At 40.0% G+C, this 72089-nt stretch overlaps 2 long non-coding RNA genes and 1 pseudogene across 2 annotated transcripts; all 3 read right to left on the bottom strand.

The window, feature by feature from the left end:
* Positions 1–3216: 3216 nt before the first annotated feature.
* Positions 3217–3935, bottom strand: LOC121159885 (annotated as a pseudogene).
* Positions 3936–28476: 24541 nt separating this feature from the next.
* LOC121159884 lies at positions 28477–38723 on the bottom strand. The gene is made up of 4 exons (XR_005884459.1): positions 38348–38723; positions 35819–36073; positions 29171–29348; positions 28477–28594 (listed from the first exon to the last, which is right to left on the bottom strand). It is a non-coding gene; the product is annotated as an uncharacterized LOC121159884 (long non-coding RNA).
* Positions 38724–41028: 2305 nt separating this feature from the next.
* LOC121159883 lies at positions 41029–52629 on the bottom strand. Its single transcript, XR_005884458.1, has 3 exons — positions 52619–52629; positions 52492–52494; positions 41029–41189 (listed from the first exon to the last, which is right to left on the bottom strand). It is a non-coding gene; the product is annotated as an uncharacterized LOC121159883 (long non-coding RNA).
* Between the last annotated feature and the right edge of the window lie 19460 nt (positions 52630–72089).

Below are 72089 nucleotides of genomic sequence, written 5' to 3'. Positions count from 1 at the left end.
TAACAAGAGGTGAGAGTACAAACGATGTGTTAAAACTGCTTTGTAGTTTGAAACCAGAACAAATTACAAAAACTTACATAAAAGCTGCATTTAGAGAATTCCTTGCAGTTAAGAAAAACTGCATTGTGATTTATTCATAGTTTATTATACAGGATTCTTTTAGTTATAAGCATTAGAGAATCCCATTCAAATAGCTTAAGTAATTTTTTTTTAAAAAGAGCATTATTGGTTTGACTACATGTGGAAATCCATGGGTAGGCTTTAGGTACAGTTTGAATTTAATGACCAAACGGCAGCAGTGATCTCCATCTTTCTGACATCTGCATCTCTGTGTTACATTCTTGGGATCCTGGAAATGTCTTTTCTCTTCCTGTTGCTGTGATCTCAAAAGCACAGAATTAAGGGTGACATTTGCACGATGACAGAATATGGAGTTTTAGATTCTTCTTCCTTCAATGAGAACATTGACCAAAAACAATACATGAGCCAACTCCCCTGGTGAGAAATTAAAAAATCAGGTACTAGTCTCTGATCCCAAGGGGACGTGAAATCAGCCACTTAAAAACCAGCAGGAACCAGCAGGAGAGTTCATACCACCTTATGCCCACGTTTTCTTCTTCTGGCACAGCGTGATTGGAAGCTAAGTGCCAGCTCCTACATTCTCCCTGAGCAGAGAAAGAGAAGATCGGACACCACATTCAATATTGTGACTTTATGCGTGTCTTCCTGTCTCAGAGTGCTGAACGGACACAGCATATTTAGAATTCAAAACAAGAGAGTGGGCAGCACACTGCTCCTCCAAGATGCCTACATAGGTACAGTGGCTAGAGGCCTACATAGGTACAGTGGCTTCTTTGGTCAGGGAAGAGCAGGATTCAGAGGGCATCGGACATTTGGCTCTTCAGTTTCTCAAAGAACTGGTTTCTGTCAGGCTGAAGTCTGAATATGTAGAAGGCCCAGCATACCCTGGGGGCTTGGAGAGAGAGAACCCAAACAGTCGGGTTGCATAGTACAGGAAACAGACACCAGAGGGAGCAAGAGATTTGAATTTCGGAGAGAGAGAGAGAGAGAGAGAGAGAGAGAGAAGGGGGGGGGGGGAGGGGAGGGAAGGGAAGGGAAGGGAAGGGAAGAGAAGAGAAGAGAAGAGAAGGAGGAAGAGAAGGAGGAAGAGAAGGAAGGAAGAGAAGAGAAGAGAAGAGAAGAGAAGAGAAGAGAAGAGAAGAGAAGAGAAGAGAAGAGAAGAGAAGAGAAGAAAACCCCCAAATTTGCATAACGAAGAATGTATACACAAAGGTTTGGAGAAGACATAAAAAGGCCTGCGCAGGTTTCAGAGTCCCCAGCCAGATCGCAATATGAATGCTGTTCCCTGTATGAATCCAGTCTATAAACATTGGAGGAAGAAGTGGTTGTTGTTTCTCAAATGCACAAATACTACCACAAAGTTCCAAGTGGCATGAAGAAATAAAGGAAAATGACTCCAGAAAGGAAAAAGAAAATAATTTTTTAAAAATAAATGCTAAGGAAATGGAGTTATTTGAATTACTTGAAAAATAATTCAAAATAACCTTTATAAAGATGCTAAATCAGCTCCTAAAAATGAGACTAAAGGAGAATTTCAACAAAGAAATTCAAAGTATAGAAACAGACAAAATTTGGAGTCAAACAGTGCAATAAGCAAACCCAAAAATTCACTAATAATTTTTGACTGTTCAACAGTAGACTTGCTCAAACAGAAGAAAAAGTCAGTTCAATGGCAGGCCACTTAAAATAATCCATCAGAAGAGCCAAAAGAATATGATTAATAGTGAAGAAACCATAGGGGCTTATGGAATATTAAATAATATGCCCATATAGAAATCTTAGGAAGAGAAGAAAGAAAGGAACAGAAAGCTTATTTCAAAGAACGAATAGCCAACACTTAGCAAATATGGGAAAGAAAATAGACACTCAGATTTAAGAAGTACAACAGAATCCAAACAGGACGAATCTGAAGTACACACCAAGACAATTTATAACCAAGTTTTGAAAAGTAAAACACAGGCATTCCGAAGACAACAATGTATTTCATACGAGAAAGTGGAATTTTTAGCAGAAAGCACGAAGAAAGAAATTGTAAGATATAAAATTTGTAAAAAGGTGGGTTAGAGGAGAAGGCATTTGTCACATCAATGAAAATGTGCCTAAGGATGCCTACATTATATTAAAGAGCCTTGGTTGGTTCCTTGTCCCTTGCTTTCCAACCTGGCTTCCTGCTGATGGGTGCTCTGTGATGTAGCAGGTGATAGCTAAGATACTTGGATGCCTGAGAGTCAGACAGGAGATCTAGAATGAGTTCCTCGTCTCCTGACTTTAGCCTTACTCGGCCTTGGCTTTTGTAAGCATTTGGGGAGTGAAGAAGCAGCTTAAGGAAGATCTTTGCAATGCTATAGTCTTGAGCATACATGAGATAATAATAAACAATCTTTTTCATCCTGGTGAAAACTATTGGCTTCAGTATGAATGTTTTCAATTTTAAGATTATTGTAATTATGTCATACATGCAAAACAGTACATATATACTTAGTAATAATGACATTGGGTGAATTCTCTTCCCAGTTTGGGGGATAAAATAGGACCTAGAGCTCTAAATTTCCCCCTGTGTGCCTATTTCTGAAGCTCTCTCCTTCCCTTCTTTTCACAGTTGCTTCCTGGGTTAACGTTCAGTGAGTTCACACCAACATGATCACATATAAAACCATTTTGCCTTGTTTAACAAATCATTGCCTCCAGGTGCCCCAAGCAGACACCATTCCTGGAACTCTGTGGACATTTGCGTCACCAAGCATCTTAGTAGATGCTGGCAGGAGGGAGAGCAACGTTTGGAAGTAGACTGTTGTTCATCTCTTCTGGTTTGTAGGGCAGGGCCTTCTCCAGCATCAGTATCTTGAAACAGAATGCTCATTGATCGCATCGGTCCTAAGCTTTATCAGAGAATGACAAACTGTTTTCAAGAATCTGTTCTCTTTATACACTTAAGGGCAGAATGTGAGCACTGATCATGAGCTCCCAGCCAGTAACTAGCATAAAGCTGGTGTTTTTCTGTTAACTTCAATTCCGTGTAGGCTCGGGGACTGTAGATGAGGTCAAGAGCACGTTCCTGCCCATTCGGTGCCTGGGGGCTGCAGACCGGCCTTCAGCGGTGGTGTGAGCGCTCCAGTCTTCCATGGGGAGCTGCTGAACAGCACAGAGCACACATCTTCAAGACCAGTCTGCAACCTCCGACTGAGTAGCAGTGAACTCAAAAGCTGGGGTGGTCTGCTAAATCTGAAATTCCTCCTTGGCCACAACCTTTTCAGGGGCAACCGCTCTTGTTTTTCGATCTTTTTAGGATCTCAGTAAAACTAGAGATCAGGCGTGATCTCCACGGCTGCTCATGGGAGAGGGTCCCACACACGCACAGATCCTCCGGGGCCAACATCGACCACATCATACCCATGGAGTGGGCTCCCTTTTCGTTGCATGGTAGACGGCTTCGTGTAAGATGCCTCTGTGGGAGGTTGGTGGTCAGCTCTGCGATCCGTAAGCACCAGGAGCGGTAGTTCCTGGAAGGCTCCAGGATCTGGTTAGTGACGGCTCCAGGAGTGAATCAGCCAGCAATAGGCAGTAGGTCCAGCAGCAGCAGCAGCAGCACTCTTCAGCACGGCCCTCCGGCTGGTACTTCAGGAATACATCACCTTGATGTCAGCATGGTTCTCAATGGCAATGATGCCCCGCGCCAACAGGTGCTCTCCCAGGCCTTCCTGAGACTGATGACGTGGGACGCCATTGCTTTTCCTTCTGTAGATGGCCTGTTCCATCTGGAAGTCTAGGCTGCTGCTACCCACGTGGGTTTCTGCTGTCATGAACTTGAAGACATTCTTCTCCTTCCTCTTCAGAACATCAAGGCCACCAGACATCGCAACAGCTTCCGTTTCAGTTACCCCCAGGAGTCACAGACAACGCCGTATGTGCGGCTCCCTTGGGAGTACAGAACCCAGACTAAATTTTTTGTCATCTAGTGAGTGTCAAGTAAATAATATTTAGCTTGTTTCTCCTTATACGTGAATGCGTGTCCACATACTGTGGGGATTCATGTATTCTCTTCTGTGAAATGTCCTTTGTGGTTTTGTTCATTTTCTTATGGATGTGTGTGTTTCTAATTAATTTTTGGAAGCTATTTGTTGCCTTAATACTAGTGCATTGCTAATTACATATGTTACAAATATCCTGTATGTGTTTTTGGTTTCTTTATTGTCTTCTTGAACTCTTTCAATGAACACATGCTTCTAAAGGTCAGAAATAGTATTAAATCAATTATAACATTTATGGGAACTTACCATTTATTGAGCATTATAAGTAACACATATGATGTATAAAGCTTTCTGGCAGTTTTACATACAACATTTTATAGACTGAAACAATTAGATAGATTTTTTTCTTTCCTGTGTATCTATTTTGATTCCTTGGGTTAGGCAGGACCACTAACAAACGACTAGAATTGTAATATTAGAACTAAGTGTAGTGTTCCCAACCTAAAAGGGAATGCCTTAAGTGCATTACGAGTTAGTATAATAATTTAGATTGGGGGGGGGCTATTTTTTCCGGTTTAATAAGCATCCCTCACTCTCACTTTACTGGAGAATTTTCAACTACAAAGAATTAATTGACATTTAGAAATTTGATTATTGCTTACAGATACCACCTGTACACTTGAGGAACAGTTTTTCTTTTCTACTTGCTATTTTTTAAAAATTATTTATCTAGTGGAGGGTTGATCTTGTGATTATAAAATAAACCGAGAGTATGTCATTTAAAAAGTTTTTAAAACAAGGAAGGAAAAGGGTGGAGTGTAGACATCAGGGAGGGTAGTGTGAGAAGTTCACTATGCTGCTGAATTCATATGTTTGAAATACACAAAATGTGTTCACTCCTGTAAATAAAACATTAAAAGTAATGGAAACAATGAATGATGGATATCATTGAATATACTTTTTTGTGCACATTGAGGCAACTGCGTGATTTGGACTCTATTATTTCTTCACTTGTAGCATCACATTCATAGATTTTCTAAATCAATAGTAAGTTCCAAAAATATTACTTTTTGTAATATTATTCCAATAATTATTTCACATAACCCAGGAGTCTGTTCAGTAATATTTTCTTTAGTATCCGTTTTATTTGAATGAGCTTGATTATTTTCTCAAGAAATCCTCTTATTTTGCTTGTTATGCAGATTAAATGATTTTCACCCAATTATTCAGGAGTAGACCCATCTTTTCTATTCTTTGGAAGACTCAGAATAGAATAGAAACACATGTGTCTATCAAAACCATGGGATTATTTGTTTCTTAAACACCGAATAACTCACCTTTATAATCATTTTGTGGCACATGATATTCTTAAATTAACTTTTATAACTTATTCTTTAGAGAATCTTTTTCATCTCTGAGTTAAAATATAATAAATTTCAATAAATACAGATCTATATTTATTCTATTATTAAATCTTTCCCCTTTTATCAGATGAATCTTCGTTTATGTCTATCTTTCCATGTTTGTGTTTTAATTGCCATTTTTACATTTATTATTTCTTTTTTTCATCTCACATTTATTATAATGATTTGGCTAGGTACTTTAATTTTTTATACTTTTTCTTTTCTAATATGAGCAATTAAGATAAACTTTACTCTTTTGATTGCATTTACCAATTTTGAAGGTTTTGGAGGCCAGCACTGTGGTATAGCCAGTACAACTGCTGAGTGTGGTTCCCACATCCTATAAGGACACTAATTAGAGTCCCAATGGTCCCACTTGCAAGCCAGCTCCCTGTTAATGAGCCTGGGAAAGTAGTGAGGATGGGCTCAGTGCTGTCCCCATAAGGGAGACCAGAAAGAAGGTGGCTCCTGACTTCAGGCAGCCCAGCTACTACCACTGGGACCATTTGGGAGTTTGTCCCATAATTCTGCATTTCAAATAAATAAATTTCTTTAAAAAAAAAAACAAAGAAAGTAGCAGTTTCATCATCACCATGTCCCAAATACTAATTGCCAATGGGAATTTTGAGTTTTCATGCAAATTTAAAACAAAGTTTTATGTTAGAATTCTCTTAGCTTTATAGAAGAATTTCATAGATATGAAACAATTTTCATACATAGTTTATCTCTGTTATTATTAATATTGCATTACTCTGCTACATTTGTCAAAATTGAGACTCCAATATGAAATGTTATCAATGAAAACTTTATTTCTGTCTCCTTTGATTTTCCTCCTTATTTCTTGTTCTGGAATATCCAGTTATTTTTATTTATCATGTGCTTACACTCCCCTCAATTGTGACACTTATTGATCTTTCCATAGTTTTCTGATTTTGATAGCTTAAAAAACACCAGTTTTCTTTTAATGTTCTTCAATTTGAAGTTGTTATGTTTTCATGATTAGCCTGGGCTTACACATTTTCGAGAAGCAGCAGAATACTGTCTTCATGTCATCACACCAAAGGTGCCTGTTATAACGTGATGTTAACCTGGTCAAGTGTGTCTGATATTTCCCTTCCCTCTTCCCCTGCACATTGTGCTTTCCTGCAGGGAAGCACTGTGAACCGTTCACACTTGCAGAACGTCAAGTTGTAATCCTTGTTTTTGAAGGACGGAGCATGTGAGCACCTACAGAAATTACCTGGAATTTCACTGCCTGTTTTATTTTTCTTTTTGCTGATATTTGTTCACTAATTGGCTTATATCAATATAGATTAGTGAATATTTATTTTTACTTTTTTGTTATATCCCAATACAATGATATTTATCATGATGCTCCAATTATTTCAGGTTTGAAATAGTATGGAGTTTTAAAAGTCAATTTTTTTTTAGTTTAAAAGCTATCATTTTGTTATTTATTTGTCATTGAATTTGATGTGGTTACAGAAAAGTGTATGTGATAGATTCTTTAGTTTTCTTTATATCATACTAGATGTTAAGTTTTATAAGTAAGTATTTAAAATACTTTTATTTTTTTTAATTATTGAAAGTAGTTTCTTTTATATGTTCTGTAATAACCTCGCTAAATGTTTTGGCTTATACAATATATTAAAAAATACTGTGTGTGCATGTGTGTGTGCACAATCAGGAATAAATGTAAAAATTCTACCACTAAGATAGTAAAAATTTTTAATCTCTTTATATTTCTTTCACTTTTACTTACATCTTTGCAACAAATTATTAGAAAATTAAGTTTAGATTCAATTTCTATGATGAATCAAAGCTATAATTTTGTATAGCAAGCTTTTTATTCTTTAACAATACTTTTTATTTACGTCTTTCTCATACAAATTTTTTATAGATTTTATCAGGGTCTCAGTTACTGAATATATTGGGTTTTTTCATTAAAGTATGTCCTTTCTGTTTTCATATGTTTTTCAAGTATTGGTGCTAAATTGAAGGTATCTAGATTAAAATGGTACACTCTGCACAATTTTTGCCTTCGAATGGAAAGACTCAATTTAATTTTATATCAAGGAACAATACAGATGGATTTTTTTGCCCTAAGATTCCTATTAGTTCTATTCTTTCTTCTTTTCATGTTTTGTTAATTATTTTGAAGTGTTATATTTTTTATCCCTATTCCTTGGAAGACATATATTCTAATAATTTTAATGATTGCCTTCTATTTAGTGTATCACATATTGGTACCTATTATTAATTGCTATTATTTTCCAAATACAGAATAGTAAAAGGTGCTTGTAAAAGTTTTAGAGTATACTTTTATTTTATGTTACTATCTGTGCTTTTAATCTATTTTTACTTTATCTTAGCCTAAACACTGAGAATTAACTATTCACTATCTTCAACCTTATGAATTAATTTCAATTACACATTTTCAAGCTTTTAAGGCACAATTTATTCTGCACTTTATTTTTTGTTTTGACCATACTCCATCAATCATTTTAAATTGAGGTCTCACCATAGATTTTTTTTACTTTCCAGAGAACATATTAAAATAGCTTCAGGCTTGTTTTTTAGATTACGCACCCATCACATGAATGGGACTTGTGTGTATTCACTGTCTCTCTTTAACAAGAGGCTTGAGCGATGTGAGCCATGGAAAAAGAAGACAGGCTTCAAATGTTGGCTTTGCAGCGAAACAAATGTTAGAAGTTGTCTGAAGCTGCTGTGCTTTGATTGGTTCAGGACTTGTTTTTGTCTTACTCATATTGTTAATGATATTTCTGCCTGCCAATTCATTTTTTCACCCAATATTGAGTAGTTTTGGTGACCTATGTCTTGAAACCACACTTTTGAACATTCTGCCTTGTTATATGCCAATTCTACTCTGTGTTTTTTGATGGAAGAAAACAGAAAGCATACCTCACCCTCTAGAAAGACAAGGAACATCTGTGTCTTATCTGTAGCAGGCACATCCGGTACCTAAGGAAGCATGAAGAACCCAAAATGCACCTGCCACCATCACAGACAATGTAAGAATCTACACACTGATGGAAAAGCCTCTCTGGTTGGAACGCAATTGGGAAATATGGAACTTACTACTGGGTTTTCATTACTGATAATTGCACTAAAAAGTTCTGTGTCTCAGCTGTGAAAGTGAAGGATTTTTTTGTTTCTTGTTTTTGTTTTTATTGGTTGTTATTGTTTTTTGGTATGAAGTCAATCTGCAAACATACCCATTCTAGATCCAACGTCAAACCCAGATCCAGCCAAATTTTTCTGGGTCTCTAAAACTCTTGAAGGCAGACCTTTGACATCCTCATTTTAAACGAGACCTTCGTTAAAAATGACAAAAAGCTGAAAAACTGCAAGGTGGAGGGAAAAGGAATGCCCTATTGTCCTCAAGCAGGTGGCCATCGAACTTTTATTTATCAATGCCTCGGGAAAGCTGTGTAGTGGCTTTGATTACAAGAGCCAATGCTGAGACTCTGGGACAAGTTACACTCTCAAATGTAGGAAGCACAGATTCTGCTGCTTTTGTTGGAGATTTGGGGTATTAATATCATAAATCTCAGTGATTGCCGAGACAGCCTTGCATATTGGAACCTCACTGTGCTTTGTCCGGAGTTTGCCTTAATGCTGGAAAGTTTTCCAATAATTTTGGCAGGTGTGTTGACTGGCCAGCGGTAACTGGGAGGAAGAATGAGGAAAGCAGAAACCAGGCTCTGATTTCCTTTTTCAGTCACCTGCACTACTCCTTGTGCTACAAACCAGATACCAAGGCTGAAGTTGGTGCCTGAACCTGGAAGTAACAAATGAGAAAGTACTTACAATATCCCCCATCAGAGCTGACCTAAAACATAACTTTCCATCACAGTTCCCTACATAGACATAATGATTATATGCCTCAGATGTTCTGAAATAATTCCAATGGAAAATACTTATTCTATTGTCCCCAAGAGAATATGTGAACTTAGAAGACCCTGTGTCCTAAATTGAGGGTTTGGAAGCTGTTTACAGATTATGATCACCCTGCTACAGCCTCAAGAGATAATTCCCACTTCCATTTGTCTTCACTCAAGTTCAAGTGAGTGACAATGTGCAGTCCTAATTTGTACACATCCTGGTTTTTCCTCTTCTGATGTGATTTGCAAAGCCTTGGTTTAAGGTGGTGAGCTGATCATGTACAGGGATCAAGTCAAGTGAGGAATGGAGAGAAAGGGTCCACAGTCAGTCTGTGGCTTCACTTTTGTCTCACCTACGCTTCCTCTTATGGTGAGCACCCTTGCTTGTGTGGGGCGAGGTGCCTGGCTTCCATGATGGCCTTCTGGACATGCAAATAGATCCTAACTCCATCTAGTCCTTGCTGTCTATGGGAAGCTTCCCTTCAGACACCAGCTGGTGAGGATTTCAGGTTTGCCTATAGTTATAATTCCGAAGGACTTAACAGCTCTGTCCCTTCAATGTCAGCATTTAATCCTGATGTGTCTGGAATTCTGTTGGAAACACAGCTTAGTGGGGGGCATGTCAGACACCTGCTCCCCACTGTGATTCCCCAGGAATAAACGTTAGCTTACTACTCAGCAATTCAGAGAGAACTGCTAATACCTGACCTGAGTGTTAGAATTGTCCGCTGGAAGCTAACACATGGCTTTCATTGTGCTGTCATGTTACCATTTGCTAAATTTTCTACGAAATATTTTTGGATGGGAAAAGCAAGCTGTGAGAAATAATGCATAATATGAAACAATATCTGCAAAACAAACAAAATGTGTACACAAATATGTATGATGCATATATGGTTATATCTTAATCTACATAAACACACAAAAATACAGAAGGCTGTAAACGTATAAGGTGGAAAGAAAACAGAAGGAGAATCACCAAAAAGAGATGGCATTAAATATAAAGTATAAAAATAATGCCTCAAAATTCAAATTATATTTTCTTCAAAGCTTTACCACACTGAAAGATTCATCATGTGCTTATATTCACTAGATTATGTATTTGACAATTAGAGTGTGAGAGAGCTGAACGAAGCTTATCTTAGCTTGGCGCCCAGCTCTGTGATAACCGTGCAAATCGCTTTCCTTTGAACGCCAGGAAGGTCCTGATGATGCCAAGCTCCCATCTTTCCTCATCTTGCCTCTAACACAGGGAGGTGCAGGAGCATCACTATTGACATTGGGGACCAGATATCTCCCTGGCGAAGGAGGGCACGTGTCCTGCTCTACAATGCAGAGTGCCTGGCCACCACATCTCTGGCCTCTGTCAGATAACATTAGCACCCCGCCCAATGCAGAGAACACAAAATGTCTTCAGACGTTTCATATATCCCTGAAGAGAGCACAGTTACCCCCAGTGTTGAGCCACTAATCTACCCTCATCTCAATGGTTATTATATCCTTTTCCTGAAATTTGTTTTTCTGGTAACTTAAAAGGACACATCTCAATAGTTCCTTTGAAAACTGACCTCATGTGTGTCACCTTCTCATTAGCACAAGAGAGGGATTTGAAGCTGTTGTTTTCCTCTCCATACTGTGCAAACACATTCTGATGACTCATTCATTAAAGGATGAGGAACTTCAGGCTTCAGGTGTTCAGGGAATGTTCATAATAAATCATTAGCTGAGTTGTTTTGAGCTAGCATTATATGGCTAGGGAACAATGACTTTGAATTTTTTTTTAAATGAGGGAAGTTCCTTTCTATTCATTTGCTGTACTCCTACAGTAATCACACACACACTCACACACTCACACACACACACACACACACACGAATTGCTTCTATTTATTGCACTCTTTTATCTTAGAATTCCAGGCTTTTATGAAAATGATAATCCAGGAATAGTGATCATAAATGAGTAAGTCAGGAGCACAAAAACTTAGGCTTTGGTAGTTTAAGCTTATCATTCTGAATCTCAATAGAGGATTCTGGAATTTTGAACACCTCAGTTGTTAAAATGTAAAGAATATTGTTCCAGAATGCCATACATGGATTAATAGCATTTGGTTGAGGATACTCTTGATTTTACGACAGTTATAACTTCTTAAAAATTGTATTTATTTGAAAGGCAGAGAGAGATACAGACAAATGGATGGGAAGGGACACAGGCAAAAGATTTTCCAACTGCTGATTCATTGCTCAAATGCTATAACAGGCAAGACTGAGCCAGTCCTAAACCAGTAGCCAGGAGCTCAATCCAGATCTGCCACGTGGATGGCAGGGACCCAATAACTTGAGCTGCTTCCCAGGGAAAGCATTAGCAGAAAGCCAGCATCAAGAGCAAAACTAGAATCCAAACACAGGCAAGCCATTATAAAACATAGGCATCATCAACAGTCTTAACTACAACTCCACATGCGTGCCCCTTAGTCCTAAATTTCAAGAAGTTTTCCCTGATAGCTGAGCAGAGGGCAATCAGAGCCAAAGGTGTGGTTTGGTGTGTATGAAACCTTCTGACATCATTGCACCCTGTAAGTGAGGTCGGTAAGGGACCACAATCCCTCCGCCTCCAGCAAGCTAGTGGCCACTGGCAGGTCTTACAAGAACCTAATGATCTGGTGAAATTAAACATCCAAGACATTTTGCCACATAAGTGGAAGTTTTCTATGCGTATAAAAATCTAAAGCTAACCTATTCATTTATTTACCGAGAGTTTTCTAAATATTACGTACCAGGCACGTTCCAGGAGTTCAGTGATGAACAAAGAAATGTTCTCCCAGCCCTTATTGGAGTTTCCGGTCTAGCGGAGGGCAGAGACATTAAAGCCATACTGATGTGAATAACTGTTTATATTCTGAAGCAGAATATGTGGTGCTACGTGAGATCTGTGCCTCTTGTGAGACCAGGAAGGACCTCCCTGGGAGCTAATGCTTCCCCTGAGAGCTGGAGAAGCCCTGGGAATCGACCGGGTGAAGAAAGGAACAGAAAGCATTTCAAGTAGGGCTATTGCAGGAGTCTTTTCCTTGTGATGGGACTAGGCCATTGTGCCTAAAATAGAGACAGTAGACGAGCACAGTGTTAAGAGGCAAGGGTGAGAGCTGGACACAAGCCAAAAATATTTTAGGTTAATACATTTTTTCCTAAATTTTCTGAGCAATGAGAAGAACATGGAGATGCTAATGATAAGGGAATCCAAGTGTGAAGAATATGTTAAATTAAAGTTACAAGTAAGGAATTAGAATTAGTCTGATTTCAACAAAAAATTGGCACAAGCATGTTTCGAGATTACTTTGAGTTTCAAAAATGGACATGAGGGTGTTAGAGAAAGTGCTAGCAGATAAAGCAGGAGACTGTTTAAAGGACCCTAGGGGAAGATGATGCTGTGAATTAAAGAAGATGTAACCATGGTCTTAGAGGCGGAGAAAAATTAGTAAAATCAAGATATAGCCATTGGATACTCCAATTAGAGTATATGGTAGATATTATCAGAGATGAGTGCACAAAAGGGAAAGGGAGCCTACAAAAATATCTTTGAGAAACTGAATTTTTGAGGTAAATATTGGTTTTGATTTTTAGATGAGACTCAGTCATTTTGACAGTTTTTCCCATTTTCATAGTCAGTCTACAATTCAGGCGGAGTTGAATCAGAGTGAGGTGAACAGGAGAAGTTGAGAATCTATTCCCGGCTGAAATGGTCTCTGACATGCCTCACAAAAAAGTAAGTTTGTCCCAGGAGATGAGATGCTTAGAAAGGGGAGCACTAGTAGAAGGGGAGGGCAGGTGGGAAGCATTGCTAAGCCCCTAAGTCTGTATTACAAAACACGTGAAATTTACTCACCCATAAGTGAAATAATTAAAATTAAATATGAAAGAGAAAAAAGGGGACATGACTTTTTAGTAAAAACTAGAGTTCCGATATTCTAATAAAAAATAAATCTTTAAGCGTACATCCCTTTACTGTACTTTTTCCTCCTCTGCATGCTTGTCATGTGGCTTACCCTTGACCTTCAAGAAGTCAATTAACATGTCATTATGGAAGGAGAGCAACCAGGTCAGTAACCTTGTTTTCCAGTCTTTCCAAGTCTCATGATGAAAAAAAAGAAAAAGACAAAAACACTAGGCAGAAAAAACAAAACATCACACATATAATACTGGAAACTAAACCTAGGGAGTGGGGGAATGAGGACAAACTGCAGGCAGCCACAGCACTGTCTTAGTGATGGAGGAGCCTGATACACTTGGGGCACAGAGAAACCCAAAAGAGAGTGGTGGGAAGCAGTGTGCTTGGCACCAGAACTGGCTGTTGCCCTTGCAGTAGTGGACTCACAGAAAGGGCCTGTGATAAGACCTAAAGAATAAATTCACAAGATGGAACCTTCCCTACTACCACGACCCTCAGACCTCCTTTCGCGAAACACAAGAGAAGTTCCCTGGAGAGAGAATAAAGATTGGTTCTCAGTAGGTAACCCAATTGTAGAGGAAATGAAGATCCTGTCATAAAAGTTTTCCAACTATCAAGTAAAAATCAATGCTGGAATCACAACGTTCCTGTATATACCTTCTAAAACATTAAGTAATCTAGTCATGAAGCATCAAGGCTGCTAGTAACACCAAAACAGAGACACCCAGATATCAGATGCCTATCAATGCAAAAACACACCAAAACCTACAGTACAGACAGACAGACACTAGGGGTGATCAGGACTGATTTGATTCAATTCAGTTGACAGCAAATACCAACAGGGAAATATGTTTATGTGAAACTTTCTATAATATTTATATTTATGCATTGGGAGGTAGAGAAATCTTACATTGGCCAATCTACTCCCTAGATGCCTATGGCAGCCAAAGTTGGGCCAAGCTAAATCCAGGGGAAAGTAACTTAATCCAGCCATCACCTGCTATATTCCAAGTTACACACCACCAGGAACCTGAAATTGAAAGTGAAATTGGGATTAAGCCTCAGGCACTCTGATACAAATGTGGGCATGTCAAGTGGCATCCTAACTTGTGCCAAAAACCCACCACTGAAAAAACCTTGTGTTAGAGGTACCCACACTGGGGGTAAATATTTCAGTCAAATGTTCTAATGTTAGTGTTGATGGGAATCAAGGGAATACTTAAAAGACATCAATTTTCTTTACGTGGGTGAGACTAAGCCAAGTAAGCAAAATGCCTACTTGAGTGATGAAAGCACAAAGGAAATCAAGAAAAGAATCAACAGAGTACAGTTTAGTGGTTGAATTGGGGCCAGAAAGGCTTGGGACTGGGATGGCTTACGAGATGGCAAAAAATTTTACTTCTTTGCCTGGGCAATAGTAACAAGGCTGTGCACCTTATTAAAGCACATAAAGCCACCCAGAAAAAAGAAAATTTGACTGATTTGGATAGGCATAAATCTATTCCCTTTTAATGATATTTGCTCAGTTGGGAGTCATCAGCACTGCCTTCTAGAGTCTGAATTAGCATGAAGTTAGAATTGAGACCAGAACTGAGAGCCATATCTAGATATTTCAAGGTGGGATATGGACATTAAAAAAAAAAAAAAGATGTATTTATTTTTGCTGGAAAGGCAGTTCAGATTTATAGAGGGAAGGAGAAACAGAGAAAAAGCGGCCATCTGCTGGTTTTCTCCCCAAGTGCTGCCACAGCCAGAGCTAAACCAATCTGAAGCCAGGAACCAGGAGCCAGAAACTTCAGGGTCTCCCATGTGGGTACAGGGTCCTGAGGTTTTGGGCCATCCTCTACTGCTTTCTAAGGCCACAAGCAGGGAGCTGGACAGGAAGTGGAACAGCCAGGACACAAACCAGCATCTCTATGAGATCTGAGCACTTGTAAGCCAATGATTTAGCCACTGAGCCATTGCAACAGGCCCAGTCCTCAAGTAAACAACCACCTTTTCCATTTGTTGCCAAAAAGAAAATAAGCAGCTGGAAAGATATCTCAACTATTTTGCAAAAGCAGAGCATTCGAATTATAATTCATATTTCCTAACTGCCCAGAAGAGCTGTTTTAAGTGGAAGTTGATGAAGAAATTACAACTGTAATCTAGCTTTATCTGGTATAGGTTAAGTTCATGTCTCGAATCTATAGGAGATAGAGATAATATGTTTCCCCAGGGCGCCCTCTTTTTGTGCACTCCAAGTGGTTGACTAGGACAAAATAATGGCTGCATGAGTAATTGCTAGTAGCTAAAGAAACAATCATGGGTGACGCCAGGGTCTGGAACTGTGGATGGGAAATACTCAGGATGGTGCCCCTGAACGAATCCCTGGAGCAAGGAATACAAGGATGGTGAATGCTTAGAAGCTTCCCCCTGAGTGCCCAGAAGATGTTTGCTTCGTTATTGTGATGTTTCCACAGCTGTCTGCTTGTAGAAGGAGCTGCAGGAAATCTGTCATCATCCTTAAAAACAAACAAGGGTCAGTAAAGCCCCATTATTGGCCCAAAGCAGGATGTACAACAAAGGCCAACATAATACAGTTCCACAGAAAGGAACCTGACTTAGGAAAGAGTGGTGGATTTTTCTTAGGCTTGGTAGTCTAAACTGTTCCCAGACCGATGATTAAAAGGCGAGCACATTTAACGATCCTCAGCTTCAGACAAACTGCAAAGCCTATCCATAGGAGAAGGAAGTCTGTGCGTCAAGATGGAATCCTTTTCTGATATGCCAGGAAGTATTAACCACTGACGGCAAAGTAAAATAAAACAAAGGTGATTGTTGACATGCCACTTGTGGACACACGCCAGGACCTTGCTATCCTCAGAGAGGTAGAAAGACCGGGGAGAATCACTCAAAGCACAACTATATTGATTTTTGGGTTACTCTGCCTTCTCTACCAAGCCACCTTTGTGGCCCTATAAAAACACTGAATTGAAAAACAGATATCAGTTTTCTTAAATATATATATATATAAAGATTTAGTAGCCCTTCTGTGATTCATCATTAACATTGGTAGTCAAAACAGCAGACTGACTTTCAAAGAAAGGCAAATTGCACATACTACATGAGATGAACCAGACCTCCAGTTGCAGCACTTTCAAAGAAAATATGCATACTATGTGCCCAGTATAAAATATTGCCAGACAGTAATTGACAGCGTACTCTGAGATCTTAACTTTTATTAAAAATAGACACCTAGAGTTATCTAGTGGTGTTCTTTGGAGACATTAAAGCCCAAATTTACCAATTCCTTCTCTTTCCCTGTCAAATTGGTATTAGTCATACAACTCTCAACCCGAATGTGTTCTATACCCACTCACATAAGTACCAGCACACTTGTATGAAGGTGTTGAAACCATCCTAGCTGTAAGCTTCCGAAAACCATGCTTCTTGACATATAAGAAAGTTCCACATTAGCAAATGGTGTATGACTATGGATCTAATGTCCTAAGCCCATTGTGCTGTTGCAATAAGAGTCTTGTGTGAGCACTGAACCACACTCATAAGCCCCAGTCTTTCTTCCGTATACCCATTTTGTCAGAATATTCAGCCTTGGTTTTTGCATCTTGACCTCAGTGCTTTCTTCAGACAAGTTAGCCATATCCTTTATCCATCTATCATTTCTTTCCTCCCTCCTTCCTTCTCTTTCTTTTCCACAAATTATCACTGAACACAGGTGATTCAAATGTGAGTCAAAAACGGAAGGAAGTTTATGTTCAGCACCAGCTGTTCCCTGTTTTAGTATCCATTGGAAAGATTCTTGCTGCCTAGGTAGAATGAGGTTTCTGTGATCATATCCCACTTCAGTGACTGCCCTTCAGCCAGGCTTCCGTCGTAAATACTGAGCCTGTATGAAGCCTCTGATATGCCTCACTTTTCAAGAGCCTCAGAAGTGAGTATAACCAGAAATATCATGTGACACTGGCCCCACACCTACAAAATTCATTAAATAATGTCTTCATTCTAGAACAATATCTTAAGTAAACGTTTATTTCTAGATTCTGAAAGTATATACTGGTCCATAGTCTTTTATCTTCATTCCCCAAATCCATAAATCATTTGTTGAAAAATACTTATCTCAAATTACCAATGTGGTTTGTAGTTTCTGTGTAGCATGCTGAAATTGAAAATTTATATGCTTTCCTGCTTATAGGTTGTGGGATACACTAGAAGATCCTATTAGAAATGTTCCCCAATATTTGCAGTTATATGAGTACTTTTCAATTCAGAAACACACATGACTTCAAGCATTTTAGAAAAGTAATTGGAGACCTGTATTGCCAAAAAGCACTAAAAAACTAGTAATATTAAGGTAGATGGAAATTTTATTTTCTTAAGTTATACAAAGGTATGCTTCAGTGTGTCAGAATTTATAATGGTTAACTGAAAGTCAACCAGAAGAAATTTCCTAGTAAAGATTAATACAAGCATAATGAATTTATCAAATGGGGAGAGAATTTTTATCCTTTCTCCCTAAATGATACTTATGACACTTTTATCCATTGTGAATTTGAGAACTACGTAATGACACCAGCCCGGGTAACCAGATCTTTGCTGAGATGTCTCTCTTTCTCCCAGGAGCTGAAAGAGAGAACTGGCCTAAAGGGAAAGTATTTGTTCATGCCTCAGTGTGAATTATGCTTGTTAATATCTCATTGTCCAAAATGAGTGCTTGGCCAAACCTAACCAAATGTGGTTGATATCCAGGATATATATCAACACCAGAAAAGCCTAAACAATACAGTCAAGAAGTAAACCAGAAAATCCTAATAGAAGTAAGAAATATCCAAAACATACATTTGGGTATTTATTTATAAATTGTAAACATTACTAGTTATTGGATGAGGGTAAATCCAATCCACAATTAGGTTGACTTCACTCCATTTAAATGATTAAAAACCAGGACAGGGAGCAACAAAAGCTGGTGTAAATGTACAGAAAGGGGAACTCCTATACAGTGTTTATAGAAATGTAGACTAGTGCAGTCACTGTAGGAAAAAGTATGACGGTTTCTATTAAAAAAATAGAAATGGACTTTCTACATGATGCTCAATTCCATTACTGTGTATATACCCAAAAGACATGAATACTTGAGTCACAGATGCCTTAGCACCATGTGTATAGTAGTCCTGCTCACAACAGCCAAAATGTAGACTGAACCAATGTATCATTAATTTCTAAATAAACTGAAATATATACACACTTCCATACAACAGAATATTATTAAGCTATAACAAAGAACAGTAGTCTGTCACTGACCCTAAAATGGTTACAATTGAAGGACATGATGTCAAATGAAAAATGTCGGGCACAGAAAGACAAATACCAGATTTCCCTTATTTGAGAAAGCCATTTTTCTTTTTAATATTGAGTGTCTAGCATTGTGGCACGGTGGATAAAGTTGCCACCTGTGCTATTAGAATCCCGTTGATGTCCAGCTGCTCTGCTTGCAAGCCAGCTCCCTACTACTACCTTAGGAAAGCTGTGGAAGATGGCACTGAGTGTTTGGACTCCTTCCAAAGGCATGAGTGACCTGGAGGAAGCTCCTGGTTCCTGATTTCAGCCTGGCCCACTCCTGGTCATCGTAGCCATGTGGGAGCAAAGCATATGAATATTCAGATTCAGTATGCTACACAGAAATTATAAACAACATTGGTAATTTGAGATAAATGTTTTTCAACAAATGATTTATGGATTTGGGGAAGGAAGATAAAAGACTATGAACAGTATATACTTTCAGAATCAAGAAATAGACGTTTACCTAGGATGAAAGAAAGTTTTTTCTCTCTCTTACTTCAAATAAAAATTATTATTTTACAAAATTAAATAACAATAAAAAAGAAAGAAGTGTATGAATCAGTTTTTCTGCAAAAATAATGTATTATCAAGCTCTGTTTCAAAGTGCTATGTAACTATTTTAAAATTCAATGTGATAAGAATGAATAAAGGATGGAAGAGTATATTTCAAGAGTTGTGCCTACAGGGAAGGTAACAAATCCGTGTCCATTTATTGTAACCTACAATAAATTGCCTCTGCTTGGAAAGAAACTTCATTAGCAGGAAATAAGTCTTCTTCATTTCCATCCACTGTCACATAATTGGGAAGTGGTGGGGACTGCATTTCATCTAATTCTAGAAGGTGTAGTTAACTCCTGTTCTTCCCCTGGTACTTTCTGACTAACTCCCATGTCCTCCCCAGATGAAATAAAGTTTACCCAGCAGGCGGGACTTGGATAGTAATAAGGCTCAGAGAAAACAGACTGATGCTTGGCTCCTGTACTGCCCAGGGCATCTCAGGGTGAGTGGCTTATAAGAATAGGGAGGAAATTAATGACCAGAAATGGCCCCTTCTCTTCTCTATCATTATTTATTCAGGTATTTAGAAACAAATACAATAGAAGTACAAATTTCAGGTGCAAAGCAAAAAGCTTGAAGCCAAAAACTCTTAATCTATATTCTGCCTCAGGATGCTACCCTCCAAAAATTGCACTTTGTGACATTACTTAAGTAATTAATTTCTTGAGAATTCAAAACAATATTGGTGAGTACTGAAGGCTACCTAAGTTAACATAAAACCAACTGTGTCCAAAAGAAACATATTTTACTTTTAAAGAAAAAGAAATGCCTTAAGCTTTTTGTTGTTTTGTTTTAACATCTTCTCCATCGTATTCCTCTTTTAATCTTTACATGTAAAATGACAATTATCTCAAACTACCTTGAACTAGTTTAAATACTCCATTAAAATCTTTCTTTGACTACAGAAAACCATTTATAATATGATTAGACACATTACTTTTCTGTTAATTCTAAATACTTCAAAGTTCCAAATATAGAATTCAGGCAGGAAAATGCCAGGAGTTTAAGGGACAAGGTTTTTAAAAAAGAACACAAGATGCTTCAGAAGTGGTAAGAAAAATTACCTGGTTTGATTGTCTGTTGGGATATGAACTTAGATGGCAGGGCCAAAGGCTTAAATCATGTAGCAGCACACATAGACATCCTAATCCTATTGCAGAATGTCTATATTTTAAGAAGGTGAGGGGAAAAACGAAACAAAGTCTGTGGGAAGTATACATATAAAGTGAAAAAGTTACAGGTGTCATGAGAAGTAAAATATTAGTGGCAGATGTTATTGGCTTGCTGGCAAGCCTCTCATTCCACACAGCATCTTCATCATCTCCCTGACACTCCCTCTTCCCCCATCCATGTGACAAGCACCATAATGGCTTTTACAAGTGTGCTCAACAGTGGGATGCTGTGAAATTGCAGCATCTCTTTCACCCAATACTTTTGTAGGAGACTTATAAATACCATTCCTTAATGCGGTCACCCAACAGGACACAATTTATTAGAAAAAAAAATAATTCCAAACTATAACAAGGGTTTTGAAACAGAATGCTTAAAAGAAGGTTGGACTTCAATCTTACACATGGCTAGGTCAATTGGGTTTTTAGGCTCTTTTATATCTCTGCCAATCATCATTTTAATCAGCATAACCTTTATGGTATTACATTACAGTTGCTCCTGTTAAGTATTCCTAAATCTAATATAGTCTCATGATATTTTCTTTAAATAATAAATTATCCTTAAAGTTATATCTGATTATGTCAAAATTACCATATATATGTCCATGTGCGCATTATGCATGTCCGTGTGTGTGAATGTATATATATGCATATATGTATTTATATTTATTTGGTTTAGATAAGGTAGAAGGAAAAATCCAGGACTTATTATTTTATCTGAGCCAAAAGCAAATGTCCACTGGAAAATGAATTTGAAGAGCTGTCTGGTAGGTGTTGGTCACCCAGGATATGGATTTCAGTTGGACATGCTCTAAAAGATATGATTTATTTTGCTTTTTTCCTCAGTGCTCCAACTTTCACAGTCTGGTTTACTCATTGCCTTACTTCGGACAGAAAAACATCTCTTTGGAACAGCCAAAGTCTTCATTGACTCAGGAATTTCTACTACTCTCTAGAACTTATTAATTCAACAAATGCAATAAACTAAGGATATACATGCAGCTGTATCGTTATACCAACATTTTATATTCTCTATACTATTACAGCCAAATAAACTCATATCCTCAATTTCATTTTCCATTAACTTTTTAAACTATTCTATTATTTTTAAAAGATGATAAGTTAAAGCTGTATATGCTAAACCATAGATTACAGTACTAAGCAAAAAGCAGATAAAATAAATTCATGAAAACAGGAGAGAAAAATAGGAAAACATAATGAATGAATAGAAAATGAATGTTAAGATGGTGACTTTAAAACTACTCTATTAATCATGTTAAGTGTAAATGGTCTAAATTTTTTCAGTTAGCAGTGTAAGAAATTACACTAATCAGTAATATTCAATAATCTGCCCCCAGACACACACACACACACACACACACACACACACACACACACACACACACACATTCAGACATTTTCCTCAGAAGCTTTGATTATTATCCTACCTCTCCTACTCCCAGGAACTCAAAAACTGATATTTACAATGACAGTTTCATTCCTAAGTAGAATTCCACCAACTGTGACAATAGTCAGTTTTTACAATCTTAAAGGGAAGAAAATTGGGACAAGTGAGAAGACAGAGAAGGAAACCTTTGCTTTAGTGATTGCAGCGAATGGCCCACCAAGGCCCTAAAAGTATGATAGGAGGAGCACCATGCCAGATTCAGAGGATGTTTCAGTCTTCTACACAAAAGAGGACTGTTCCAAACAATCATGAAAACAAGAGCCATTAAATTTGCTTGCTCTTTTGTGGATCAAAATCACAGGAAAGTACAGGGAGAATGGCTCATCTTGGGGGAGCTACTGGGACAGCTTGGCAGGAAGTATCCTGCTATTACGAAGTTCTGGCTGTCCTCTGTCCTTGGGGCACTCCTCCATGCAGTCCCTTTTTGAGCTAACTTGGGAGTTGAACTCCTACACAAGGTGGATATTTCAGATAAAGCGTGAAAGCTTCCAGACTTTTTTTAAATTGGGCTTAGAATTCTCAAAACACTCATTATGTCAAAACAGGAGGGAAAAGAGTCTTCACTTTTCTTTTTTAAGATTTTAAAAATTTTTATTGGAAAGTCAGATTTACAGAAAAAGAAACAAAAGGGAGAGATCTTCCATCCGCTGATTCACTCCCCAAGTGACCAAAACTGCCAGAGCTGAGCTGATCCAAAGCCAGGAGCCAAGTGCTTCATCCAGCTCTCTCAAGACTTTGGACTGTCCTCCACTGCTTTCCTAAGCCACAAGCAGGGAGCTGGATGGGAAGTGGAGCAGCCAGGATTAGCACCAGCACCCTTATGGGATCCCAACACATGCAAGGTGAGGACTTTAGCCACTAGGGTACCGTGCTGGGCCCACTGTCTACTTTTTACAGGATGGGAAATTTCTAATAGTGAATATGTGGAGAGGCTTTTGTTAACCTTCAATTACAAAAGAGGAAGTTACTGCTGGGAATCATGGGGTGACTTTCTTTCCAAGTTGCATTCAGTCTCCCAAAAATAAATCTTTGAACTTCACTCATTTGTGGGCTCAAGGAATATTTGCTTTCCCTTTTTGAGTCCTAAATTACTGGTAAATATCAACACACTTGCAAGCACTGCCATATTTTGTTCTTTTTTTGTTTTGTTTTTTAATATTTATTTACTTTTACTGGAAAGGCAGATAGATATACAGAGAGAGGGAGACACAGAGAAAAAGATCTTATGACCGCTGGTCTGCTGGTTCACTCCCAAAGTGGCCACAATAGCCGGAGTTGAACCAATACAAAGCCAGGAGCTTCTTCTGGGCCATCCTCGACTGCTTTCCTAGGCCACAAGCAGGGAGATATTTGCCAGGTCCTGCCCTGTGGATGCCAAGTAGGAGCCAGCCTCAGTTCTTTCCATGTGGTCTAGCCCATGCCCATGCCCTTCTCACCAGACAGGCATTTGTCTCCCAGCTTTGCAATTTCCATGGCGTGATTTCTGTTGCTCTCTGTTGGGGTTTTCTAGCTCTTTAATCTTTAGTATGGGATTGTATTTGGCACTCTGGGCACCAGCATTGCACAGGAGATCCTGAAAATTTGGCGTAGACTTGCTGATTTATTTGCTACTATTCCATCGGAAAGCTTCCTCAGGATGACGGCTGTCACCGAGGAGTCCACATAGAAAATCTACCTAGGAGTCTGCATTGTTATTTTTAAATGCCCAAGCTCTTTCTACAGGTCTGGCAGCTGCCAACAAGGAGGAGGAACGCACACTCCGTAGGTGGGGTGTTTTTCCCTGGCTTGCTGTGCTTTATTGGACATAACAAAGGATTGAGCCAGCTGGTGTATGGTATAAGGTAAGATGCTCAGAAAGCCCTCCCCCGGTCTATTATGTGATTCTGAGAAAGGAAGCTAAGGAAAGATCAATACATCCTCTGTGTAGACGTCAAATGGCTGGTGACGTTGGTTCTTCAGGGCTGTTTTTAGTGAGGATATTCCAGGCTTATGAATTTGACATGAAGTTGGCTTGGTGCCCTGACAGAATGCAATGTAGGCATAATTTGATCTTCCTGTAATTGTCTATTTAACTTGGCAATCCAGACTGATTTTTTCCTGTGAAGTGAGCCCAGAACGTCACTAGGACAGTGGTTGGGTTAATTAATGAGGCATAATAATGTGCATAATAAAGGCTTATGATGTGAGCTTTCCTCCCGGCTTTCCTCTCTCCTTCCCACCGAGAACTGCTGGTCTCACTGGAATCTGCGAGTCATGTTTTGTTAAAGGAGAATCTTGTAAACAACAGCAAGGGGAAAATAACTTGAGAACCATCTGGTTGATGGAGTCCTTGACTTTTTTTTTTTCCCATTTCCCGCCATTGCATGACACAGGAAGTAAATAGGGGGAAAAATCTAATTATATTGACATTTACTGATTACAGAATAACTTTTATTGTATTGACTTTAAATACCTTTCTGATCCATATTCAAAACCTTTGTCAGTTTTCTGTTCCTATGTTTTCCTCCCCATCGAAGTCTGTTCTCTAGATTACCCAAACCCATGCAGCCTGGTGGCACAAGAGCTATCTATGAAGACAGAAACCTCTTTTGATATTAACAGTCAATTAGGGAAAGCTGTTTCCACAGGTGAAAACGACAAGGACGGTAGGCACCGAACATAAGATGTATTAGCGGGTCTTTGCAATTTCACATGGTATGGCTGCATTGGAATAAATCATTAAACATGTTTCCTTACCTCAAAAAATGTTGGATTCAATAACTTAACTACAAGTTGTTTTTAAGTATTATGTACATAGTAAGCTTCTAAGCTATATCTGGACACTGTAAAAATATCATCTTTGCCCATTACAAGGCATATTAAGTGAGAAAAAGTGTGCTACAGGTTACAGAACATGCCTGAATCTGAAATATTGAATGTAAGACATCTGATAGTCGAATCAGGATTTTCATGACGCCAGGAGTGTTGGATTGGCCTTTCCATTTGGGCTGTTGGAGGAAATGCCATTGTGCCAGGCAAAGCTTGCTTTTTGGTGCTTCTGTGCTTCTGCATTACTCAGAGAAACATTACCTCCATATTAGGATACTTTATTCATGTTATTTTGCCAAATTACTCTTGTTTAACTCATGATTTATTTTACTTGAAAATTTCTCATTTCTACAACTTCAATTTAAAAAAAAAAACTTACAATCATTCTTAAAGTCAAGGATTATCTCAAATAACTTTTGCCTGAAAAACAACAGAGCATCAAACATTGTGATGCCTGGCATATAATGTTATATACTTGTGTTTGGCTCTCATTATTGCCAGGACCTGGGAAGTCAAAATCTTACCAGAACAAAAGGTTTGGATAGAAAGGGTGTATTCCATATGAGTCATAGTTGATGAAGTCACAATGCAACTCCTAGCCTCAGTAACTTCTTGAAACCTAGGCATATCAGGAAATAACAACATTCATCAAAGGGAAAAATTATGTCCTGCTCATGGCCATGATCAGTTAAGTCACTTCCACCCTCACCAATAGTAACACTAACATTTTAATTACCCTCTCATTATTTGATTTCATAACTTTTTAGAGGTTGTGACAAACGTTTCTATTGCTTCCCAGCAATCTCTTAGAAACACTTTCTGGCACATAATATTTTTAAATCAAAGTTAATTGAAAAGATTTTTATAATTATTCATGAAAGTATGATTAGTGGAGAAGAAAAAAGCAGAATTCCTAGCAATATCATTGGATTTTGCAAAGTTAGGTACAAGTATCACTGTTCAAATCCAAGGGGGAGATACAAATACCCCAACAAACAGTACCTATCTCCTGAGAGCTTACAGTGCTAGGCATAAACAATCTACATAAACATGTGGGTGGCCCAAGATTAAGACAATATATTTGGCTAAATTAAACAAGATACATGTCAGTAATAATGTGATGAAATGAAAGAAAAGGCAAAAAAAAAAAGGCAAGCAGAAAGGAAGAGATGGAAAGAAATAAAGAAGGAAGGAAGGAACTAAAGTAATTAGAATTGGAATTATAAACTTTTTAAGGGGATTTGTTTGGGGACATATTGGTAGTCAAGGATATACCAACTTCCAATTGTTAAAATCCTTTTGCAAATGACCTTTGGGGTAGGATTTGCTTCAGCTTTTTCTTCCATGGTGTTGTTCTCACAAAACTAGGCAAAGCCATCCTGTTGGAAGATAGCTCTGCTTACCACCAAGAGTACTCAAACAAGCTCATCAAAACGCAAGACTGTGGAAGCTAAATGCCACGTGCACGTCTAGCCGGAGTGTTCAAGGAATGCATTCAGTGCCAGCAGTATTTGACAAAGGCCTGGGAGACATTCTTCCTGGGACCCTTTCCTTCTTCTGCTCTTTCAAATTCTGATTATCTTTGATTAATTTCGATCACCAAAGTCCTATCCATGCTTACTTGCAAAAGCCCTACATAACCTGCTTCTCACGCATACCATTTATTCCCACAATTTGCTCAGCTGCCTGCCTGTCTTCTGCATTTGAGCTATATCCCTGCTTCCTATACCCGCTTATTTTGTCTTATTGCCCATTTATGCCCTGGATTCAATTAAGCTCTGAATTTAGCTCCAATTCCACTACTGTGGTGCTCCTCAGCCTTTTTTTTTTTAAATCTACTCTCACCATTGCACTTTTCTTGTTTGGTGGGTCCAGTCTGCTAAGAGATTCTCCCACCACTAACATCCTCCCAATGAATCCATACTGGATTGATTAGTCTCAGTCCACACGTTTAGAATCCTGATATAAAGGTTGCTTCTAATAAGATGTCTATGTGTTCATTCTGTCATAAGTCAATTACTGAAATACTCATTATGCACTGGGATTTCAGTTAACAAGATAAGCAATGATTTTTCCAAGTAAATTGATAATAAATGAAATAAACTCATAATACAAAAATCTAATGTGAATACATAAGAGCCTACCTCACTTGAATACTTTCAATGTGCACTGTCCAAAGCACTTTATATGCATTATCTCATTTAATCTTTAGAACCTTACAAAATAGGACTGATGAGCCTCTTTTATAAGTGAGAAAATTCAAGCTGAAGGATGTTAGGAAGCTGTCGCTGGAGTTCCACAGCTGTCAACTGTGAAGATTAGGGGCTCAGAACCAGCATTCTGACTCCAGAGCATCTCCTCCTGGCCAACCAGGTGAAGCAGCAGCCAATGTGAGATGACGTTTGAGCTAAATGATTGGCCTCGATGGGTTTGACAGATAGCACACAGGCTCTGTACTTTTCCAGTGCCCATGGATGCCTGCCTTAGCAATTGCATCCTGAAAGTAATCTCAAAAGTTCTGAATATTAAGAACCCTTCTATCCTACAAATTTACTCAAACTCTTATTTTTTTTTTAAGCGAGGTTAATTCTAAACTGGCAGACCGCAAGATCTAATGTAGATTTTCTTCTGTCCAAGCACAAGAGCCTTAAGAATAGGCCAGGAGACTAGGCTTACATGGAAGCCCCAAGAGATACATCAGGAAGGATGGCTTCCTCATTCCCCCACCTTCCCAGAAGGATTCACAGATTTTTTTTTTTTTAACCATTGGCTCTTTCTCTAATGGTAAAAACTTAATGCTCTCTCTGAGCCTATTATTTCAATGCATGTGGATTCATAATATCAGTCCTCAAAATTGCAGAGCAATGAATGTGAACAACTTCAATGCAAATCACTCAATTCTTTCTTACCCAACTATCCCAGCTAGGTATCTCCATACCTTATTTTTCTCTATACAAATTTTATGTGTGTGCTCATACTGTACATTTTCTTATTACCTTTTGATATGCATTTCCTATAATTGATACATAATATTTTGTCATGTGGATATATAATAACTTATATGTAATATGCACTTCATTTAAATTTTAAACTGATATAAACAATGATTACATCTAAATGATATTCACAAAACTTCTGATATATTTAAATTAATTTGCTAGAAAAAAATCCACAAATTTTAAAGTAGCACTTCAAAATGTTTAAAAGTAATAAATCCATTGATGGGTAGTCTTAAAGTGCTTTTCAGGAAAATTATATAAGTCCAACCAGATTGTATTATATTGTCAGCAAGACTTTATCATTGTTAACACTGGTCATTGAAAGAGGGAACTCAATAGCTCTGAAGAAAGTCTCTCTTGGTTTGTAATGCTGTGTAGATCTAGTTTTGAAGCACAAAGGTTTCATCTATGGAACCTGCAAGAACATAAGAAGAATTTTTCTAAATCGAAAGGAGTCTACACAGGAAGGACCTAGACCCCTGCTATTTTTACGAATGGTTTATTCTCGATCGAGCCAAACAGGAGCAGGCTCTATGGTGTGGGGGGTGAAGTCACAGCTTGCAACGTCCAGATCCTATAGTTACTGGGATTAAGCCAGATCTTCATTTCCAATCCAGCCTCCTGCTGATGTATTGAGAAGGCAGCCAGTAATAGCACAATTGATTGGCCCAAGTCAGAGACCTGGGTTAAGTTCCAGGCTCCTAACTTCACAGCCTGGCCAAACACTCTACTGCTGCAGCCATTTGGAGAGTAAGCCAGTGGATTGAAGATTCTCTCTCTCTCTCAATCAATTAAGAAATAAGTCCCTAAACTAATTTGACTCTTTCCTCCCAAGTCTAATTGTTATTATTTTTTGCTTTACCTCAGGATCATGTGACTCACGCCATCGACTTGTCTTCAGCTGTTTTCCATCCGTAACTCCTTCTCTAAATGTGCTTCTCCTCCAAGCCCTGACCCAAAGGAGCAGTCATTAAGCAGCATGATGAGAATGGTCTTAGGAACGGAGGCTCTTAGTCACTCTGAAGATTCCCTTTAATGTGCTAATGTCCTACAGATCCAGGCAAGATTTAAAAGAGGCTAGAAATATAGAGCTCTTTATTGAAACAAACATCTTTTTTTTTTTTTTTTTTAGCTCTTGGCAGCAAGACAAGTTTATTTAATAATGACATAATTTATTATCAGTTTTAAGATTAAGGACACCTGAGAACATCTCTTTGGCTTATTCTTTGAATTAACCAAAGGCAAATCAGGGATTTTGCCAAACAAGGCAATGGAAAAAAAATAATCTACTGGGAAATAATAAGATTTGGATGAGTCAAATCAAAACCATTCACTGTCCTCATAAATGGTTTAGAAAATGAAATAGAATAGTCACCATCACATTGAGTCATGACAAGCTCTCAGAAAATTCAGAAGGCAAAATGCCAGAACCTTAATCAGTCACTAGAGGAAGCAGGGAGTACTGAAGAAAAAGCAAGAACAAGCCAGCCTTGAAGAGAAACAGAGAACTTGAAAATCCGACTTACCTCTCAGCCTGAAGAACTAACCAAGTAACAGAACGCCCAGCTAGAACTGGCTGGCACACACTCATCGTGGAGTGATCCATCAGGACACGAACAGTGAACAAGTCTCTTTTGATGGGAGACTCCATGCTGGTTGTGCCAGAGCAGCTATATGCATTGGACTAAGGTGGACAGAGCGTACCTGTTGAGAAAAACAGGTCTTATAGTAACTTTCAAAAATAATTTCCAAGTGAAGGCTTCTGATGAGTGATGGGAAGTACCAAACTAATGTTCAAAAATTACCAGGAAAAATTCCCTTGTCACCCCTGTGACTCTGATAGCAGAAATAGGAATTCTCTCTTGAGCAGTCCCTCTAGCTGCTTTAGTGAGTCTTCTTGGACACTTAAATTCTTATTATCCTTGGTATTGCCACTGGGCTTCAATAAAGCAATCCAGATGAATATTTTTCCTATGATGAGGTTGTGTTTTGTTTAATAATGTGCTAGAGATACAGGAGGGGCTCCAGAAAACACCCCACAGTCCAAGCTGGAGGCCTGGTATTTTGGTAGAACACATCTGGGAACCTAGTCCTCAAAATAGTATAAAACAGATCTAAAGAGAGGAACTCTACCGAAAGTCAGTGTTGATAGAGAGGTGGAAAGACGACAGAGATTTGAACAAGCCCAGAGAGCTCACTGGGACAAGGATCAAACAAAATAAATCCAAGAAAATAGAAGCAATTCTTGACAGCTTGGGATATTTGACAGCATGTTGTTCTGGGCTTTATCTTGTTAATTGTATTAGATTTTCATCTAAGGCAATTTGCTGGATAGTGGTAATATCTCCCTAGTACTGATGCCATTGGCTCAGAATGAATAATAATTGAAGGCCAATGTAGTGGCTAAAGATGGCACTTGGTAAACATTTGGATGACTTAAAATCAGCAATATTTTCCATATGTGTTCATGCAGAATGTTTATTGAGAGTAATAAAATTTCATACATTTACTAATTAGCATCCATTTTAGTGTATAATTGTAACTCATCTAATGTCTATTAAACCAGAATAATATTCAATTTATTTCAAAACTTTATATTACATGGACATTCTACTAAGTCACACCACTCCCTCCGAACTAGTACCTCAATTTCTGTGTCAACCAGTTGCCTCTTTAGAACATCAGGAATTTTACTTTAAAACAGTAGCTTATAACATTGCTTCAACAATTAAACATGTGCTCCACCAAAATACCAGTATCATATTATAGCAACTATATATGTACTTTACTCCCAAAGAATAATATTGTCAAAGTACCCTCAACTACTTCTTCAAATAAATACAATCAACCCTAATTAGACATGATAACATTTACAATGGTTTGTAAAAATAAATGGTGTGGATTTTAAGGGTACAGAATTGGTTTCTAGTCAAAATTTTCTAATTTCTAAGTCATAGATCTTTGTGCCTCATTTTCACATGGAAAATATGCAGATATGGTAATGCCTTTCTTCTCAGCTTTTTTTTTTAAGATATATTACTTTTTTATTGCAAAGTCAGATATACAGAGAGAAGGAGACACAGAGAAAATCTTCCATCTGTTGATTCACTCCAAAGTGACAACAGCTGGAGCTGTGCCAATCCGGGTCTCCCAAATGGGGTGCAGGGTCCCAAGGCTTTGAGGTGTCCTCAACTGCTTTGCCAAACTACAGGCTGGGAGCTGGATGGCAAGCAGGGTTGCCGGGATTAGAACTGGCATGGGATCCTGATAGACTACCAGGCTGGGCCCTTGTAGGTCTTTTTAAAGAATCTTTTTTTTTTTTTTACTTCCTCATAAATTTAAGCTTTCTCCTGGGGTTCTTATGAAGAATAAATGAAAGCCCACGTAGCTCAAAGCTGCTACTTAGCCCATGGCTGACACACTATCCATCCCCACAAGAAGCTTGTAGTTGTGTATTTTCTAGTTGTGTGTCCCTCATGAAGGGATCCTGCTGGTCATTACCTTGAATTCAGCCTTTCAGCCATCATGATCCCCACAGGTTCTAGTCTCTAAATGACCTAACTGCACTGTTTTTGTCTGTTCTGGCCTCTGGGTAGATATTTTCTGGCCTCACAGGAGGACTTGTTCACAGCCCAGAAGGCACTGCTGGGCTCTGATACAAGTCAGGTGGTTTCCTATAAAATGCTACCTTTGCCACTCATTAGCCTCCCAAGTGTCTATCCTTCCACTCTAAATCACAAGTAGGAATGTATTTATCTAGGTTATTAATGAAAAAATTCATGTGAATGTACAAAATACTAGAGAGATATAGGTGTTTACTATTATCTTCGTGTAATTCCTTTAGGGACCATAGAAGTGCTTTGTTAGCTCTTTTGTATAATAAAAATGTAATTATATAATATGTTCCATATTAAGTTTATTATATGTCTAACTCAGAAATCTGTTAGTCATATGTGCCCACAGTCAATTATTCCTCTTTGCAAAAGCAGTCCCCTTGACTCTGTTCCCGCTCGGCACATGTGGACAGATTGCTCTCAATATTAGAGTGAAGAGTTCTCTCTCCCCATACACAATGTAGGAGTTGGAACCACACCACTTCCTACTTCATTTATTCTGCTTCCCATCAAACAGACCTTCTAGCTTTTGTTCACCACTTCCATACTCTCACAGTGTTTCAAGTACTCTTTTCCATCTCGAATCATTTATCTGTGTTCAGAAGAGCCATATTTCTAGACTCTCATAGTTATCATATAAATGAATAATCCCACTTATCCTCTGAATCAGCTCAATCCCCACGTACCTATGTTACACCATGCTTGTACTGTTACTCTGCATCTGTTAATTTGTATATTTAACTGCCCCTTTTCCAAGGCGTCAGAAATTCTTGTACCTCTAGCAAGCTTTCTGGAGGCACTCTGTTTATGTTATTCTAAGTTTTATAGTCAGTTATCTTCAAATCAGTCCTTGAATGAAATTTTTGCTCCTTTTTTTTTGAGGTTTTAGAAATTGTTATTGCTTTCTATGATACGATTTTGTAGATATAGGGATCCCCCTTTCTTTCTCTTCCTCACTCCCCATTTCTCTCTCCCAACATTCCCCGCATATTATTACAGTAGTGTAGTCCTTTAGTAACAGTTACTAGTTTAGCATTCTGCTATTTACATGAACCATGGCATTATAGGTATAGACAAAAGTAGAAAATCTAGTATTATATTGTAAAGATATATTTGTTTCATTGGGAATCCTGCTTTTATTCGGGAGTAGATGATTACTGAAACATATCTTCACTCCCTTGAATGTTAATCTCCATTATAGACTTCATCTGTGACAATATATTTAGATACTTGTTTACCTATATATGTATTGTTTTGAATTTTGTGTTAAGGTCACTTTATATCAGAACATATGATATTTGTCCTTTTGGGATTTGCTTATTTCATCGAGCACAAAAGTCTCCCGTTGGGACCATTGTGTTGTAAAGGTTTGCTCTTCTTTCTTGAACTTGTTTGTATACACCTGTATCTTGAGGTTTTGATCATTTAATTTCCACATTTGTCAGCCTAAAATATCAAAAACAGATGCACTTACTACTTCTTTCATATCATCTTGTTATTGGTATTTGTTTTATGTGAATTATTTATTCTGCCTAGGAAGGTCCAGGGTATCTAGTTCTAAGAGAAGTAAGAAAGTAAAGAGATTTTAGTGATGGGATTCCAATGAGAATGACTGTGCAAGGAGAAAAACAGAGAAAGCTAGCCTGAAATGCTTGCCCCATGGGTTCACTGGGCCTTTTTCAAATGTGGACTACAAGAGAGTACTCTTTCGTTCATCTAATTGTTTTCCTTTCTCTCCAAAACATTCAACACTGAAAAGAGAAGATAACAAAATTTTCTAGCTCATTGTTATATTCTCAGCACTTACAAGTCAGCATTTAAATATATGAAGAGTTCAGCAAAGCTTATTACTAATTTGAGCAAAATATTAAAGCAGTGAATCACAGGACATTTACTAAAGGGACAATTAACAATATAAATTTCTTGGGTAATCCCAAATGTTAACAGTAATGTTCAAATCTGAGAAGTCCTTCGTTGTTCCAATTATTGGCTGTGTAACTCAAAGCAAGCCATTAATGTGGGCTCCCATGAATTTGGAGATGAGGGTGGTGAGCAGGTGGACTGCTGCTGGAAGTTACATGAAGACCAGATCATGACCCATGTTGATGGGTAAAGAATTATGAATAAATGAGGAATAAATGAGGAACATAAGACCTTTCAGTTTTGAAAGCCCAAGCATCATTCATTCCGTAAAAACCAATGTTCTAGATAGGAGTATCATGGCTGCACAACTTGTTTCATTAACAATGATCAATGTGTGTGAAGCAATAATACAGAAATTGACCTCACAACATGAAATTCTTTTCAATAGAAATGTTCACCATTTGATGCCTGCTCTTGCAGAGTCTTGACCAGAGTAGTGACTGAGTCCCTGGCACCAGATTTCATTTGCCTGATCTACTAGCCTAGAATGATCCTTGCCAATTGGTATAGATGCTTTTGTTCCTGTTCTTCCCAAACTCTGTCCTTGTCACACCTTTTATCTGTCTACTAACTATTGCACTTGGCCCTTCAATACAGTAGTACACAAAGTTGGTGCAAAGAACATTCAAGGTCACTAGCTAGTCTAGAGGGCAGGGGATCTACAAGCCCAACTCAAGGTCACAGATTCTGTTGACCAGATCCTGTACTACAAGGAGAATGCAAACATGAAGAAATTTGTCTTTACCCCTAGATATTATGGCATATATGAAATTATCACAATCATCTATGGTTAAAAAAAAGAGGGGGAGGATTACCAAGATAGCACAAAAGACAGAATTACAGAATTTGTACTGTTTCCTCCTGAGATTTCTTTGGACTTTTTTTTCTACATTTCTCTCCCATATGCTAATCAGTTACCGTTCTTTCTTCCATCCTTCCTCTCTTTCTTTTTCTCTTTTTTTTTCTTTCTCTTTAATTCTTTCTTTCTCTCCTTTCCTTTTCATTTTCTCTCTTCCTTGGTTCCTTCCTTTTATTTCTTTTCTTCCTTTTTTTTTAAACCTGTATTTGACCATTTGGGACTTATTTAAGTCTTATTATCTTTCTTATGAAAACATCCTTAACTTTGTGTTAGGCAAGGCTATTGTGTGACTTTTGATGCTACACTTTCATAATTGTGTCTCTTAATGAAATCATGGAGGTGACACCTCAAAAAAAGTGAGCATTGAGTTGTAGAATGCTTTTAAAGAATATTCTTTTTTATACAAGAAATGTATTTGTGTTCAACTGCTTTAACCTTTTCTTTGTGTGTGTCTGTGTTGAATTCTACATAATTTTATCCCATGTGACTATCACTGCTAGATCCATATTCATGTGACTATCACTGCTAGATCCAGAGTAGTTTCATCATAGATTTTTTGTTTCTCTTCTACTGTCATGGCCATATCCCTCCCTTACACTATTTTTTTTTAATTGTTGCTTACATTGTATTATGTAGTACAGTTTTATAGGTGCTGGGGATTCCCCCCACCCCTCCCATACCCCTCCCCCCATGGTGGATTCCTCCACCTTGTTGCATAACCATAGTTCAAGTTCAGTTGAGATTCCTCCCTTACACTATTGCTTCAACCTCTGCATACTGCTGATCTGCTCAGTTTGTTTTCATTTCAAGAATTTTCTGTGTGAAATTATATAGAATGAAATCTTTTTGAGACAGGTTTTTTTTTATTTGGTTTAATTTCCTTGAAATCCATACACATTATCGCATGTAAAGATACTTTGTTCATCTTTGTTATTAGGCAATGTTCCAGAATTTGATATACAACATTTTAACCATACATCCACCAACGGATATATGGATTATTGCCCATTGCTGAACCATATAAATGAAAATTATGTAGACTCTTGTGAAAAACATAAAGATTTCTGTTGAGTACATGAGTGAGGAATTAAATTATTTTAAATATTTTTGCCTAGCATTCAATGTATTCTATGATTTCACCATAAAATTTCCTATGTAATTTCATCACTAGTTACTCTTTTTACATATTGCGGGATTTAAACAAATCAAAATCCTCCCTGTGCTCGAAAATGCCTTGAATTTCCTTGCCATTGTCATGTTTATTTAAGTTGTATCTTTGGCAGGAGTACCTTCTCTTATATTTTAACCTATGTGGTTTATAATATTTCAACATATCCTTCAGGCCTCAAATAAGCCTTTTTATAAATCTTTATTCATTCAGTCCCAAACATACATCATCCCTCATATTTCCATTTTCATCTGTAAATGCGAAATAGCTCACGGTGCTTGTCTCGGAGCACCATGCACATGGTGATTCTGAATTCAGGCAGCAGCTTGTCCTGAATGCATCATGAAGTCTTAGAAAACAAGACTTCCTTGCTCACATCTACAGGCACTGAAACACTGAGACCCCTTTCCTACACAGAGGCACTTTTCAATAAAACTATCTTGAATTAATGAACAAATAATTGCACAAATGAACATATCCATACCATTTGCTGTTGCAATTATTTCCACCAGATGTTGAGGAGCAAATTTAGACCGTTACTAGAATTTCACAGATTGAAACAAACTTCAAAGTCTTTCCGAGGGAAATTAGGCTCAATATGCAGGCTTACTTGTTTCTGGGAGTTTGGCTCTGTGGAGTTGCTTTAACATTTCCGCATTTTGCCATTTTACTGCTGATAGTGAACATGCACATCTTCAAAGACCTTGCCTGGGTTCTTCAGGAGATGGGCTGCTGGAAGGACTCTGCTCCTCTCAGTGACCTTCACAGGCAAGGCTGCTGCGCAGGGAACATTCCAATTACGCCACACACTCTGGCCACATCTACCCCACATGTTCTACACTGACGGATGCTGCTTCAGAAAGTGCTGTAAAGAATTATGGAAGGATAATATTAGAGCAGTAAGTATGGGTTTTGTTTTTCGGGCCACATGATGAATCAATGATAAGGTTAATTGTTTTCAATACAGTCATTGTGAACGATTAACATATTTGAAATAAAAGAGACAAGCTAGTTGCTTCTATTCAAAAATAAAACACTTCCAGTCGCTTATTATTTTTTAAATTATAGGTATGATTAGTTTACAGTCGAGTGCGTATACATGGACAGGTCCCACAGCTGATAAAGTGCAATGGCTTTTTCATAATTGCTACAAAGCTAGGCTCCCACTTGCAATGGCACTATATCTTCTGTGTTCTTATTACATCTTTCCTTATTTACATGCAAATCATCTACATCCTCTACACTACACTAGAGAATTATTTGTTCATGTGTTTAAGCTGGGTCACTCTGAGCAACAGCAAGATACATATTACTTCATTAACAGTTAAATTTGTCAGAGTTGCTGTCTTAGCAAAGCATTAAGCTACATGGAGGTTTGCTTAAAAACACAGGTGACATCAAATGCTGTCAAAACCCACTTGGAAAAGTCATATATACCTTCTTTTGCAGGAGTCTGACCTCTGGTGCAGCCCTCTCCCCTCCTCATTCCAAACCATGCTGAGCCAAGTGTGTTGGCCCTCTGGTTTTGCAGACCCAGGCCATGAAACAAATACCCAATATGCAGACTGCTGCAAGCTATCGTCTTGATTTAGAAGACTCAGGGGGGAAACAAAAGCCATCTATAAAGTCCTTTTAATTTTTAACATAAGCTTCAGCTTGAGTTGTAAAGTGTATCTCATTGGTCATCCATTCCCTAAATTCATCAGTGTGTAACTGCCACAGCTGCTGGACCCTTGGCACCTGCAGGGTACCCCTGAGAGGAGCTGTGCAAACTGACGGGTTTATAGGCAGCCAGCCTAATGGCCAAATTTCAAGATTTGTTTTTCCAATAAGTGCATGTTAAAGTGTGCTTCTTGCGGGGTAGGAGGAGAATGAAGCTTTACAATGTAAATGAGCCAGAGAATATTTCACTGGATAAGAGGAGTCTTAAAAAGAAACTTTTGTATGCCTCTGGTTTTGAAACAGCTTGACCCAGGTTTCTATAAGGGGAAAAAACAAAGACTACAGTCTTTAATGACTATTGTATCTGTGTTCAAATCAAGAACTCAGTTCAGGTCAAGGTGTTGTTTCTAAGGAAAGCATATTTCTTAGTTTAGAGATTAGGTCTCAGAGATTACTTAAAAGGCCAGGACAGTGTTTGAGTTTGGTGGTATGTCTGTTCTTCTTGTTTAAGGCCATAAAATCAAATGAAGTAGGACTGGATTAGACATCAGCAAAGTTAACAAGCTAACCCATCCTCTGTTAATACTTAACGTCTACTACTTAGGCTACACTTGCCAAAGGACAGATGGCAAATTGATAGGATGACAGAGTGACACTGAGTTCTGGGCGCTGTAGAGATAAACCTCCATACTTTGGTTGTTAACACAGAACAGGAAATGAAGAGATACTCCCAGAGCACACACAACTGGAGAGCGCACCATAGCAGCATGCAGGAATTCCCTTAGTCCACGGAAACAGTACACAGTTGCCTGGCGTAGCTTCCTCTAGAAGTTTCCCAGAATGACAGAATCCTGTGTTTTTCTCTCTCAATTGCACTCAGATGTAAATTACTTCACATACAAAAGCCACCAAGGGAGCATCTTGATGCAAAAAAAATCAATATGACATAAGATTTTTTTGTTTTCTTTTTGCATTTCTGAACATTTGCATAGAAAAGTCAGGATACACTATATAAAGTCCAATGGAAAACGTTATTACATTCCTGTGGCAAAACATGACATTTCAAAGATGTTAGGTTTTGGACTTATATACAAATTAAGTTTCACAGCTGTCGAAGTTCCAGGTGTGTGTTATACGATGTCACATGAACAACACCAGTATCTCTAAACTCTTCATTGCATCCTTCATATGTCTTTCTTTCGTGGAACTATAAGCCATGGAAGTCCACTACTATATGTATTTTAGGTAGCAGTGGAGAAAGTCAGGATACAAACTCAAGGAAGCTGGGTTGGTGCTGTCTGATCTGCTATCTCCACCACTCAAGTCACCCTGAACAAATCCCGGAACTTTCCCAACCTCACTTTCTCATCTCTAAATTGGTTTTACTTACCACGAAGAAAAAGAAGATAAAGTATGAAGAAAACATATTATACATGCTATAAGGAATTCTACAATTGCACATATGCTTCTTTCATACCTTTCTTGCAAAGTCGGGTTTGATGGAAGATCATTTTCATGGTTGAACCTTGATGATTTTTAGGGCAAAAGGAATAAAAACAGAAAATCCATTTGTGAGCTCCCAATCAGTTTTCTAAACACATTCAGTCCAGATGAGAAGTTATTAATGCATCTACCCCCAATGATTTGACTCATGTTACTTGAAAGCAATATTCTTTCTCCAAAAGCAGTACTTCCTTCCCTATTGCCAGTAGCTTTCAGCCTCATGGAGGACCCCTATCTCTGAACTGAACAACCCCTAAGAGGTATAAGCAAGACACTTCTTCTGCATTCCTACACTGCACCCAAAGGCAGGGTACAAAGATGAGTATTCCAGGGAATACAGGTGAAAACAAATGTCTGCCAAGTATCCTGTTTATTGCTGAAATGCAAGTAAGTCTCCCATTGAACTCTACAATATTCAGTATTTTTAAAGACGTTTTAGTATAAAAACATTTTTGAATGATAGTAATGTCTTTTGTCAAAATGAATCAAATTTAAGCAGAAGCCATGTTCTTGTCCCCAACACCCCATCTCGCAACCTGAGTGTAACTTTCTAAAATTCATCCCCCAAAATAGTATATCTCCTTGATACTCTTGCAGTTCAACGAGGCCTTTTAAAACTAAAACTCTTTTAAAATGTCACACTGAAGCAAAGGAGCAACAGTGATGAGAAAACCCTTTTGACAACCTCAAACCACCTCTGAGCTTGATCCCTGGGCAGCCCAGCTCCCCAGCTCTACCCAGTGATTGTCCTGGTGGATGACTGCAGGCAGCTGAGTAGTTCCCCCTGGCTGTAAGGAAGCAATTAAGCTAGAATACAGCATTCCATCTCTGAAATGTGACTGTCCCCTGAGAACTAGGTTTCTAGTATGGCCTTGCTCCCAGGTGGATTTCCTACAGGGAACCCCACCTTTGTGGAACTAGTTCCTCTGCTTTCATGTAAAGACTATAGTCTCACAAACATTCTATCAGTCAGAAGGGAATCAGGATGGAAAAGCCTGATATCCAACTGATGAAGGGTCACTTGTAATCTCCTCACATCCCGAGAATACCACATGTGCAATATGAAGGCAGGCTTCCATCTCCCACTGAGGTACTGCAGACAGTGTCTGCCTGCACAATCCATCTCCAGGGCATGTGTGAGGGAAGTGTGGCAGAAAGGGTAATGGAAAACATTAAAAAATGCAGCTGAGACAAAGAGTTACAATTGCAAATGGCCCTTAACCAGCACCAGGCCTCATCTGCTGTGAGTGTTTGAAGTCTGTAGACAGAGGCCTGTGCCAGTCCCCTCTAATTTCTCATGCTGGAGCTCATCAGTGGTGGAATGCAGAGACTCAGCCCCTGGCAAGGGTCTGCTGTCAAGAACCAAATGCAGGACTGTGGCACAGGGCAGCGGGTGCCTTGGCTGACCCCTGGAGAAGAGAATCACAAGGTGATCAACAATGGTTGATGATCTAGGCGAGGCCTGAGACTGAACTGGGTGTCTGAAGAGGAAAACACCTTGCAGGGCATGAAGAAGGAAAACCGTTTTTGCAGAAAGGGAGCCAGGAGCAGCAAGAGCAGCAAATTCTCAGCGATGTTCTGCAAGCTGCTCTAGACCTCAGACAAGAAGGCATTTACTCGGATTCACCGAGAGAAGCATGTAAGTGATGACCTGGTGTGGAATTTCGTTCTTCCTAGGCTTCTGCAGACAGCTTAGGGTTTTAGTGAAATAAAGGACAATCGGTCTGCACTCTATCCTCTGTTGATCAGATTGCACCATCACCTTTGCCTTTCCGCTTTACCAGAGCAGTGGGAGCTCCAGTTCCTAAATGGACCTTCACGGTGGAGCCTTGATGTTTCCCGGTAACTCACAGAGCAGGCTGGCTCATCCGTCTGAGCTGGACCAGTCCACAGAAACCCTCCGATCTCCATGTGAAGTCTGCTTGTTCTAGGATTCATCCATTTTCACTTGTTTTCCAAGAACTTTCTGAGCTTTAGCACAGTGACATGATACATTCAGATTTTCCTTTCTCTGTGGTAATTATAGTTTTATAAGGAATTCTTCCACGCCCAGAATCAAGAAAATAAACAAGAAAAGCCAGTAAAAATGTGTGTGATATTAATTTCAAATCATTGAGCCTTTATGCAAACCATATGAATTATCCAATGAAATCATGGGGGAGATTATTTAAATTTCACCCATAATTTAATTCATTCAACGAGTGTTTACTGGGCATCTACTATGTTTCAGTGTTATTTTATGTCTTTCTGAAAAAAGATTTGAGGAAAATGATATGTATCTAAACAACAAACACCTTGACTCATTTACTATGAGCAGTTGCTAACAAATAATTTAGGAATCTACATGCTCCTTATCAGACCTCAACTATTGGAAAAATACAAGCAATGCACTTATTCTTTAAGCATCCTATCAACAACATTAAACTCAGATTTCTGATCTGTGATATAGCCTTCAGTACAATTATAAATCATGGAAATCATTCCAGAGGTAACCAATGAAGAATCCAAGATGGTAGAAAGAGTAAGGCTAACTGGTGCTCATACAAACATCCACCAGCGGAAGTCACCTAGCCTCGTGTTTTCTGACCTCTGACCCAGTAGAAGGTGGCTTCAGTTGATATTTTCCTCTTTGTTTTGAACAGGATTCCTGTTAACGGTACCAAACACGTCAGATGGCGCTGACCAGGGGAATGCATCAGTAGTCCCACTGACACTTGTCTCCCACCGAAAGGTACCATGCGGTATGTAGCAACAGGAATGGGAAAAAGGTCATAGTCAGAGGGTGTTCTGTCACAAGTGGCTTATCTAGGTAACTTCTGCAAGTGGTGTCAGGAAGTTGAGTCTGCCTCCAAGGACTGCCCCCGCATCAGTACCTTGGCTGGGAAATGCTCTTTCTCCATGCAGCCCTGAGAATCTCCTCAATGCCAGGAGAGCAAATCTGAGAAAACTAAAAGTCAGATAAACTCCAGTATACTCACAAGATAAGCATAACTCATTTCTGAAAATTATAGACAAATAAAAATGTTGAGCACATTCAGAGTAAATCAGGTAAAAGTATTTTCCAGAAGGAAAAAATCAATACAGAAAAACCACAAAATTCTCCACTGAAATCACAGAATCAAGGAGAAAGTTTACAAGTTTTCAATATATGAAACAAAAGAATTCTTGACTGCACATTCTATGTCCAGAGAATGCATCTCATAAGGAAATGGTAAATAAAGATATTCTTGAGCAAATGAAAACTAAGCAAATTTGTCACCAGCAATCCTATCTTTAAATAATAGCTGAAGGAAGCTCATTCTAAGAAAAAGAATTTCAGTGCACTATGAAATGAGAAAGAACAAATGGGAGTAGCAGAAACATCCATTTTAAGTTTTACAGTTGGTCAAATAAAAGGTGTAATGCCATCCAATATTCAAGGCACTGAAAATACAAATTTTAAGACAGAAAGGACACAAATGGAAATAAGGCCCTGACTTCACTTGACATGGAAAAACACTGATACCAGCAAACTGTTACAAATTGCATATATATATAGTAATGTTCATAGCACTTGACAACTATAGAAAAATAAACACACACACACACAATTGAACACAAATAGAGATGGAAACGTGGAACACGAACAATATGAGCCAGGCAGAAGGGTAAGAAACAGATGAAACACACAGGGAAATGATAAAGTGATGGACAAAAGTATAACTACCTAAAAGGTAGAAGCCCAAGAGATGAGCACAGCAAACTGATAGAACAAACGGTATGATGCTTACAAGAAATCTTAAATTCAGCAATGATTCAATACTTGAAAAATAACGGAAGACCTTCCACAAAAATATTAATCACAAAAAAGAATTGTTCCATTAACATCTTATGTAATTTACTTTAAAATGAAGAAAGTCACTAGAGACATAGAACAATTATGCAATAATTAAAAGGCAAATAAACAGGAACACACGCAATTTTTAATTGTTTCTGTATCAAACAATGAAATTTCAAAATACTTGAAGTAAATATTCTGATAAAACAGAGAGAGGCAAACCAATGATTATAATTGAGAATTTCAACACTTGCCCCTCAGCAGCACAGAAAACGGCTAGACAAAAACAATCAACAAGAATGCTGCTCTTGACAAAGTCAAGCAAAAGGAGCTAATCCACAGAGGCAGACTATGTTTTATTCAGTATGGTATGTTATCTAGATAAGCCAGAACCAGAACCACAAAACAAACTTCTGAATTTAAGAGAATTGAAAACATACAAAATATGTTCTCTGTGACACAGTGAAGCTAAATAATGGAATGATAATAGGGAAAATCCTCAAATATGAGAGAAGATCTTAAATTAAAAATTCAGATGTCTTCCTTGAGAAAACCACATAAAGTAACATAAACAAAAAGGCAATAAAAAAGTATATGGATGAACCAAAATAAAATTCAAATAAGAAAATAAAGAAAATAGAAGAAAAAAAATCGTCTTTTAAAAAAAGTGAACTTGAAAAGTCTCTTGCAAGAGAAAGAGAAAGACACAGAGAGAACCAAATATTTATTAACAGGAACAACAAGGTATATTACAATAGACTTTGCACTTAATAAAAAGGTAATGCAGTAACAATATATACAACTTATAAATTTAGCAACTTAAGAGAAATGAATTGGTTTCTTGAAAACCATAAACTGCCAAACTCAACTAAGATGAAATAGATTATCTGGATTGCCCTCTCACAGTAAAGAAATTAAAATCTTGACAGAAAAGCTTCTCTACAACAAATCTCCAGGGCCCTGATGTTGTAGCATAGTGGTTAAAGCTACCACTTGTAATGCCAGAATACTAATAAGAGTGCTGAATTACATTCCTACTGCCTCCACTTTGAATCCAGCAATCTGCCTGGAAAAGCAGTAGTGGACGGTCCAGGCGCTCGGGCCCTTACACTCAGGCAAGAGGCTAGGACCTCCAGTTTTGTTTTGGTCCACCTTGCCATTGGGGCCACTTGAGGACTGAACCAGAACGTAGAAGATTTTTCTGTGTTTGTTCCTCTCTGTGTTTAACCCTGCCTTTCAAGTAAATAAATCAACCAAGAAAGGGAGGAAGAAGAGGAACAGGAAAAAGAAAAGCTAAATAATAATAATAAATTCCAGGACCGGATCATTTTACAGAATATTTATCAAACTGGTTTCAACCAACAGAGCTCAAGTAATTTACACCAGAAACACCAAGGGTAGAGCTGTGCCAGCTGCTGGTGAAGATGCGTGAACAGGTCCACTGAATGGTACATTTGGAAAAATAAAGCTGTATTAAGTCAAAAAAGAAAAGAAATATGAATAGCCTAATGGTAAAGTTCATCAGACTGGAAATTATCTACTTCATATTTAAGTGATCCAAAATATTGGAGATAACTGAGAAATTATACCAAATAAATAAGGAGCCTTCTCACTACTCCCTGAAAAATACATGACTGTAGATAGATATCTGTGTATTTACATATGTATGTATTGATATCATAGAAAATAATAATGTGCTGAATGATCAAATTCCTCACTTTTCAACTTCATAAGCTTCAAAAATCTGGACAGAAATGTAAAAGTATAGGCACTAAGCTTTGTGAAGCTTTGTCAACTAACTTCAGTATATTAAATGCATATTTATTAATTGATCCTAAATGGCATACTAATATGGGTCAATGTCAAAATCTGTCACAACTCAACAGAAAAATCCCAGTAAAAACCTGGGCAATGTACTTGAGCTGACACGTCTCTCAATCAGATAGAAATGTATGATTGACACAGAGCCAATCCACACATGAAAAGATGCTTAATATCGCTCACCACCAAAGAAATGAAAATCAAAATTACAGGGAGATATCATTACCTCCTGTTATATGGTAGTTATAAAAAAGATAAAATAACAAGTATTGAACAAGATACAGAGAAATAGGAATCCTCATGCATAGCTATGGAATTAAGAAAAAAAGTTACAGTCAGTATGGGACAATTTGGCAGCTCCTTAAAAAGCTGCCACAAAAGCCTTTATAATCCAACAGGTGTATGTGTGTGTATATATGTGTTTATATATATATGTCAGAAATTAAAAACTGTGTATACAGTGATGTTCATAACAGCCTTATTCATAATAAGGCTAAAAGTGAAAGCAAGCTATATGTCTAACAATGGACAAAAGAATATCCCCAACCCACAGGGTATTATATAGAAATATACAAAATACAGTTATAGGTAACAACTTGAGGTCTCCCAAAATAATTATGTAGGGTATAGAAATTCCAGCTCCTGGAGCAGCAATATACAGCTATATCTAATTCTAAAAATAGAGCAAATTCTAATGATAGAAGACAGATAGATCACTGGTTTCCTGAGCTGAAAATCTTCGATGAATATTCAATGAGGCCAAAGAAGACTTTGTGGCATGATGGGCCTCTGTGATGGTATTTACACAACTGTATAGTACACTAACATTCATTAAGCTATGTATCTAAAAACAAACAACTAAAAAAACATTTGCCTTTCTCCTGCGTCATGTTAAGTGGCTGGGACTCTTGCACTCCACTGCTGCCATTCCCATAGAGTCTTACTCAGGCAGGTGCAGTATTTGAATTTGCTGTTTTGCTTCGTTCGAAGTTCCTAGCCTAACTGGTTTTTCCTAATCCTTTATAGTATTTCTTTGAGACCTGCAGTCTGTTTGTGGCTACCCAAAATTCTCATGCTGAAGCCTAACCCCCCAATGTGATGGCATCAAAAAGTAGGGTCTTTGAGAAGTGATCAGGATGGGTGGCACTGTCAGGATCCACATTAATGTCCTTATGAAAAAAGCCTTAGAAAGCCGCCTTCCCCCTTCCAGGTTTTCTGCCTGCAGAGAGGGATGCCACCAGAACCCTGACCATGTCTGGGCACTAACTCTGCCGGCACCTACATCTTAGACATCCATCTCAGCCTCTATCACTATAAGTAACTTTCTGTTGTTTATAAGCTACCCAGACTGTAGACACTCAGTTGCTTCTTATTGTTGTTTTGTTCTTTTATTTTGCTATCATCCACAGGAAATTATGAAATGAAAGCAGCGCATGCGGCATGGAATATTATGTACATGTTTAAGAGAATGCAGGCACCTTCCTCACATGCTGTGACAGAATGACTTTCACATGTTACAAAGGGAAAAGCCAAGATGGCTCTGGGGGAGGAAAGGTGTCTTGTGCGGCTGCCTGCAGGTTTGGGAAACTCACTTTTCAGATGATCTCTGGAGCAAGACTCCCAGTCTTATCCTTTCCTGCCCGGCACACAGCAGTCACTCATTTCCCAGACTCCTGTGCTTCCAGGAGTGGTCATGTGACTACAAGTTAGCTCTACCCAGAGAATCAGCTCTGCTAGATGAGCACTAATATTGAGGCCTGAAAGGAACAACACTATACTCACCACTTGTCAATAGTGACAGAAATCACAAACCTATCTGCTTACTTCAGTTTCTGCTTCAGGCACCATTCTCATCCCACACCCCCTATTGCTTCTTTCAAAAACCCTTGGAGCAAGACAAATCACTTTGCCCACAGCCCACTCAGCTCCACTAGGATTATGTAAGTTCTGTCATCAGACAGTGTTTTTGCTAAGTTATGAGCACATTCCTCTGTCCCACTTAACAGCAAATGGAAAACGGCTTTTAATTCCTTTGCATCACATTTATGTAGCAAAGTTCAAGATGGGGGCCAAAGCATGAGCAGAAAGGCCAGAGAAATAAATAAAGGAAAGGTCAAAATGCAAAATTACATGAACCGATATATTATCCCGTGGAGCCAGGTCTTATTGCTACTTTAGAGGACAGCCACAGTAAACAACATGCTCCCTGAAGAGCTGCAACACCTGCTACTGATTTTTTTTTTTTCCCTCCCTCAAATTGGAACTCATTGGTGGAGTTCTCCGAAAAGGAGTCTGGCTAGTACTTTTAGACAGCTGGGAAATGTGCTTTCAAGATGTCCACAAGCACCCAGATGGTAGCCTGGGCCCAGATATGGATAGGGGAGGACCCCAGGAGAAATTGAAAAGAAAGCAGGGACGGAAAAAAGCAGAGAGAAGGCAAAACCTGGAAAGATGAAGGAAGGGAGAGAACAAAATTCAGATTCAATTACACAGAGCAACCTGGGCCACTCGGTGAACTTGCTGACTCTAACCACTGCTTCCATATTTTGGATTTAATAAAGCCCTAGTAAGCCTTTTGCCCCAAGCACCTTTTTGTGCTTAATTGTTAAACTCATATGCAATTGGAAGGAAATATAATCCATATGTTTCTCCTCATTTACACTTAAATCATCTAAATATGGTGTTTTAACCCCAATTTGTCATTCACAGTAACTTTGGAAACTTAAGCAAATCTCCGGAGGCCCATTCCAAACCCTCTTCCACACTTTTGTGGTCCTCAAGTAAATACATACATTTAAAATCAAGAGTTTTAAAGTAACTACAGGGATTTACAGTAAATTTTGAAATAAACTTTTCCTCCTCTTGTTGGTTTCCCTCCAGCTTCAACACGCAATCATTCCCAGACTTCACGGCGGGCTCTCCTTGGCCTACTCAAACGCAGCACAGGTTTGTTCCAGGACCTCATCAATATTCTCTAGCTCCACTGTCTGCCTAGGGCAGTCCCTTTAGTCCTATGGCTTTAAGTGCCATCCACATTAGTGTCAAATTTGTGTGTCCAGTGTGGCAATTCTCCTGAGTTCCATCTCATATGTTCTTAGAACTTAGAACTCATATAAGCATCTCAAATTTAACTTTCCTTTTTTTCTTTTCTTTCTTTTTTTTTTTTCAAGCATTTGAAAGGTAGAGAGAGGAGAGAGTCTTTCATCTGCTAGTTCGTTCTCCAGATGTTCCCCAACAGGCATTGCTGGGCCAGATTGAAGTTTAGGAGCTGGAAAGTTCACTTACATCTCATGTGTATAGCAAGAACCCAAGGACTTGAGCACTCATCTGATGTCCCACAGGTGTGTTGGAAGAAAGCTGTGAAGGAAGCATGTAGGATTCTAACCAGGCATTCAAATATGGAATGCGGGCATCTCAGCAATGACTTCATTCACTGTGCCACAACACCTACTTCTAATTTTTCAAATGACATGTGTTATTTGAAACTATTTCAAAATGTGCGAAACTATTTTTTTCAATGTCTTGTGAGTATAAAAGTTTAAACATAAAACTTTATGCTGAACAATTTAAATATCTGACTAACTTGCTGCAAACATCATTTTCCCCACTCCTTTGCATGTCAAGTAAAAAAGCAACATCCTCATCTAGTTGCATTTAAAAAAAAATTAGTGATTCTTGCTGCCTTCATTTTCCCTACTCCATCCTTATCCAGCCCACCAGCAAGTCGTCTTGGATCCATTTTGCCTTTGTTTACTTGCTTTTTTCCTCTGACACCATTCTCGTTGATGCCATCTTGACATCTTGCCTGCATATATAAGCTTTTCTCTCACTGCAGAACAAATGATCACACTTTGAAAGTTTAAAACAACAAGTTTATTATCTCAGCTTCTGCGGATCAAAGTCCAGGCACAGCAGGATTTTCTTTTCAGATATGACCAGACTAAAATCCGGGAGTACTTGCTGGGAGCTTGGAGGTCTATTGTAAGCTTATTTCTGCTGTTGGCAGAATTCAGTGTCTTGATGTTGTAAGGCTGATTTACTGGCTGTGAGCTGGAGCACAGACTCAGCATCCAGAGGTTACCCCAGGTCTTAACTGTGATGTCACTCTTTTGACTTCCAACTTGCTGACTTCAGAAAAGAACAGGCCCCCAGAAAGGACACCTGATTAGATCAGCCCCATCTGAATAATTTCCTTTGTTAAATAACTTAAAATTAGCTGCTCACACATCTAATCACAGATTCGACATCCCATCCTGTATACAAGGGAGCGAATTACTCAAGGCCTGCATTTGAAGGAGTAGGAATCTTAACGATGTTAGAATATTGTCTATGGGGTCTGGCGTTGATAACCTACTGGCTGAAGTCCTCACTTTGCATATGCTGGGATCCCATATGGGCATCGGTTCATATCCTGCTGCTTCACTTCCCTTCCAGCTCTCTGTGGCCTGGGGAAGAAGCCAAAGATGGCCCAAAGCCTGGGGACCCTGTACCAGCATGGGAGAACACAAAGAAGCTCCTGGCTCTTGGCTCCTGGCTCATGACTTTGGATCAGCTCGGCTCCAGGTTTTGCAGCCCCTTGGGGAGTGAACCAGCAGATAAAAGATCTTTCTCTCTGTATCTCCTTCTCTGTTTATATCTGGCATTCCACCATAAAATAAAAACATCTTCAAACATTTTTTAAAAAATAATGTTGTCTATGACACCAAGCAGATACAAAGAATTTTGTTTAGCTTTTTGCATCCATTCTTCCCCTCTACCATCATTCCCCATCCTATAATAGGAATTATTCGCATGTGTATTATATGTTTTGCTCCACTTTGGTTTAAAACCCTTCAATGTTCCCCCATTTCCCCTAATTTAATATTCTTGCCATATCTCACAAAATCCTCTACATCTGGCTTCTCCCCAAATGTGGATTTACCCTGAAGTCAGTGAAGTTTACGCTTTCTAACTCAACTATAGATGAGTCCTTGCAACCACAAGGGATTTCTGAAAATACTAAGCAAGGAGAGACCCTCCACTGTGATCAGGAAACACTGTGGGTGAGTTGTCACAGTCATTTCAGAAGAAAAAAATCTTAAGCCTCCAATCTTGATACTTTTTTTTTAATTGTGAATAAGCATCATTAATAGTTCATGTTTGTGTTTGTTTTTCCTGTACTTTTTCCTCCTAAAACTATTCCTCTAATTCCATTAATTTACAGGACCCACAAATTTGGTATTTACTGCTGACTCTGCCTAATTATTCAGTCATACCTTGAATCTCCCCTCACTTTACCTGTCCTCCACCCACGCTTATTCATCTACAACTTCTTGATCAATCAAACACCTTCCCAGTTTTAAGTCTTTTCATTTCCTGATCCCTCTCCCTGAGAGGTTCTTTTTCTTGCTATGTTTTGGGTTTGCGTCTCTTAATATTCAGATATCCATTCAAATATGACATACTTTCTAAAGTGTCACTCACATCATATATTCAACACAAGTCACACCAGTTTCTATTTCCTAGCAGCACATGAACTCTCTAACGGGGTCTCCTTGTTCTCAGCATTGACCTATCCCACGCATCTACCACTACAAATACTCCCCCACCCCTCACCTGCTTCCCGAAAGTACAGTCGTGGACTCTGAAACATAGATGTCACAGTGAGCACAAAACACTTGAGTACATGCCTTACATACGTACTCTGATTTTCTTTCAAATTTTCTTATAGCAATATCTTTTTTTCCTGAAGGCTCATCTTGGTAAGAAAAAACAAAAACAAACAAACAAAAAAACCACCTTAGTGAGTTTGTCCCTCTAAATTGTGTATTTTCCTTCTGTTTGGATAAGTCCCTGTGTTATAAATGAAAAGGCCTGGACTCTCCATTTATCAGATGCTCCAAACCAGGAGCATCTGTATTGAGGCCACGTTGGTAGCCACTCATCAGCTTTCATCTTTGCCAAGGCTTAGGGTGTACTGGAAGATTCTGGAATGGTTTTTCTTCTCGATGCTACTTGATTATATAGGTGTCAAGTGAGATCAAGGACAGGAGGAGCTGTCAGCTCTGAAGAAAGATAATGTGGGTAAAATCCCAATGGCAAAACTGTGGGTCATTGATTTCTCTGTGTGTGTGTGTGTGTGTGTGTTTAAAGTTCATTTATTTTACTTGGAAAGTCCAAGTTTCAGAGGGAGAAGGAGAGCAGAGAGAGATCTTTCATCTGTTGGTTTCCTCCCCATATGATTGCAACGGCCAGAGCTGGGTAGCTACAAAACTGGGAACCAGGAGTGTCTCCCAGGTCTCCCACATGGGTGCAGGGGGTTAGATAGAGAAGTAGAACAGCTGGTACACGAAGCAGTGCTCATATGGAATGTCAGCATCAGCAGGTGGAGGACAGCTTGTTTGCCACCATACCAGCCCCAACTACTCCCCTCCCCCATATTAATTGATTTATCAAATAATAGTCTTGCAGGCATCAGCATTTGCCTCAGAGTTCATCCATTTATTCCTACACATGGCATCTAGACTTCACTTGCTCGATCATTCTTATCTGTCCCTGTTCTTTGAAGGGGTTAAAGCCTCATGATCTGAAGAACCAGTATGGATTCAGGCAAGGGTATCTACACCAGAGACACAAGCACAAAAATAATCTGCCAAAGGAAGAGATATCCAGTTGGCCAGAATCTTGTTAACCTTCTCGAAAGAGGCTACATTTCTCTTTCATTATTATTTGAAAAGTAAAAAAATTCTCTCTCAATATGTGTGTGTGTGTATGTATGCGTATAGATAGATAAATAGATCCAATATGGGATGTGTGCCTCTTGTATCTTAACTGCTAGAATAAATGCCCACTTTCATAATATTACATTTCAACTCAGTTTTAGAAAACAGAATGGACATTGTTCCAGCAAGACATACTGAGGGTGTCATATCACCCGACAGGAACAGTTTAGACAAAGGACCAAGGATATAAAGGAACACTGAAAGTGTGAGGAGAACACTGAATGTGGGAGATCACAGGGCCACTGCTTCCTCTACTCACAGTGGGAGACCAGATGTGTCATCTGAAACTGCCCCCTGGGAAGAACCCTCTCATCACTCCCTTCCAGGGCCATCCTCAAAAGGAGCCATAGCACAGTGGCAGTCCATTTTTGTCCACACTGCATTTAAGTTGATGCAACCCACATGTTCCAGGCCTATTTGTTTTTCTTTCTTGGTTAGCAGGGCTCCTGGAAACTCCCACAGGACCATAGGTATTTCCCTAAAACAGAAGTGTTGATGAAACAGGTGAGAGACACAAGGTTCCGCATGCTTTCCATGTGTGCCTTATGCTGGTAGATGTTGTGGTACCCACCCACGTTCATAGAAACTTTTGCTTCGAATACTGTGTAAAATTATGACACTAAAAACATACTGACAGCAACTCTTAAATATTTAGAAACCAGGGAAATGTAAAAGACTCATAAAGAATGACCAAAACCAGTTCATGGAGTAGGAAGAGAACAAAGACAGGCCAGCTGCTGAAACATCAATTGAAGAAAACTTTCCAAAAAAGGACTGATCCCCATAGATAAACGGTACCAATGCATTAAGGAAGAGAAAGATTGGGGCCTGATCATTAGTTTTAGCAAGGTGACATTAATTTCAGATCTTAATAATAGCATTGATTTTTGTAATTTGAAGGCAAAGATCTAACTGGAGAATGTGTTTAAGAGAGACAGTCCTGGAAGAATTGGAAACAGTAAGTTTAAACCAATTCTTTCTGCTGCAGATACTACAAAAGAGAGCCAAAAGACAGAGTTGTCAAGAATTATGCAAATTATTGAATTTTATATTCCCCCCTCTCCCCTTCCCCAGGTGAAATGATATCTTCCCATATCAGCTCTTAATAGCCTTATATTTAAGTATACTCCTTTAAATCAGCACGACCTTTCCCAGTATATTTACATAAACTGCAAATATACCTATAGGGTAATAGTTCACTAAGCTTCTGGTGCCCTCAAGGTATTGTAGTGTGAGTGACAGAGCACAGGTTTTGTGGCCAGACTGAACTGACAGCTCTGTGACCTTGGATATGAAGTCTACCTTTCAAAGAGCCCATTTCTTTTTTAAACTAGAAATCTAATACCTACTATAAAAATCCACAAAAAAATGGTCACCAGATGCTTATAATTTTCTTTATAATAGGTATCTCGGCCCACATCAGAACTGGGTGGCTAACAGAAGCTATCCTTGAGAAGGGCAAGCTATGGATGGGTTGTGTTTGGCATATCACAGTTCCTCTATGCAATTCCCAAGGCACCTGGAAAAAGTATAAGCCATCTATGGAAAAAAAAATGCAAAGCCTGTGATCTCATTGAACTAACAAAGCCTTTTATTTTGTACACAGCAAAAAGTGGACCCTGCTTCCCTATGCACACAACAAGAGCCAACCTGTATAATAATTCTGGGTGTTGGAGGATTTTCTAAGAACAGTGTAGGCGAGATGGCTCCCAAGATAACCGCCTGCATTGCTGTACTATCTGTACAGTTCAGCTGCTCAATACAGAATCCTAGTTATAATCACCAAAGTGAGTGAGCCAACATCTGAATATATATCAATCATTTACTAGATAAGATCAATATTAACATCAGTTGATACTTGCTCTTGCTGCAAGTTGATGGCATTTATAAGGTGAAATCTGATTTATCATCCTATTGCTCTCAACTCAAAAATGTCCCTGCTGAACAGAAGTTTTAAATATTTATTATTATGATTTTATTCCTTAAAAGATCCGCGTTAAACATTTCAAAGCTATATGATTAATTTCTCTGCATCATACCTGTTGGGCAACCGTTAATTGCTGCTTGTGGCACTCACGTTTAATATCAGAATACTGGATTCAAATCCTAACGACTCCACTTCTGACCAAGCTTCCTACAAAGATAAACCCTGGGAATGGACAGGGGAAGCCTCAAGCATCTGAGTTCCTACCATGCACGTGGGATACCCAGCGAGGTCCAGGCTCCTGGCATTGGCCTGGCCCATCCCAGCTCTTACAAGCATTGAGAAAGTAAACCAGCAGATGGGAGCTCTCTTTCTGCATCTTTCTGTCTGTCTTTTAAGTAAAATAAAAGTAATAAGTAGATTTTAAAAAATTTTCTGTAGTCAGATTTTGTGAATAAAGTTTGAGTAATAATTAGTACTGTAGAGTAATTCCTATAGCATAGCACGCATATGACAAACTCCCCATTGAAAGCCTCATGAATGTACCTTTGAGCCATCCTTTGTTTCTAAGCTCAGGCATTTCGCTTGTCTTATAAGTACACCTTAGTCTACTTTGTGCTTCATATTATCAAAATATTACCATATTTATAATCATTTATATGCTATAATATCAATATCAATACTTACATCATTAATATCACCATATTTATACTCATTATAGTCATTTATTGTTATCCTACTTTTTACTTCCAATTCCTTGAGGACAAAAAGTGCGCCCTTTACTAATTTATTCCCATCCCTTGGCAGAACTCCTGGAATAAAAGTGGACTTAAATTAAATCTGCAAAGAGTTTGGTATATTTTATCTCAATTCATAACTGCAAAATCCTAAGAGGCAGGTATTAGTATCTGCATTTATGAGTTGAGGAAATTAAGGTATAAGGAGATTAAGGGATTAGGACAAGTGTGGACAGTTAATCAATCCCATAAATTTAACTGCCACCCGGATCTTCCAGATACATTATTTTCATTATCAAAATTGCCTTTTCAGATGCCATTTCTTTCTCAACAAAAGGGCCAATATCACTATTTTGTATGTGAAGACAAGCAGACCATGAGCTCGTGGGTAATTCAGTTCTCATCTCTGGCGTCAACAGACACCCACAGTTTGAAAGAAGCATTACATTTCTGCTTAATAGTTCATGTGCACATGATGGACACTGTGTGTTCCCTGATCACAGGGGTCTGAATAAGCTGAAGATGAGCCAGCACGCCAGGCTAAACATTCCTCAGGTTTGGAAATAACAGAATTTGGTTTTATGAGGGACATAGAATACTTATAACAATGTTTCTTTTTACTTTCTATCCAGCACACTTGGGAAAATACCAATGTTGTGTTTACAATGACATTTCAATCCCACATCTTAACTCATTCCCCCGTCCTCAGGAACTCCACCTTCACACTCTTTTCATCCTGGAACATTTTGGGAAAAGGAAACCCGTCCTAAATTTTCAAACCTCTAAAACTAGCTTCTGTACTTTTCAGTTTGGATTCAGAACTGCAATTTTTCACAAGAGCATTAATATTCCTTTCAGTTCCTTGGCTTGCAGATCCTGAAGAGAACACTCAGGGTTCCTGTAATACTCAGTATGTAGGGAGCATATTGGGGTCTGAATCACTCCTATCCTTCAGGTTAAGTCAGAACTAGTGGAGGTACTCCTGAGCCCCAGGATCCGTCTATGTCCACTTCAACTTTCTGAACCATTTCTGCAATGCCTGACACCTATCTTCCATAGCCCTGCTTCAAAGTTCAGAGGTCAAAAATGCTTCCTGTTTTGACTTATACAGCTGACTAAAAAACTTAGTCATTATGTAAGTAATTTCTAGGATCATTAGAAACCAAGCAATCCTAGTAAAAGTCTATGCTGAAGCAAAAGTGCCTCAGAAGTGTTTTTCCTAAGATGCCATTTTGCAAAGGAGATATGGTCCTACTTCAGAACCTGAAGATAAGTCTAGTTTGGGATCAGTAAATTGCCAGTGAAATATTAAGTATAATTTTCAAACCCTAGAAGCCTTGATTAGTCCAATTTTTGTAATAATAATGTAATGAAAATTGGCAAAAATAGCCTGACTCTGGGAAGAAGAAAGAACCAAAGAACAATTGCCCAAGCTAATAAAAAATCATTCTGACCATGATGTTATATTTTACTAAAAATACGTCCAAAAAAAGCAGAGATTGAAGTACTTTGGAATCCACTAGAAGTTTTATTATTTCAAAAATGAAAAAAAAATTAAGAATTTACCAAGAATAGGAAGAATAAAGATAGAAGAAAGCCAAAGTGTTTTGGGGACTTTCCACTGAAATAACTTAAAGGTAATACAATTCAGAATAAATTTATAACACTCTGAAAATGATGAGCATTTTATTGTACTCAATAAAGAGTTGCCTTCTTGGCTAATTTAAGGAATTGAATGGTGTAAGGAGTGACTCAAACATTGGCCCTAAAGACTAAAGACCCTTGCCATTTTGGATTCTGTACTATATTTGATGTCTGCTTCTCCTTTCCCACGGCTTGCAAATTTCATACTGTTCCATTTGTCCATCGATCCCTCACAGCCCTTCCTCCAACCCCAACCCACCTACCAATCCCTTGGGGCTCCAACAATCCCATCCATCAATCTCTCACAACCGCCCATCTTCCTCTTTCTTCCTCATTTCCTCCTCTCTCCCCATACATGTGCTATGGCTTCCCCATTTGGCTCTCTCCAGTCCTCCTCCATCTTGTCCCCTTCCCCTGGCCGGCAGCCCACTCATGCCACCATGGCAGGAGAGGTTTCATTTCTTCTTCTTTCTCTCTCTCTCTCTCTCTCTCTCTCTTTCTGTATCCACTCCTATCTTTACCCTGCTGGAATAAAGGACCTTCTAGGTACCTCACTACATCTAGCATTTTGGTTTATGGTGGCAGATTTATTTTGAAAAAAGGACTTGGCTTTGAGAAATCAGTTGTGTATAAGAACTTAATTGCATGTAAAAACTAACAAATGCCCAATTTCCTTTTGTCCTGTAGGTACAATGTTTTTGCTGAGCTCCATTCACTCAAAGGCCACTCATTAAAATTACCAGTCCTAAGATTCTCAGAAAAAATGCTTTCCTTTCAGAAAGATAAAGAACAAATCTTGAAAACCAAAGGATTCATTAAATTTACCCCATGACTAGTTAAGGATTCCAGAAATAATTATGAAATGAATGAATGCAGAAGGGGAAGGAATCCTGATTCTAATAACAGTTCTCCTCCACCTTAGGAGGAAAAATTCAACCCTATGGTGCTATGCTGACCATCACTGCTCTTAGCACCTAATTTCAGTAGTGCCTGGACTACTTTCTGTTCTTCACATCAAAATGAATATTTGTTTCACATGCTACACAGAAGATATCTCAACAGCAGAGATCATGTCTGTTCAGCATAATAGCGTTTACTGAGCAGCTCCTAGGTTTCAGGTACCATGCTAATCATCAGGATTCAGAAGTTGTCATTTTTCTTACTTCATCTTAGAGAGCAGGCAAGCACTACCACCAAGATAGAGGTAATTTTCATTATAGCAATTGGATCACTATGCAGTGCAAGCCGAAGAGAAATAATTCTCAGCATATCATCTCATTTGGTGTTGTTTCTTGCAAACCTGACATTGAAATCCAATAAAGGTCTCCCAAATAAATGAATGGATATATAGAACAATGTTGACTCAGAACAAGTCACACAGCTATGCAAATATGCTAGATCATCTTTTTGGGGTAATGTCTGGGATTTCTATTAGACAAGAGGTCAATTCACAAGCCTCAAGTTCCACCCTAGTCCATTGCTAGCATTTGGTTTAATCAATGCCACAGAAATACCAAATATTTTAATATCAGCTCAGATAGTTGTTGGTTGGCAAGGTCTGAATCCTACCCATGGATTTACAGTTATGGCCCATACGATGAAGCTGATTCTAGGCAGCTATCCTGGACCATCACCTCCCATACCCATTTACTGTTCTTACTGTGTTTATCATTATTATTATTATTCAACATCCAAATTGAATTTATTGGAGATTAATTCAGAGAGGTGGCCCCTGCCTGTGTGTAGAAGGAGTGACCACATGACAGAGGCCTGGCCTTCAGCAGGCTGAGCTTTTTATAGTTTGGGGTTTTGAGGGTGTTCCTAGGGGTGGGGGAATTCCAAGACAATGAAAGAGTGAGCAGAGACCAAACCAACTTTTCACAGGGCATTTCAATCTTGCTGGGTCTCGCTTCCTGCAAATAAGGGAATTCAGACACCGGGGTAAGGGAAGATTAGATCAGTCTTTGCAATGCAGTACAGGAGTCCAAGGTGGGAGATTCTCTACTTACTATCCTGAGGACGTATGGGCCAAACTTGTGTTCTTGCTCCCCTCATTCCAGACTGTGTGTATAGACAGGGAGATAGGGCACTGGTCCCTTTCTGGCTGCTTTCTGCTGATAAAGGCCATTGAGTGGGGGATATTCTGTGGATCAGTCTGAGTGGAACAAAGCAGTCTGGTTTTGTTCCTGCATGATGAATCAGGATAGCAATTTCTCAGGATGTAGCAGTTATTCTTGTAAGAACTTTTGAAACATGTAAATCATAAATGGTAGGCACTAAGATAATGAGGATAAGAGGAGATAATAATATACTGCACATGGTGTAAAAGATGGCCAAAAGGAGGGAGAGTTATTTTAGGAAGACACTTTGTTGGTGTTTTATGTGTTTAATCCCTCTCTTATCCACACTCAACTTACTGATGTGAAGACAGCACTCTTCACCCAAAAAAGAGTCTAAAAATCCCTTGATAGAGTGGGCTAAATGCAGAGATAGCTTTGTTTAGAGTACTGGACAAAGGGGGAAGAGGGGAAAGCCAAAGTAAAGGCACCAGTTCAGTTACTAGAAAGAGGGCTGTGTGCCTGATTGTGGCATTGAAAAAAGTTCTGATTTGTTTAGTGTGTATGTGCTGGAAAGGAATTGTGGGATGGAGTTGGTCTGGGCTGGTTCTAGCCTTGGGCTCTCTTATTCCCTCCCTCTGCTTATAGAAAGGAGGGCTGCTTCCAGGGGTTAGGTTGACTGCTCTTGCTTCTTTGGGCTGAGTAGAAGCAAAATAGGGATCTGTGCTGAAACCAGGGTTCCAGCAGAAGGTGGTCTTGAGTGTGCCACCATGTCTACTAGCAGAAACTGTTTCCATACAGTTTCACATGTATGGCCACTGAGAACTCCGATTTTTTAAGCCAGAGAAACTAAATCCAACAAACAGATTCAATAAAAAAGGGCAGCATCATTAGAGGACCCAGAATAGGTACCCAAATCCAGAGGAAGTTTTCCATTGAGAGGTAAATGGAGATTGATGGGAGATGGTTGGTAATTAGGTTGATGTGTATGTGAGGTTCTACCATCTCTTCACATGGAGTACAGAAAAAGACATAGGGAGATGTGAAACTTGTTGGGGCAAACATCCCCTTGACTCCCATTACCTGCTAGGATGGAGAGGAGAGATGGTCTGAATAGGAGGATAGTATAGAATGAATGGACAGTTCTACCTGCAGTGTCACTGGATGTAGGCCACCAACTCACTTACAACCTGATGTTTCTATCCACTCCTTATCATTGATGCATTTACTGCCCTGTTGGGTTGGGATCTGTGAGCTGCTTTTCTCCCCCCGAGTTTTTAATCCCTCCTTCTCCCAAGGCTTTTCCCTCATCCACACTTGTCCAGGCTCTGTCTTCCTTCCAAACCTGGAGACAACTTCTGGGGAACCAGCAATCACATACATGATTTCCAGCAGTCTACATAGGAAAGCTCCCTAGAACTTATATGTTCCTGTGGAATCCACATATGCCATGAGGTAAAAAATTTAGGGTCAGCTCTTGATCGAATCAGTAGCTGCGTGACCCTAGGCAAAGTCAATCTCATTGGACTACAGCCTCCTTGTGTGTAAAATAAAATAGCAATACAAGTCCCAAAAGGCCTGTATATGGGGCACAAGAGAAAAGAACGCATGAATATGCTTTGTAAGCAGCATTGACTATTATTTAGTTCTCCAGCAACTTCAAGGTACAGTTCATAAAAACAAAAATATCTGCATTTGATCTTGGTAGGGATGATAAATAGTAGGATGCCCTGCTAATGATGTTGAATGCATCATAGTAAGACTGAGGTGAACAGGCTGAACTGGAGAACAGACATACATTGAAATGTGAATTCTATGGAATAAACCAGAAAAAAAATGTTCTATAAAAGACTAAAGAGCAAGACAAACTAAGTAAAGCTTCCTCACTGATTTCCAGGAGAAGGAGCAGAATTGTGGCAATTGTGATGTAACAGTAGGCCATTGGTAGCCTTCACCTGTGCAGCTGCCAGAGGCAAGACCTCACCTGCTCCATGATCTCCTCAGAATCCTCCTCCCCCACTCCTAGAAGACTGTGTCATGGAGTCCTCAAAAGACAAAAAAAAAAAAAAAAAAGAATAGTAAATATATAGAGGTACCTTGCACGGCCTAAATGTTAGGATGTAAGAGCAGCTAGCCCTATCACCACCAACTTCGAAGAAGTAGCAAGATGATCTGCTGTTGATGAAAACGCCCTGGCAGTTGAATGATCCCATCTAAATTTGCATCTATTAAATACACATGTGCAGCAAAAACAGTCTCGTATCAATTACAACATATGGACTTTGGAAAATGAAAGTCTGGCAAAAAAAAGAAGAGGCTAAATGTGCTTTGTAAGCAGCCCTAAACCATCAAGGAGGAGTATTCCTTCATGAAGAGTGTATACATACCTGTCTCTACATAGCACATACACATCATGCACACAGACGCACACATCAAAAAGCACAGAAACTCTCCCCCCCACAGCAACTCAAAAAATCAAACAAGAATAAGGAATTAATTATTTGCATCTTTGACCTCTCTTCTCAGGAAAGAAAAACATATCCGATTAATATGTTTCCCTGTTACAAAATTTCCACGCAGTGTTCAAGGGAGAAAGCTCGAAACCCAAAATGAGATTTCATTTTCATAATAGTTACACACAATCCAGACTGAAGTGTTGATGCTCACCTAATCATCCCTTTTGCAAGCTGAACTTCCACTAATATCTTTTCCCTGGATTTTCTTCATCTGAAAACTGTTCTTGGTGGATGTGCAATGTTTCCATGAAGGCTAGAATCCTCTACTCACTGCCACAGTGAGTATGGCAGAGGGGTTTACCTGGAGAATACGATTTTGTCTATTTCAAAGGTTAAATTGCTTCCATAGTATTGGGTCCCTGAACATGAGTTACAAAGAAATGTTTATGGACAAGAATCCTCACAACTTTGATGTGATTATGTCCTCATTGCTCAAAGTGACAGAAAGAAACTAATTTAATTGTTGTTCTCATGACATTTAGTAAGTACTCAGAATGAAAGAGAACTACTGAATTATCATGTGTTGGAACACTGTTAAAATATAATGATTTTAGTAATAATAAAATATCAGTGTTTTAAATAATAAAGCCTTTAATAGCAAATGCTAAATATATATCAGATATCTTAGTCCCCTTTTACTATATTAGTTCTGAATCTTTACTTTAGCTCTATACACTAGAAGTAACTGGCAATTTCTTCCTGAATGTAGAAATGAGGCTTAAATAAGTCTGGCTTGGAGGCTTGAGTACCTTGCTTCCCTGGCTGCAATGGCTGCATCTGCGGGAACTCAGGCTGGGTCACATTTAAGGTCTGGGATGCCAGCTCTATCCACTGCTGCTATGCAGTGGGCAGATCTGGAGCTAATCTGGGATTGAGGCTCGGGAATTTTCTCTGTCCACAGCCACCACGCTGTGGACAGATCTCAAGCAGTTCTGGGTTTCAGACTCAAGAGTTTGGCTCAGTCCACTGGCACTATGCTGTGGGAAGATCTCAAGTAAGTCTGGGCTGGAGGCTCAAGTGCCTTGCTCCTCCGGTTGCATGACTGCAGCCGGGGAAACACAGGCTGGGAATTCTGGAAACCCATGCTGCCAGGCAAATCCCCTGGGCTACCTGGCGATGCAGTCTGGGGATTTGTAGAAGTGGGGTTACAGGCAGTTTGGTGAATGGCACAGGTGGGGATGAGAAGGGATGCTAGGGTTCATGTGCAGGTGAGGAATGACTTCTGAGGGACTTCTATGGACAAGGCCATTGTCCTCGAAGGTCTAAAACATGAAACCCACAAGTAAGTGTCGGAAAAGAGAATGGGTACTGTTAGGCTGGGCCACAAGCTGACAAACACGTGCATGAATCAGGTCTGGAGGTCGAACCTGTGGAGGACTCTCTATAGAATCTGTGGGCTCACCCATGTGGACAGCAATCTCTGTTTGCGCATACAAGATCTGTGGCTGGGAACAGGCCTCGTTGGGGAGCTAAGGAGGCACCCCAGCTGGGTTGGAATTCCCACTGGTGAGTGTGAGAGCCAGAATAGAGGCATTGGGTGGGCTGGACATGACTATAGCCTCCCTTGGCATAGGTATGTACTGGATCTGAGGAGGGTCAGACTGGGCTAGACTCCAGCACCCACTGATATTCATGAGAGTCAGGTTAGGTGTAGAAAAGGCTGGGCTAGGTCTCAGATCCTGCTGAATCACGTGAGAGCTAAGTCTGGGCATGGACCAGGTGTGGTTGGGCTGCAACACCTAACAGTAAGAATTGGAAAGGGTATGGGCTGATTGGGCAGGGCCACTGTTAGGTAGAAAAGTCAACTTCGGCCAAGGACCCACTAATGTGTGTGTGAGATCTGCCACTTGGAGGGGACCTGATAGAGGGGCTTAATGAACTGCTTTTTCAGGTTGCAGTCCCTGCAGATAAATGCAAGAACCAAGGCGAGGAGCAGCCCAAACCAGGCCATGTTACAATACCGGCCAGCATACATGTGGGTCAGGTAGGGGGTGGATCAGGTCTGGTGAGTTCATAGCATCCACTAGCTGATGTGAGAGCCAGGATGGGGTGCAGGAAGGGCCGGGTTGGGCTGCAACACTAGCCAGTTCACACTTAGAACTTGGACAGGGAGCTGACTGGGCAAGGCTAGGCTGCAGTACTAACCAGCATAAGCTGGATCTGGGGGCAGGTTGGATCAATTTTAAGCTGATGTACCCACTAGTGGATGCTGAGGTGAAGTGAGCCATGTGTGCCTGGGGTGGTGGGTACCAGGTCTGTGAGCCCCAGGGACACAGGGTCCGTTCAGACTACTTGTGAGGTGCTGGATGCATGAACCCCAGGTGTTGAGGGTCTGGCAGGGCTTAGGCTGCTTGGTCCAGGTCCTGGGACCCACCTGTGTGGTGAGTATTGGGACCATGAGCTCCAAGGATGGGGGTTTGATGGGGCCTGTGCCATCTGGCTCAATACTTTCAGCCTGCCTGAGGTAAGTGTGAGATCCATGAGCCCCAGGGATAGGGGGTGGGGGGTTCAGAGGGGCCTGAGTCTCCTGGTTTAGGTCACTGGGCCCATCTGTATAATGAGTGCCAAGTCCATGAGTCCCAGGGGTGAGTGGTCCAATGGGTCCTAGGTTGCCTGGTCTGGGTCCTTAGGCCCACCTGTGTGGTAGGTACTGGATCCATGAACCCTAGGGGTGGCAGGTTCAGAGAGGTCTGGCTTGTCTGGCCCAGGTCCTAGAGTCCATCTTTGTGGTGGATGTTAGGTGTGTGAGTCCCAGAGGTGGTGGGTCTGGTACAACCTGGGTGGCTGGCTCAGGTCTTTGAGCCTGTGTGACTAGAAGTTGCTAGGTATGCAGCCCAAGGGTGAGGGATCTGGTGGTGCTTGGATTGCCTGCCTGGGTTCTTGGGTTCACATGCAGAGTGGGTGCTGAGTCCGAGAACCTTAGAGTTGGGCGTCTGGCTGGGCCCAGGTCGCCCGGCCCGGATTCATGGGCCCATCTATGAGAACTGGTCCTTCTCAATGTGATGGATGGAGTGTTAGACAGCAGACCATGGTACACATAGAGGATACAGTAGCCCACTGGGGCCTGCAGAGGACATCTGGTGCCATAGCAGAGAATGAAGAACAGAACGTATGAACAACTATCCCCAGCAAAACAATGACAGCAAATATCTGGGCGAATGGAGGCTCTAAGGTCGAGTGTGTTAGCCAATGGACATTGGAAGGGATTCCTCATCCATATATTGGTGAGATCGATAGCATTTCACATCCACCTTGGAGCATGCGCCACATTGAGACCCTGGGTTGATATTGGGTGACCGTTCCTCATCCTCAGATACTGGTATGGTTGGGAGGCTGGGTATAGCCTTTCCCTTTCTCTCCCCTCCCTGCAGAAATGAGAAGAAATAGAAAGTCTGGAAACTGATCACACCCACTTTTATCTATCCTTCCCACCCCGATCAACTATGTAAACATCATTTAAAATAATAAAAACAGTTCACAAAGGAGAGAGAACAAGGAACTCTAGTCCAGCTATCAAATAATGAGATGAAATTTTAAATGTACACATCTCCAAATTCAAAGCCTACATCCCTACTATGCAATTCCACAAATAAATATGTTCACTAATGTGTTCCAGTCAATTGTACATAACCTGACTTCAAAACTTAATGGGAAACGTAATTGAAAAATAATTTTGTTTGGGTTGCGTTTTTTTTTTTAGCTTTATACATCACTCTTTGCATTTTCTGTGGACTTTTTGAAAATCCTTCAGGTAAAGGTTGGAAAGTGAGGAGCCATTGAACAGCAGTTTTGTCAATGGCACCATGACACTTAGTGCCATAATCCCATGATAGTAACTGGAGTTCAACTGCATAGGAAAGACTTTCTCACTCCAACTGCCTGGGTCTGAAACCCTGAAAAGGAGGCTGGTCAGAGGAATAAAAGTCAGTGGCTGCAGCAAGGTATGAGTTTGGACCAATACCTTATTTTGAATTAATCATGTCTTCTGCATTGAGAATGTCCTTGCACTTGAGTGACCCTCATCACAGGTACCTGAACAGCCATAATCTGCTTCCATTGAAGAACCCTGTCACTCAGGATATAAATGTTTCAACCCCAGGAAGCCAACATTCCTCCTAAGGGGCTGGATGGATGTTTTGTTATTGACAGCAAATGTACAGATTTCATAACTGAGAGGAGGCAAATGGTTGAGGGATAGAGATAGAAGCAATGCACAAATATTAAATATCCTGATCCTGTATTCATAGCCAAGATGCTATCAGTATGTGGTCTTTGTGTGTATTTCGGAAGAGGAAAACAGTATTTCCTTAGTAGAGGGGATTTAAATAGTACCATCATTATATTGTAACCAGAGGCAACGAGTATTCATTGGAGAACTATTAAGGCATGGACGCACGGGAGCCCACAGAGTGAAATAGATACAACCAGTCTGTGCCAACTCCCAACCCCCAAGCTTGCTAACGAAAAGATCAGTCAAGTGACTCTCTCCTGACCTTGCATTTGAGAAAAGGGGTATTAGGTGGCAGTTATTCCTAAAAAGAGGTCACTATTAAAGACGATGAAAGGCAGCTGGTGGAGTCATTACTCACTATGGTTCCAAAGCCTTGGTATTAATACAAAGCTCAGTGCTTGCTTCAGATTTAACCCAGTGTTCTAGAAAAGACTAAACAGTCTTTGTAGATGTAAGAATGTCCTGTTGATGGAGATTATCACAAATAATAGGATTTGTTTTTACCTTTGACAACTGTCAGCCAAAGAGCTCACAGTAAGCTATTTCAGAGCAGGTGATGGAAGGTTTACCTCTGAATTCTCAAGAATCATTTCTGGATCACAGGGATAATGGATGCTTCTGGACGCAAATTCTGTATAACATGTAGGGTTTCCGGCACCTATGAGACACAATTTTGATTCTGAAAATGAAAAGAATTCAAAGAAAAGCATACTGTTTCTGAAGAATGTGGAATAACCTCTGAGCTTTTATTAAACGTCCAATGGCCTACAAGGGGGCAGACCTACAAGGGGACAGAACCAATGAAGGGGAATTGGCTGGGTGATCTCCAGTTCTGCAGCAATGACCTGTTAGGTGTCCATTCTTAGCATTTCACTGGATCCTGGCATTAGAAGAAAGAACAGGAGCAGTAATCAGGTGGGAAAAGTCAAAACAGATCATACAATTGGAAAAATCACTGGTGTGCTGGGGAACTGGAAAGGATACTCCGATGTGTTTACAAGGAGGAAAAGAGACTGGGAGAATAGAAAGATTGCTATGATCACTGCTATACTCCCAGCTATCCGTAACCCCAAACAGTTTCTACTTTTCCACTCTGCAGGTCACTCCAGAGGTTTTTGTACAGAGGACAAGTTATAAAACAGCTCTGGGTCATGCGCAGCAGCTTAGTGGCTAGGGTCCTCACTTCGCATTTGCCAGGATTCCATATGGGCTCCAGTTTATCCCAGCTCCCTACTTCCCATCAGGTGCTCTGGGAAAGCAGTAGAGGACAGCCCAAGGCCTCGGGAAATTGCACCTGTGTGGGAGACCCGGAGGAAAGGCTTGGCTTCTGACTTCAGATGGATTCAGCTTTGGCTCTTTCAGCCAGTTGGGGAGTGAATCAGCAGACAAGGGAGCTTTCTCTGTCTCCCCTTCTCTGTGTAGATCAGCCTTTCCAACAAAAATCAATAAACCTTAAAGAGACAGAGGGAGAAAGGAAGGAAGGAAGGAGAAAGGAAGAAAGGGAGGGAAGGAAGGAGAGAGAAAACAGCCTTGAATTCAGACTCTGGGAGACAGGGCAGTTTCTTATTACATGTATTTGGGTTTATTTCCTTGTCTAACCTGCCTCAACAGGTGGAACTTGCCAACAGGTGGAGCTGTCCCCTGACCCTGAGAGCTGCTTGCTGCATGGAGTGTCCTTGCAGTCCCCTTGTCCACAGAGGGAACACAGAAGCCAAAATGCATGGGGCCCTTGTGGACTCAGGGCTTATAACTTGCTTTTTATTGTTGTTTTACAAGGTCCCAACCCTGAGGTCATTGACTAACTGATATATCATCCCTGGTGGCACTGCCAAAAGGCAGTTGTTTGGGCCAGAAAGGGGAGGAGCTACGTCTAAATTAGAATGTTAGAGGTTTTTAACATTTTATTTCTGTCACTCTGTACTGTAATCTCTAGCTAACTACAAAAATGCGGCAACTTTGATCCTCTGGTATTATCTTGTTCTATCTCCCCACATTCTTTGGGGAAAAAACTTTAGTTCTTTATCCTGAACTGCAGGATAAACTCACTCCTCAGCCTTTTCTTATTTTCTTTCTGTTCAAGGTGAGTATCTTGAATCTGAGATCTAGTTCAAGGACTATCCCCTTCTTTCACATGCATGGTGATTTTGGGTAAGAACTAAAGGAACCTCTCAGACTCTCAACCTCTCTCTCTCTCTCTCTCTCTCTCTCTCTCACACACACACTTCCACCAAAACTCTCTTTGTTGTACACATCAGTACCCCATCTCTGCCCATCTCTGCCCATTTTCGTGATTCTTTCTGAGTCCCTGAGTGGGAAGATATATCCCCCTTCCCAAGCATTATTGCTGTGTACACAAAGAGAAGCAAAAACAAGCCTGTCCAATAGTTGCTTCTGCTCACTAACGGAGTCTCTTCTTGGGTTCAGGAGCTGGCTTGGCTCCCACCTGTCACCATGCTGGCTGGATAACTCTGATGTCCCCACAGACTTCTTTCGTGGTACACATGGCTCTGCAGCAATCTGCCCTGCCCCTTCTGCTCCTTTTCTGGGGGTAGAAATAGAGCAATATGGAGCTGTGGTTTAAAAAATTTAGACTAGCGGCTGTCTATTTGGACATTTATTTTGTTTCCCTTTAGAATATTGTTGAAAAGACTACCTCTATGGGCTCTTGAGGCAAAAAGGGGTTAACCTACAAATCCTAAATTACAGAGGCCCAGAGTAATGGGAGAGCACTTTGACGCCCATCTGATCCCTTTGACCTATTAACAAAGTCTCGTCTCTGATAAGAAGAAACACACTTTTTCTTGTTTAAAAAATACTACAAAATTATAACTCATCAGATTTGTGAAGTAATAGAGAAAACCTCCCCCATCCCAGGAGAACTGGTCCTCAAATCTCAGCTGTTTGTCCAAATATTTGACATCAACTTCCTCTTGGAATGTACTCTATCGCCAGGAGAAGGAAAAAAATAAACCAAACAGCTTGTTGCTTATAAATTGGTAGGAAAAGGCTTTCACATGATAAGCCTGGACTTCTATTTTAAGGCTTTATTTTTCCAAATAAATCCCTATAAACAAAGGCTTTGGAACCCAAATAGTCATTGAAGAGACACTCTTGTTTGCCCATTTGGCTATAGGCAAGGCTAAATTCTGATAAGAGAGATTTCAGGTTGAACAGAATAGACAAAAGAAAACCCCCTCTTTCTATAGTTTTCAGGCAGCTGTCAGTAGATGAGGCACAAGATTAGAGGTTCTTCACATCTTTTATTTTTAGACGACCTGATGTGCATGAGTTAATGAATATATGTGGGTGCCTCTCCTTAGCACAGGTAAAGAAGTGATGGAAGGGGACACGGTGAGATCTGTCTCTAAGTCAGCAATGGGGCATTCTATAGAAGAGTATTTATAGAATAGAAAAAAGTTTGCCTTTATATTTCTCTTCTGGCTCAAGTATCCCTAACTCTCCCACCCCAACAAAGGGTTATGATATTAGTTTTGACAAATTGGGGTTCTTTTTTTAATTTTATTTTTGATGATATATATATATATATATATATATATATGATCAGGATGGGAAAGATTGAGGATTAGGGGAAAGTGGGTGAGAACATTGTTTATACATTTTTTTTCTTCTCCCTGTATCTGGGGGAATGGAGGATATAAGGGGAAGCCTCCCACCCATCTCAGGACCCAGGGACAGGGAACAGCCACCCAATGTTATCCCAGGGTTGGGGTTCATTTTTAACTGTTTCTCTTGTCACAGAAGAGATATGTTCACGCTTCACAAATACACCTGAGAATGACTTTAAGGCAACTTCTTTTTGTTCCAAAATGTTTGATGGCATAAACACTTACCAAAATAAACTTCTAAAATAAAAGCATAATGAGCCGTATGTTTTGGAGTAGCATTAGACTTGAGGCTTTCCATCAAAGAAGATGCTGCCTGGAATGTTTACTGTTCCACTTGGTTCCAGGTGCCTTACATGCGTTGGCCCATTTTAGTTTCTCCATAATGAGCAAGGCTTTATTTATATTTTGTCCCAAAGAAAGTAGGGTTTAGAATGAGTGGTATTTTGGCAGCTGCTAGTTAAAGGAGCATGCTTGTCATGTTCTAAAGCACACATTCTATGAGAAATGTTAAATTTACTAAAATATACATTACATAAAAATGTACATTTTTTTACATCTTATTTATTTGTTTGGCAGAATTACAGAGAGAGAGATGATGATGAGGAGGAGGAGGAGGAGAGAAAGAGAGAGAGAGAGAAAGGAAGAGAGAAAGAGAGAGATCCTCCCTCTGCTAGTTCATATGCACAAGTGCTGAAACAGGCAGGGTTGGGTCAGGCTGATGCCAAGAGCAAAATCTCAGTCCAGGTCTCCCACAGGAGTAGCAGGGATCCAAGTACTTCATGCATCACCTGTCACCTTCCAGTGTAGCATTAGCAGGAGACTGGGTCAGGAGAGGAGACATGAACTTGAAGTAAGCAAGTCAATAGATGTGGGATACAAGTATGACAAGACAGCTTAATCACTGGGCAACAATGTCTACCCCCAAAATGTGCCATCATAAGTATGTTGAAATGTGCGGTTCAGTAGCATTAAATTATTCCCATTGTTATGCAACTACTCTTCAAAATTTTTAAACTACCCAAACTAAAACTCTGTGTTCATTAAGAACAACTCAAATTCCCCTAATACCACCAGCTCATGTCAAAAATACTCTGCTATCTGCCTTTATGAGTTTGATTCTTCAAAATATCTCATCTAAGTCAATTCATACAATATTAATCTATTGTTTTTGTCTTATTTCAGTTAGCTCAATAGCTACAAGATTCATTTATATCATTGCATGTGTTACAAACCATATTTATAATGTCACAAATTACTTTATACATTGTGCAGTTATCAATATAGATTTGCAATTATTTTTATACCCTGATCACCTAATGTCGCTGTCCCGCAGCGACGGACTTGGTGCACGGAGCCGATAATAACACGCGTGGACCCTGACTGATGGTCAAAGCCGAAGTTTATTAGGGGCATCAGACTTTATACTCTGAGAGCCCGTACTGGGTAGGGGAGGAAGTATCGAGCTCATAAACAAAACCATCAACTGTTATCGCACTCTAGATTGGAATTCCTTTAGTCTTTACATCGCACTAGGTGTTCTCATTTACATGCTGTTTACTCAACCCGTGGGAACTATCTCCCAACGGGTATGCAAGAGATAGCCATTTGGTCGTTTTCATGCAAATACTGCCCAATGAATGCAAACCTGTGCTCGCTGGCCTTCCAGGCTCACAATGTCCTCCTACAACCTAAATTTTATAAAATAACTAAAAGTTGAGCTATAAACCAATATAATGATGAAACAATTTGTTAACATGTCTATGTATCAGCTTTTGTTGGAAAAATATTTTTCTTACTTCTTGGCATTTGAAAAACATAAAGACAGAGATCTCCCATCCACTGTTTCAATTCTAAAATGCCTGCAGCACCCCAGACCAGGCTAGTATAATAACAGAAGCCAGCAACTTAATTGGGGTCTCCACATGGGTGTCAAGGACCCAATTACATTATGCATCACCTGTTACCTCCCAGAGTCTGCATTAACAGAAAGTTGGAATCCAAAGGGGAACCAGGCACTGTCTCACGGGCTGAAGACATCCCCAGCAGCATCTTAGCTACCATGGCAGATGCCTGCCCATGAAAAATTTTGTGTTTGTATGTCTTTGAGTTACTATTTGGCATCCTTTCATTTTGGCTTGAAGGACTCCCTTTAACAATCTTATAAAAAAAGGTCTAGTAATAATGAATTTCTTCAACTAGCAAAAAATCTGGGACTATAGTAATTTCTTCAGAAGCATAGGTTTGTCCAATGTAGAATTCTCAGCAACAGGTACAGCAGATCAATACTATAAGGATTTATTCCAATATCCCACCCTGGACCCTGCGCCATTTCTTCTTCCTCACAGCTCACGGGATTCGCGCCAGTCCAGCCATCCACCAATCAGATGTAACCTGGCATTCCACCTGAGAATCCCACCCCCAATCTCCCAGCCCCTTCCCCAAACCCGCCCACTCGCCAATCATCCCCAGGCATTCACCTGCAGGCACCAATCCCCTGGGGCCTTGACCTCAATCCCTCCCAATCCCCGCCCCCCACACCTGGCAGACAAAAAAGGCCCCCAGGTGCGGTTCGCCCCCTTTTTGCTCTCTCTCTTCCTCTCCTTGGTTCCTCTCCCCTGCTCTTCCTCCCTTCCCTCCCCTTCCCTGTTCCTGCCCCACTCGGTTCTCTCTGTGCTCTCTTGCTCTCTCTCTTGCTCTTGCTCTCCTTGGTTCCTCTCCCCTGCTCTCCCCCTCCTTCCCCTTCCCCTTTTCCTGCCCCGCTGGAATAAACTTCCTAAGATATGTCGTTGCGTCTGGTGTTTTCAGCTCACGGTAAAGAACCAGGTTGCGAGAATTAGCTGCGCGTAAAGTCTCTTAATATCGTATAACCTAGCACTAGAACTCTTACATTCTTTTAAATAACTAACATTTGGTGCCGTGACCGGTCGGTTTCCCCCGGCACTTGGCCACGTGGCCCTCGGGCCTTTGGCCACTACCGGGACCCGAACCGTGAGAACTGTGATCTGTGTTAACTGTCTTCATCTGCGCCACTGAGACTCGTCAGCAGCCATCAGAATCCGTCTCCATCCGCCCGCTGGTTCGTGAATTCATCTCCAACGGCCTGTTCCTGATTTTGCCTTCTTCGGCCTGTTCCTGATTTCGCCTGCCGGTTCCAGAATTCTCTACCTCCACGTGGCCGTTCCTGAGTTCATCTAACTTGACCGTGCTGGCATCTGCATCCATCCAGCATCACCATTGCCCAGACGCGTGCTCCCCGGTACTCCATCTCCACGCGGAGCACACGAGGTATTCCCCATCTTTCCGAATGCTAAGTTGTTGCATGCATACACTGTTGTAGATAGGGTTCCCTTCCTCAGCCCTTGGAGTTTTGGGTTTGGCTTGGCATATTTGTGCTCCTCTGAATAGGTCTGATTTTCCACTTCTGGGAGTTTTTGGGAGACCGGTTCTTTAAACCCCGGCTGAGTGCTGTGTCTCTTAGCCACTGGGCGGAAGTCCCCCGACCACTGGGTCACTGGGGGGGCCCCCCTGTACCTCCGAGTCGGGCCACTGGGCTGTTAACGACTTCGGATACAGGCGGTGTTTGGGGACCTGGCTCGTCCCTTACGTAGGGGGTGACGACCTTCTACGAGAGCCGTCTTTTCCTGCTTTTACGGACCACTGGGTCCACCTTGGTAAACCCCAGCCGGGTGCCGTGTCTCTTAGCCACTGGGCGTAAGTCCCCTGACCACTGGGTCACTCTGGGGGCCCCCCTGTCCCTCCGAGTCGGGCCACTGGGCTGTTTACGACTTCGGATACAGGCGGTGTTTTGGGGACCTGGCTCGTCCCTTACGTAGGGGGTGACGACCTTCTACGAGAGCCGTCTTTTCCTGACCAATGGACCACTGGGTCCACCGTGGTAATCAGTCCTGAGTTGTAATAATGGGAGCTATTTTTTCATTGCCAGTTCCTCCCAACTCCCCTTTGGGCTGCCTTCTAGCAAATTTAGACACCCTTGAATTGGCTTGTTACCTAAAACTTTAATACGCCTCTGTGATGTGGATTGGCCCCACTATTCCCTAGCTAACTCCTTCAAGTGGCCAGTTAATGGCATTTTGGATCCGGACATCTTTCGGAACCTAGCTCATTGCTGCATGCATTCGGAAAAATCAGGGGAAGTCTCATTCCCTCTTCACTCTCGGCTTTCTGTCTGTCTTTTCCGTAGTTTTCTAGCTATGAAGTAGGAAACCCCAGTGCCCTCTTCCAGGGCCCTGGTGCCACGTGCAACCACCATCTTATCCTCCATGTGCAGTCGACCCCCACCCTCTCTGTCCGCCATCTTGCCTTTTCTCTCCCTGCCATCCCCCACTGTTTGAAGGTCTCCATTTGCTCCCCACTGGGAAGCAAAGATTTCCTGTTTAGAACTTTTCTGTTTTAGCCCTTAGCCTAACTTGCTCTCCCAGTTTCTTTTGTCTTGACCACATCCAAACACCCTAAGGGCCTACATTTCTGTAGCTTTCCCTCCCACCCCTTAGCAGAGAGGGGTGGAGTAAGAGATAAGTGATTTAGCCTTTCTTTTTTAAAAAAAAGGAAAAGAAAAAATGCA

This window comes from Ochotona curzoniae, unplaced genomic scaffold (genome assembly GCF_017591425.1).
Source record: "Ochotona curzoniae isolate NIBS_2020 unplaced genomic scaffold, NIBS_Ocur_1.0 contig_430, whole genome shotgun sequence".
NCBI classification, from domain to species: Eukaryota; Metazoa; Chordata; class Mammalia; order Lagomorpha; family Ochotonidae; genus Ochotona; species Ochotona curzoniae.
The sequence above is the reverse complement of the archived record's forward strand: the minus strand, read 5'-3'. Positions and strand labels throughout refer to the sequence as shown.